Source organism: Magallana gigas, chromosome 9 (genome assembly GCF_963853765.1).
Source record: "Magallana gigas chromosome 9, xbMagGiga1.1, whole genome shotgun sequence".
NCBI classification, from domain to species: Eukaryota; Metazoa; Mollusca; class Bivalvia; order Ostreida; family Ostreidae; genus Magallana; species Magallana gigas.
This window is the reverse complement of record NC_088861.1, coordinates 23,852,714-23,924,802: the sequence shown is the minus strand read 5'-3', so window position 1 is coordinate 23,924,802 and position 72,089 is coordinate 23,852,714. Positions and strand designations below refer to the sequence as shown.

At 32.8% G+C, this 72,089-nt stretch overlaps 2 protein-coding genes across 3 annotated transcripts; both read right to left on the bottom strand.

The window, feature by feature from the left end:
• Positions 1-39,801: 39,801 nt before the first annotated feature.
• Positions 39,802-43,441, bottom strand: LOC105335071 (uncharacterized). Its single transcript, XM_066071137.1, has 5 exons — positions 43,400-43,441; positions 42,848-43,054; positions 41,938-42,266; positions 41,363-41,568; positions 39,802-40,364 (listed from the first exon to the last, which is right to left on the bottom strand). The coding sequence occupies exons 2-5, from the start codon at positions 42,997-42,999 to the stop codon at positions 40,149-40,151; spliced, it is 903 nt and encodes a 300-aa protein (XP_065927209.1). The 5' UTR covers positions 43,000-43,054; positions 43,400-43,441; the 3' UTR covers positions 39,802-40,148.
• A 2,689-nt stretch (positions 43,442-46,130) lies between these two features.
• Positions 46,131-70,222, bottom strand: LOC117682988 (uncharacterized). 2 transcript variants are annotated; one of them, XM_066070724.1, is made up of 14 exons: positions 69,848-70,222; positions 64,429-64,499; positions 64,027-64,050; positions 63,668-63,776; positions 60,647-60,714; positions 55,241-58,991; positions 54,899-55,022; positions 54,430-54,556; positions 53,726-53,850; positions 52,372-52,567; positions 52,184-52,234; positions 51,335-51,376; positions 50,848-50,898; positions 46,131-49,975 (listed from the first exon to the last, which is right to left on the bottom strand). In XM_066070724.1, the coding sequence occupies exons 2-14, from the start codon at positions 64,487-64,489 to the stop codon at positions 49,761-49,763; spliced, it is 4,944 nt and encodes a 1,647-aa protein (XP_065926796.1). In that variant the 5' UTR covers positions 64,490-64,499; positions 69,848-70,222; the 3' UTR covers positions 46,131-49,760. The 2 variants fall into 2 exon arrangements, with proteins under 2 accessions (XP_065926796.1, XP_065926797.1); XM_066070725.1 differs by lacking the exons at positions 60,647-60,714; positions 64,429-64,499; positions 69,848-70,222 and having other exon boundaries at positions 64,027-64,052.
• Between the last annotated feature and the right edge of the window lie 1,867 nt (positions 70,223-72,089).

Sequence of the window (72,089 nt, the reverse complement as noted above, 5' to 3'; positions counted from 1 at the left end):
TATGACATATTATAAATTATTTTATTATCATGTTTATAGAGGTCTTTGGTCAAAATGAATGACTATTAATTTAAAACCACAAAATGAAACTGTCACATGGGACAACTTTAAACTGAGAAATAACAACAAAATTACAGGAAGAAGTTTGCGAAAATTGAAAAGGTGCCTACAGTGGAGAGTACATGTACAATCGGTACATGTAGGGGTGGTGTTGAGGAGCCAACATCGGTGCTCTTTACAGCAGAGAGTAGTGCTGCACTTGACCATCCATACTTCCACCCGTGTTCTTCTTTCCAGTGTGCATCCAAAATAAATGAATGTCAGGGTGAGTTTACTTTTAAAATATACATTTTGTAAATATTATGGTTTTTAAATGCATTGAAGAAAACTTAGCTGTTAAAATACTTATGTCATGTTATACATGTTTATAACACAACTTGTAGATAATAATTTATTAATCCTTGTACAATCAGAATATATCTTTATTTCACTTTTTTATTTGTCTTGATAGCTAAGATAAAAGAACTGGAAATAGAGATAAGGACACTAGAAATTGATATTGAGAGGCTGGAAAACTCAAGGCCGGTAATGTCCGTTGATTCCATGAAAAATAACCAAGAAAAGGTAAGAAATACATGAAACGTAATAATCTTTTACATGTACATGAATTTAAAAAGAAAAATTACAGCTTACTAAAATGTGATTTTTAAAAATTTACATTTCAAAAATGCTATCTAATTATCATTGTATTAAAAGTGTAACTGGTTGAAATTGAATTCAGGGAATCAAAGGTATAAATATACGTGTTTGCTATTAATTAAATTAATATATTATTTTATCTTTTTAGATGCTGTTGTACACATCCTTTACATACGACATTTTCAAGGTCATTGTTGCCACTTTGCAGAGATTTGAACCGCTGAATTATTATTCAGGATGGAATGTCACAAATATGAGTTTGTAAGATCAAGTTCTCATAACCTTGATGAAACTGCGACTCAATCTACGGGATCTTGACATAGCAGACAGGTTTTCCACGAGTGGAGCTACAATCTCTAACGTAGTTAACACTATTATCTGTGCTTTGCATGAGATTTTCATAAGGGCTTTATGGTTAGAGTAGGCATGCCCAGTCAGTTAAAATGTAAGGGCTCCATGCCAAAATCGTTTGAAGATTTCGGTTCTGCTGGAGCATCAATTGACTGTACATAAATAACACAGGATATTCCTTCGGACTTTAATGACAAAGTGCATCATATAGCAATTATAAAAATCGGCATACTGTGAAAGCGCTTACAACTGTTGCACCCAACGGTTCATGTGTATATGTTTTACCGTTGTATCCCGAATCTGTGTTGGATGCCAACATTGTTAAACATTCACGTTTTTGGAAAACCTTGTACCAGGAGATCTTAATTATCTTAGCTGACAAAGGCTGAAACACCCATGACCAAATGCCATCAGGTGTGCAACTCAATATATCTCTATTTTTGATAAACAAGACTCAGTTAACAAGTTAAGAAGCCGAACTTTGTTATAAGATTGCTAGAAACCGAATTCATGTTGAGAGAGTGAATGAACGATTCAAGAAATACCAAATTTTGAACCACATACCAGCTAACTACCGTCCACTGTCTACAAAGATAATGCAGCTGTATGCATGTTTGGTAAACCTTCAAGCACCTTTGCTCAAGAGATTGCTTAGAACTTTTTGATAGTTGTTGTCATATTGAAAGCAAAACATTAATTGTGTTTTTCCATGATGATCTCTAGGAAAAAATTATTTAATACTTATTTTATGTCAGCAGTATTTTTTTCATTTTGTAAAGGTGCAGCAGTCATGTTTATGATATTTGCTAGCTATGTAAACAGTTTTGATGATAGATGTATATCACCATGCACTTTAATTGACACATTGTTTAAACAAATGTGCCTATTTTTTTCTTTAATCTATAATATCTAAATATAAAAAAGTATATGTGCCTGGGATTTTCATTTATTTTTCTTGAAAATACTGTATACAGAGAAATATTTGCCCCCGTTTTATTTAAGCCCATATTGTCCGTGGGCGAATTTAAAATTGAATGAATAAAAATAAAACTATTAACACCTTAGACAAAACTGCTTTTGGGCAAATTCAAAACTTGCCGAAACATTTTGCAAGTATCAAAGGTCAAATATAACTAGGGGCAAAATGACCCTGTATACAGTACTTCATACATATGTCTCATACTAACTCGGTTGTGTGTTTAAAGAAAAAAAATCAGTTCAAAAAAATAACAAGTACATGTATTATAAGTTAAACTAAATCAGTTTAATGTTTGGCATACTTGTTTAAAGAATATTATTAGAAAAACAACATGTAATTTCAGTAATATGATGAAATATTTTGTTCATGATAAAAATGTTAAAGCTGAATAATACTCTTACAAGTACGTTCACTAGAAACAGTCAGCAGATGGGTATCAAACTGTACAATTTATTCCTTGTTGACCTCTGGTATGAACTTTCCAAAATAAAATCGACGAGTTTCTCTAGGTTCGCTGACCAAATTATGTCCTTTACCATGCGAATGATGGCCAGATCTGTCGGTGTCCATACTATTAAATCGCAGCATTTCTTCTTGGTGATGAACAGCTGCCCTTGAATTTGATGAATCACTGTCTTCTTCTAGGTGCAGATACCCGTCTGCTGTGTCTAAAAAACATTGTTCATACTCGTAGTTATCAAATGTAAAAAGACAAAACATTTTCAAGAAAAGAAGGATGGGTATTACTGCACAAAATGTATCATAAAACATTTAATCATACCAAGAAAAAATCCAGGGACTGTTTTAACTGCATCTTTTATCTTCATGTCTTTAGCCGAGTAATATATATATATATATATATATATATATATATATATATATATATATATATATATATATATATATATATATATATATATAGCCATGTCCGTGCATGTTGATTTATATTATCTCACTTATCATTAAACAATGAATATCCGGATCATCTGCCTGTCTCAGTGTGTCTTAATAAGTGTGTCCGAAATATTTAAAATTTCACAAAAAATATTCTTTATAATTGTACACTCAGCGTTTAGCAATAAAGCAAAATATGTCCCTGTTTCTACAATAATTGCACATTATTGGACATACAATGTACTCGTAATGGTCATGGGGAATGCATTTGAGGTGCCGATAAGATCACAAAATTAGGCTCATATACAGTGAAAATACCTTGATAGGCTTTCATTGAATGCGCCATTCATTCTTTTCAAAGTTGACTCCAACTTGACCGTGTACACTAGTCCCAAAGATATCAATACGCGGCTCGTTGTCCGTGTTTGTTAACACAGTTTTGAGGAAGAAGACAACATCAGTTTCGGCGACAAAGTACCAGGGAGTGGAGATTTTCTTTTGCTATAAGCGTAATTCGTTATAAGAAATGGAAAATGAAAATCACTTCGCTGTAAGCGTCAATTCATTTTCAGCATGTTTGTAATAACAGTGTTTTACTGTAGTAATTTTACTTTTTGCGAAGTGTAATTTTAAGATAGGCTTTAAATATAAAAGTCGTTCCTATTGTTTGTTTACTATTACAGTGTATATTCACATTCTTGTGATATTTTAAAAAAGTTAAAAATGAATTTTCTATCTGATCCATTTTAATTGTACCTTTACATAACAAGCAGAATCCAGGATGGAAAAGTCATTTATCGAGTTATTAAAGAAGTTTGAAAATGGAATGAACCCTTTAATCTTATTTTTTATTCTCTTGCATATAACACATGTATCTCTAAAAGGTTCTACATTGTACCTATTAAGCTTATACTTTTTTTATATTTCACCAGACAACGATCAAAATTTGGATTTAAAACCCTATTTCATTTGAAACAAGGAGATTTGTTCAATACCATCAACTCTTATCAGTACTCTCAACCTAAAATGAATGTATTAATTGTTAGGAATTGTTTATTTATGTTTGAAATGAATAAGAATTTTGACAAATCATCCTGAAAAAGATTTTTTACTGGTATATTGAACCTATGTAAACAAAAACAGGGCACGAGCCTTGTTAACATGACGAAGAATTGTGAGCCATGTATCTCGCTTAAAACTCATCGACGCCCACCCAAATTTCACTTGATCATTAGAAATGCATCCAAAGGCATTGTAAATAATAAAAACGGAAAATAAAATTTGACCAAAATCATGACCATCCCCCTTTAAAATCTTCTTCTCAAGAACCGCTGCACCAATATTACCAATATTTATATGACAACTTCTATATATAAGGCAGATTCTAAATTGTAAAAATGGTGACCCTCAGTCCAATACTGGGACCCTTAGAAGGGTTCAAACTATGTAAGATCGGGCTCGTTATTCGGAATTACGAAACGGAAGCTCTTTATTTGTACTAACTAACCGCCATTTTGAAGAAGAATATTTCATACGTCAATTTTGATAAAAGAAAAGTTTGTGATTTGCCAGTTTAACTTTAAAGGTAACGTTTTTAACAAAGAATGATATAAAGAATATTTTATGAAATAGTGGTACATCGTAAATCCGAATTCAGCTCTACAGTAGACTATCAGTATAATCACCATGCCATTTGTTTTTACACTGCGTTTTCAAGAAATGTTCAATATCATAAAATGATGGTCTTTAGAGTTAGCATTTCTTGTCATATAGACAAAACTTATATATATATATAAAACTGCTGTACATTTCATGACATTTTTAGCTTACCTGAACCGAAGGTTCGAGTGAGCTTTTCTGATCATCCGTTGTCCGTCGTCCGTCTGTCTGTCCGTCCGTCTGTAAACTTTTCACATTTTCAACTTCTTCTCCAAAACCACTCATCTTATTTTAACGAAATTTGGCAGAAAGCATTATTATATCAAGGAGATAATAACTTGTAAAATTCAACGGGTAGTCCCTTTTTAAACGAGAAATAATCATGAAACTGTGAAAAAAGGGGGAGTATCTTTTAAAAACTTCTTCTCAAGAACTGCTGCACCAATATTACCAATATTTATATGACAACTTCTATGTATAAGGCAGATTCAAAATTATAAAAATGGTGACCTTCAGTCCAATACTGGGACCCTAAGAAGGGTTCAAACTATGTGTTGTAAGCGTGTTCTGATCGTGTGTTCATTTATATAAGACCGGGCTCGTTATTCGGAATTACGAAACGGAAGCTTTTTGTTTGTACTAATTAACCGCCATTTTGAAAAAGAAGATTTCAGACGTCAATTTTGATAAAAGAAAAGTTTGTGATTTGCCGGTTTAACTTTAAAGGTAACGTTTTTAACAAAGAATGATATAAAGAATATTTTATGAAATAGTGGTAAATCGTAGTTCCGAATTCAGCTCTACAGTAGACTATCAGCATAATCACCATGCCATTTGTTTTTATACCGCGTTTTCAAGATTCTTTTTTTTATATACTTAAAGCTATTTAATTAGTCATCGATTATTGGAATAATAATAATAATAATTTAATTGTAAAGTTTACCGATCGAATCAAACAAGTGCAACCACGACCTTGGTAAATATGAATGGTATTGATATCGGAGAACATTGTTACTACGATTTGTTTTTGCAATGAAAGATTAAAATCGGGGTTAGATGTTCTACAGACGTTTATATCATGTTGATGCTACATTTTGACAAGCATAAAATGAAATAAAAAAAATTGTTTTTGTTTTTCAATGTTTGTTTATAATAATAAGTTTGCATGACTGTATTGCATTTGGAGTGAACATAATTTTTATTTTAAACTGTGATAGCAGTCTAACAATTTTTACAATGAATTGGCAGGCCAATCAACATCAAAATTGTTAGACAGATTTTTATGGAACCTTATTTTTAAAATATGAACTATAAAGAACAATATGTATTGTTATATTACTGGCGTGCGACCTGTTCTCGCCGAGTACCATTTCTCGCCAGGACATTGTGGCGTCATTTTATCAACACATAAAATTATATACGAAAACTGACGTCACAATGTACTTTCGAGAAATGGGACTCGGCTAGAACTGGCCGAACTCCAGTCAGGCTCTCGGACACTGCTTAGGCAAAAAAAAATATGTGTGTTTCCTATTTCATCAGATTTAAAATAGGGTAGGTAGGTTGGTTTGGGTTTTTTTTTTTTTAATGAGCTTTTCAGTTTTCCCCTTTCCTAACATATGATTTTTCTATACATTAATGAAATGTATTTTACAGGTGGAGCAATTGTGAATAGTGACAACTGTTACAGAATTAAAGCTTTCTTAAATCTACGATTAATTTGGAATGTATACGAAGATTTTATTTTCATGTAAATAGAAAATATAAATATGACAGCCACTATAGATTAACTGAGTATAATGCTCATTACCACAAATATATTATATAGTAGTTATTAGTTCTTTTTTCCTGGTCAACTGACATAACAGTAGACATTAATATCGTAACTGTAGGTGTTGAATTCATAAACAGAGGAAATTCTGGTTGATCAGACGAGAGCCTTAGAATTAAATATTTTTAATAATTTTTTGGAAAAAATGAATACATCATTAATGGTTTAAGACTAATTTTTAAAATTTCATTTGCAACTGAAATGCAGCATTTTAAAATCATATTTATTATGTGAATGATTGTTAGGCCTGTTCAAAGACTTACGATGTCTGCAGTCTCCACACCCAGAAATATAAAAAAAAAACTTTGCCTCTGCTTTTTTCATGTACATCTTTTTATTAATTTTGAACACATCACTGCCCTAGAAATAAGAAGTTATGATTGTGATATTTATCATATTTATTTGTATGTTTTTAGAATCAAGGCTTCTTACTTGTGCATTGTATATTTGTTCTTAATGATATATTATGGGAAATGTTATTTATATGAATACATGTACATACCTCATTCAAATACTACATGTATATGTCAGTATTAAAAATTAACTTCTATGCTGCATAAGCTCAAATCATAATTATAAGTAATATGTGTAAAAAAGGAGGTCTTTTGATAGCTCACAAAAGTGGAGTAAACCTACCTTTTTAGGATATAAATGTTTACTAATAAATAAAAAGATGGAGCATAGTTATGTTAAGATAGTACTATTATTCCATATCATAGAAACATTTTTAAGACATATTTATTTTATAGTGTTTGCCTGTTGATCAGAGAGAGTGTGTATTCTTGAAAAACTACGCTCTTTACAAAAATTTATGATCATAAAGAAAAATAGAAATGCATCATTTATTAAATAATTTTTTTTAACATAAATAACATTTTTTTTCCTATTAAAAATTTTTTAATATCACAGTTATGTATTTACGTTACACAATTCATATATTTAGATTTATTTAAGACAGTTATGGTTGTGAAAACCATTATTTCAATTTGTAATGTTTATAGTAATAGTTCTGCAATAATTTGTAAAAATTTATGGCAAGTTTACCATCATTTTAAAAGATTTCAACCTGAACTTGTTTTTATTCTAATCAGCGACTCTTTGTTTACAATTACCATAGAGTAATTGTGATTAGAGTGCAATCTTATCTACCCAGTATGTGTACATGCAAGGTTGACTTTGATATCATCCTTTTGCAAAAGGGGCTTAATATCTAATACGAGAATATCCAATGAAAAATTTCAAAACCTTTTTTATACAGGATCCATTCCAAAAAATTGTCAAAATATTTTGTACACAACTCCATAAAGCTGGTTTTTAAATGGCTATTGGTGTTCAGGTGAGCGATGTGGCCAATGGGCCTCTTGTTGTCATTACTGTTGAAGCGATTGTCAATACAGTGTCAATACAAACTGAAACGTCTTTTCTTACAGAAGGAAAGTGAAACCAAAAGTTTCTTCTTAAGGTACTTCACTACACCGAGACTTATACTTTTTAAGACACTACGTCACAAGATGGCGATTTTATATTTTGTTAACGTGTTTGTATCATTCGATTCAGATGTATATAGCCATAACTCAGTGGTTAAAGTATCAGGCTTGTGAACCGCAGGTCATGAGTTCGAATCCACCTGGTGCTTTTGTTTATGTTTACGGAATGCAATTTTTGAAAATACCATTTTTATGCCCCCCTTCGAGGAAGGAAGGGCATACTGCTTTGCTGCTGTTTGTCGGTCGGTCTGTCGGTCGGTCGGTCGATCGGTCGGTCGGTCCACCAACAGTTTCCGTTAATTTTCTTCGCAGAGGATGAACATATTGAAATGAAATTTGGTATACAGGGTTATCATAAAAATATCTAGGTCAAGTTTGATACTGGGTACGATCGAGCAATTTTCGACAGAGCTATTGCCCTTGGACGTAGAAAAATTCCAGTTATCTGCAGTTTCCACTCATTTTGTTCTCAGGTGATGAACATATTGGAATGATATTTGGTATACAGGTTTATCATGATAATATCTAGGTCAGGTTTAATATTAAGTACGATCGAGCAATTTTCGACATAGCTATTGCCCTTGGACGTAGAAAAATTCCAGTTATCTGCAGTTTCCACTTATTTTGTTTGCAGAGGATGAACATATTGAAATGAAATTTGGCATACAGGTTTATCATGAAAATATCTAGGTCAAGTTCGATATTGGGTACGATCGAGCAATTTTCGACAGAGTAATGGGTCTTGGACATAGAAAAATTCCAGATATTTGCAGTTTCCGCTCATTTTCTCCGCAGAGGGTGCCCATATTGATATGAAATTTGGTATACATGTTTATCTAAATAATGTCTAGGTCAAGTTTGATTTTGGATATGATAGCGCAAATGTCGGCAGAGGTATACTGCAGTTCCAGTTATTTGCAGTTTACGTTCATTTTCTTTGTGGATGTTTCCAAGGGAGGGGGCATAAGTGTTTCACAAACATCTCTTATTTATCTCAAATTGCGCATTTTGTCGCCTATTCAATATATATACTTCTTATTCATCTTGCTGTATATCATAATCAAGTAATTTTCTGCTGATTTGAGAAACTATTTTAAGGTGTAGTGAGGAACCTTACGTCATCCAAAATTGGACAGTGAATTAGAGTTTTCAATTTGTCTTAAGTTACTAAGTTGACATAATCTATCTGTACTATCAATTCCCTCAAATCTACTCTCTTCGATGCGTAATTTGTGTAGGAAACACCTGAAAGAAGCTTATTTTTTTAAGGGGTAGCTTAGGAAAGAGAGGTAACTTTCACATGTGAGTTGTTTTTAAACATAACAAAAAAAACACATTGGTGAATTTGCTATCTCTGAGTTCCATTTCTGTAGGACACAGTCTCTCATCCTTTGGTTCAATTCTGACAGAAAGACCTTTGGATCTCCAGGGCAACCACTTAACCAAACGTCCCCTAAGCCGAAGTGATTCAAGATGGATTTCAGTTTAGATACCCAGTTTTGAGTCGAACAACTGCTGCACAAATCCAAATTATAAAGCATCTCGAAACCTTGTCTTTGATATCACGAGTTTTCATATTTTGTATTTTCAGCCAGTATTTCACTGGTTTTATCATGTATGATTAATGTAACGTAAAGAGGTAGTCTTCAAAATTCTCCTCTAGTCATATGTTAGTGGTTTTCCTGTGTATTCCTGTTATTTATTTATAAAAGTCATTCTGTACAGCTTCAATCTCTTTGTTGATATCAGTTCCCCAGACTTTTGCTCCATATGTTAGAATAGGAACAATAATGGTGTCGGAAAGTTTAAATTACACTCTAGGATAACCGTTGTTCGGGATTTTCAAGGAGTGTGTTAACCAATTTTGCTTTTCGTGCCTGTAGGGCAAGTGATTAAAACATTGGGCCCATTTCAGTCTATAGGAAAATGTGATACCAAGATAGTTGTAACAAGACTTCACATCCATAGGTTTCCCATTAAACGTCCATTTTTCTGTCCCTGCAACCACTCCACATCTATTGAAATCCACTACTTTTGATTTGTTCATATGCTTTAGAGTCAATCTATAAAGATGCAATAGAGCTTCCCTCGTTTTTTGTAATGTATTTCTTCACTAATGATTGTAGTATAAAAATAGTGTCCATTGTAGAATATCCATGACGAAATCCTACTTGTTCCTCGGGAATAAGATCCATAATATCGGACCATAAATTAGGTCTCTTGTTCAGAACTGTTGTGAATATTTTACTACAGAAATCATGTAGCAGAATTACCCTATAGTTATTAGGATATTCTCTGTCTCCTTTTAAGAGAAGAGGAATAATCACACTTTAGAATTAAGATTCTGGACACTGTCCAGAATTAAAGAGTGTTTAAAGAGTATTTTAGAAGGTCTCCCCTTGCTTTGCTAGGATATTTGTAGAATTCATTTGGAAGATAAATTTGTGAATGATGGGTGTTCTATTCTTTTTGTTTTAAATATTATAATTCCAAATATCACGCAAACTAACCCCTACTTTTAGGGATATTGTAAAAATATTAAACAGTATTGCGGATTTCGACATCGCGGAGAACCCCGCGAACTTGGTTCTACAAGTAAAATATTAGGTGACTGATCTACATAAGCATATATATATATATATATATATATATATATATATATATATATATATATATATATATATATATATATAATCCAAAATGAGTGAAAGGTGATATCACACAGTATAAATAATCAAAAAAGAAAAGAAAATGAACAGTTCCAAAGTTTCTATTCACTAGCGCTTTCTGGATTTACATCCTTCTTCAGGTGAATGTGCATAAGTTATATATATATATATATATATATATATATATATATATATATATATATATATATATATATATATATATATATATATATAAAAGAAGCACTAGCAAACCAACAACACTCGTTATCTAAAGTGTCGGATCAAAAGATACACGGTTATAAGATGAGATATAAAAAGCACAAAAAATGATAAAAATAACCAACGACACGAACAATAAAGTAAAATATTGTCAAATTTTCGGGACAACCCGTCCCTTCTTCAGGACAACAAAATAAAAACTACATAAGAAAGAAGAAAAACATCTACAAAACTAGCACTAAACTACAAACTAAATAATATATAAAAACTAGATAATGTATTAACACCGGATCAGAACCACAGCGTCCATAAAATCGACAATCTAACATACATAGAAATATTACATTCTTGGATATGAAACAGCGTATTTTTCTACCATGTTCTGCTGCCTTGAGCTATATTAATTGAAAATTACAGAATACCCTGATTTTTTTTTCAGAAATAGTAATGTAACTAGATACGATCTCGTTACGAGTAACGAGGAGGTCTTCCGTTCAATTTTTCAAACAATAACATTAAAATATCAATGAAATTTCAGAAATTCCACTCACATTTCACATACAGCACATTAAAGATTTAATTTTCAAATCCCCTAAAAATTCCTAATTACGTCATCAATGGGTGTGGCTATGAGTTTTACAAACTGATATTGGTACGATCAACAACTTTGCTTCTATAATGCATTACAAAATCTTTATCGTTTTTTAGGTATTTGTAATAGAGTTTAAGAGTGCCCTGGCCCCTAATTAAAGGGGCCAGTCCATTTTTCTTGATTTCTTTGAAAAGGTCTTAAGAATACTAACAATTTTTGTTCTTACACGTATTTAAAATTGTTGATCATTTTTGAGATACAAATGTTTGAATATTTTAGGGGCCAGCCCTCTAAATCCTTAATAGGGACAGAAATTCGTGTTTTGATAAGAGGAATCGATTTAAATCATTGATTCAAACATTTTCTCTTCTATGGTGTCTAACAAAATATTTCTACTTCTCTAGTTATATTGCGTCAACGTTTAAGTGCTTTGGCCCTTAAAAATCCCTAATTACGTAATAAATGGGCGTGGCAATAATTTTTTCTAATAGATATTGGTACGATCAACAACTTTGCTTATATAAAGCATTACAAAATCTTTATTGTTTTCAAGTTATTTGTAATAGAGTTTAAGAGTGCCCTGGCCCCTGATTGAAGGGGCCAGTCCCTTTTTCTTGATTTCTTTGAAAAGGTCTTAAGAATACTAACAGTTTTTGTTCTTACACCTATTTCAAATTGTTGATCATTTTTGAGATACAAATGTTTGAATATTTTAGGGGCCAGCCCTTTAGATCCTTAATGGGGACAGAAATTCGTGTTTTGATAAGGGGAATCAATTTAAATCTTTAATTCAAACATTTTCTCTTCTATGATGTCTAACAAAATATTTCTACTTCTCTAGTTATATTGCGTCAAAGTTTAAGTTCTTTGGCCCCTAAAAATCCCTAATTACGTAATAAATGGGCGTGGAAATATTTTTTCTAATAGATATTGTTCCGATCAACAACTTTGCTTCTATAAAGCATTACAAAATCTTAATCGTTTTTAAGTTATTTGTAATAGAGTTTAAGAGTACCCTGGCCCCTGATTTAAGGGGCCAGCCCCTTTTTCTTGATTTCTTTGAAAAGGTCTTAACAATACTAACAGTTTTTGTTCTCACACGTATTTAAAATTGTTCATCATTTTTGAGATACAAATGTTTGAATATTTTAGGGGCCAGCCCTCTAGATCCTTAATGGGGACAGAAATTCGTGTTTTGATAAGGGGAATCAATTTAAATCCTTTATTTAAACATTTTCTCTTCTATGATGTCTAACAAAATATTTCTACTTCTCTAGTTATATTGCGTCAAAGTTTAAGTACTTTGGCCCCTAAAAATCCCTAATTACGTAATAAATGGGCGTGGCAATAATTTTTTCTAATAGATATTGGTATGATCAACAACTTTGCTTCTATAAAGCATTACAAAATCTTAATCGTTTTTAAGTTATTCGTAATAGAGTTTAAGAGTACCGTGGCCCCTGATTTAAGGGGCCAGCCCCTTTTTCTTGATTTCTTTGAAAAGGTCTTAACAATACTAACAGTTTTTGTTCTCACATGTATTTAAAATTGTTCATCATTTTTGAGATACAAATGTTTGAATATTTTAGGGGCCAGCCCTCTAGATCCTTAATGGGGACAGAAATTCGTGTTTTGATAAGTGAGATTAATTTAAATCCTTTATTTAAACATTTTCTCTTCTATGATGTCTAACAAAATATTTCTACTTCTCTAGTTATATTGCGTCAAAGTTTAAGTACTTTGGCCCCTAAAAATCCCTAATTACGTAATAAATGGGCGTGGCAATAATTTTTTCTAATAGATATTGGTATGATCAACAACTTTGCTTCTTAAATGCATTAGAAAATCTTTATCGTTTTTAAGTTATTTGTAATAAATTTTACGAGTGTTTTGGCCCCTAAATAAAGGGGCCAGCCCCTTTTTCTTGATTTTGTTGGAAAGAACTTCTGATTCTCTACCACTTTTGTTATATATGTCTTAACAAAATATCAACTGATAAAAAGATATAAATCAAAACGTGTGCAAATTTTGAATGAAAATTCGTACCCAATTTTCGTGCCCAGGCGAGCTCCAAGAAATGGCGCAACAGGCATTAAGCAACTACATACTGCACAACTCTAAACTATCGTCTACCTATCCTGAAAATTTGATATTCATATCTCTTATGGTTTCCGAGTTTATAGCTGCACAAAATGGGTCGTCAAAAATTACAAAATGGCCGACAATTCGGTACCGGAAGTGACTACGAAAAAATTAAGAAAAATGTATGAAGTTTAGATCACGCCCTAACATCTGTGAAAAAATGGTTGAGATCGGTCGAATAGATTTCGAGAAATCGCGTGCACAAAATTTGGAAAATAATAATAATAATAACTAGATACGATCTCGTTACGAGTAACGAGTAGGTCTTCCGTTCAATTTTTAAACGATACGATTAAAATATAAATGAAATTTCAAATTTCCCCCTCAACCACTCCCTTTCAGATAATGCATACGATTGTCAATATCCTTTGAAATGCTTAACAAAGAGTTTTGCTTTTTCACATACAGCACATTTAAGTTTAAGATTTTAGTCCCCTAAAATCCATAATTACGTTATTAATTGGTTTAGAAATTAGTTTTACAAAGTGATATTGTTACGACCAACAACTTTGTTTCTATAATGCATTAAAAAATCTTGATCGTTTTTAAGATATGTGTAATAGACTTTACGAGTATATTGGCCCCTAATTTAAGGGGCTAGTCCTATTTTCTGGAGTTCATTTGAAAGGTCTCACGAATACTAACATTTTTTGTTCTTACACTTATCTAGAATTGTTGTTCATTTTTTAGATACAAATCATTGAATATTTTAGGGGCCAGCCCTCTAGATCCTTAATGGGGACAGACATTGGTGTTTTGATTAATGGAATCGATTAAAATCATCAATGCAAGCATTTTCTCTTCAACAATGCTTACCAAAATATGTCTATTTTTCTAGATAAATTGCGTCAAAGTTTTAGTACTTTGGCCCCTAAAAATCCCTAATTACGTAATAAATGGGCGTGGCAACAGTCTTGTCTGATAGATATTGTTACGGTCAACAACTTTGCTTCTCTAATGCATTACAAAATCTTTATCGTTTTTAAGTTATTTGTAATAGAGTTTATGAGTGTCTTGGCCCCTAATTTAAGGGGCCAGCCCCTATTTCTTGATTTTGTTGGAAAGGACTTAAGATTATCTACCACTTTTGTTATATATGTTTTAACAAAATATCAACTCATAAAAAGATACAGATCAAAATGTATGAAAAATTTGATTCGGAATTCGTACCCAATTTTCGAGCCTAGGCGAGCTCATAGAAATGGCGCCACTGGCGCTTAAAAACTACATTGTGCACAAATTTAACCTATGGTCTACCTATCCTGAAAATTTCATATTCATATCTCTGATAGTCTCTGAGTTTATGTCTGCACAAAATGGGTCGTGAAAACTGACAAAATCGGCCGTAAATCGGAACCGGAAGTGCCGATTTCAAAATTTCAAAAAACTTCTAGAATTATGACCACTGGCAATCATATGAGAAAAAATGGTCGAAATCGGCCGAATAGTTTTCGAGAAATCGCGTGCACAAAATTTTGGGAAAAAAATAATAATAATAACTAGATACGATCTCGTTACGAGTAACGAGTAGGTCTTCCTTGCGATTTCTGTTTTAAATCATACCATGAATAATCCATACAATTCTAGAATTATCCCCCCCCCCCACTTTCAGATAATGTATACAAATCCATTATTACGTAATAAATGGGTGTGGCAATGAGTTTTCCAGATAGATATTGCTACAATTAACAACTTTGCTTTTATAATGCATTACGAAATCTTAATCGTTTTTAAGTAATTTGTAATAGACTTTACGAGTTTCTTGCCCCCCCCCCCCCAAAAAAAAGGGGCCAGCCCCTTTTTCTTGATTTCTTTGAAAAGGTCTTAAGAATACAAACAATTTTTGTTCTTACACCCATCTAATATTGTTGATCATTTTTGAGATACAAATGTATGAATATTTTAGGAGCCAGTCCTCTAGATCCTTAATGGGGACAGGAATTCGTGTTTTGATAAGTGGAATCGATTTAAATCATAAATTCAAACATTTTCTCTTCTATCATGTCTAACAAAATATGTCTACATTCTAGTTATATTGCGTCAAAGTTTAAGTACTTTGGCCCCTAAAAATCCCTAATTACGTAATAAATGGGCGTGGCAATATTTTTTTCTAATAGGTATTGGTACGATCAACAACTTTGCTTCTATATTGCATTACAAAATCTTTATCGTTTTTAAGTTATTTGTAATAGAGTTTAAGAGTGCCCTGGCCCCTAATTTAAGGGGCCAGTCCCTTTTTCTTGATTTCTTTGAAAAGGTCTTAAGAATACTAACAATTTTTGTGCTTACACCTATTTAAAATTGTTGATCATTTTTGAGATACAAATGTTTGAATATTTTAGGGGCCAGCCCTCTAGATCCTTAATGGGGACAGAAATTCGTGTTTTGATAAGTGGAATCGATTTAAATCATTAATTCAAACATTTTCTATTCTATGATGTCTAACAAAATATTTCTACTTCTCTAGTTATATTGCGTCAAAGTTAAAGATCTTTGGCCCTTAAAAATCCCTAATTACGTAATAAATGGGTGTGGCAATATTTATTTCTAATATATATTGGTACGATCAACAACTTTGCTTCTATAAAGCATTACAAAATCTTTATCGTTTTTAAGTTATTTGTAATAGAGTTTAAGAGTGCCCTGGCCCCTGATTAAAGGGGCCAGCCCCTTTTTCTTGATTTCTTTGAAAAGGTCTTAAGAATACTAACAATTTTTGTTCTTACACGTATTTAAAATTGTTGATCATTTTTGAGATACAAATGTTTAAATATCTTAGGGGCCAGCCCTCTAGATCCTTTATGGGGACAGAAATTCGTGTTTTGATAAGTGGAATCGATTTAAATTATTAATTCAAACATTTTTTCTTTATGATGTCTAACAAAATATTTCTACTTCTTTAGTTATATTGCGTCAAAGTTTAAGTATTTTGGCCCCTAAAAATCCCTAATTACGTAATAAATGGGCGTGGTAATAATTTTTTCTAATAGATATTGGTACGATCAACAACTTTGCTTCTATAATACATTACAAAATCTTTATCATTTTTAAGTTATTTGTAATAGAGTTTACGAACGTTTTGGCCCCTAAATAAAGGGGCCAGCCCCTTATTTTTGATTTTGTTGGAATGAACTTTTGATTCTTTACCTCTTTTGTTATATATGTCTTAACAAAATATCAACTGATAAAAAGATATAAATCAAAACGTGTGAAAATTTTGAATGAAAATTCGTACCCAATTTTCGTGCCCAGGCGAGCTCCAAGAAATGGCGCAACAGGCATTAAACAACTACATGCTGCACAACTCCAAACTATCGTCTACCTATCCTGAAAATTTGATATTCATATCTCTTATGGTTTCCGAGTTTATAGCTGCACAAAATGGGTCGTCAAAAATTACAAAATGGCCGACAATTCGGTACCGGAAGTGACTACGAAAAAATTCAGAAAAATGTATTAAGTTTAGATCACGCCCTAACATCTGTGAAAAAATGGTTGAGATCGGTCGAATAGATTCCGAGAAATCGCGTGCACAAAATTTGGAAAAAAATAATAATAATAACTAGATACGATCTCGTTACGAGTAACGAGTAGGTCTTCCTTGCGATTTCTGTTTTTAATCATACCATGAATAATCGATATAATTTTAGAATTACCCCCCCCCCCCCAGACACACACACACACTTTCAGATAATGTATACAAATCCCTAATTACGTAATAAATGGGTGTTGCAATGAGTTTTCCAGATAGATTTTGCTACAATAAACAACTTTGCTTTTATAATGCATTACGAAATCTTAATCGTTTTTATGTAATTTGTAATAGACTTTACGAGTTTCTTGCCCCCCCCCCCCAAAAAAAGGGGGCCAGCCCCTTTTTCTTGATTTCGTTGAAAAGGTCTTAAAAATACTAACAATTTTTGTTCTTACACCCATCTAAAATTGTTGATCATTTTTGAGATACAAATGTATGAATATTTTAGGGGCCAGCCCTCTAGATCCTTAATGGGGACAGGAATTCGTGTTAGATAAGTGGATAAGTAGCCCTCTAGATCCTTTATGGGGACAGAAATTCGTGTTTTGATAAGTGGAATCGATTTAAATTATTAATTCAAACATTTTTTCTTTATGATGTCTAACAAAATATTTCTACTTCTTTAGTTATATTGCGTCAAAGTTTAAGTATTTTGGCCCCTAAAAATCCCTAATTACGTAATAAATGGGCGTGGCAATAATTTTTTCTAATAGATATTGGTACGATCAACAACTTTGCTTCTATATTGCATTACAAAATCTTTATCGTTTTTAAGTTATTTGTAATAGAGTTTAAGAGTGCCTTGGCCCCTTAATAAAGGGGCCAGCCCCTTTTTCTTGATTTTGTTGGAAAGAACTTTTGATTCTCTACCACTTTTGTTATATATGTTTAAACAAAATATCAACTGATAAAAAGATATAAATCAAAACGTGTGAAAATTTTGAATAAAAATTTGTACCCAATGTTCGTGCCTTGGCGAGCTCCAAGAAATGGCGCCACTGGCGTCATACAACACAATAGTGCACAACTTCAAACTATAGACTACCTATCCTGAAAATTTCAAAGTCATATCTCTGATAGTTTCTGAGATCAGCTCTGCACAAAATAGGTCGTAAAAAATTACAAAATATCCGAAAAATCGGTACCGGAAGTGACGACACAAAAAATGAAAAAAATGTATGAAGTTTAGATCACACCCAATAATCTTTGAAAAAATGATCGATATCGGTCAAAAGGTTTTCAAGAAATCGCGTGCACAAAATTTGGAAAAAAAAAATAATAAGAAACAGTACGAAAACTATAAGGTCTTCCGCTGGAAACGGAAGACCTTAATAATAATAAGAAACAGTACGAAAACAATAAGGTCTTCCGTTGGAAACGGAAGACCTTAACTAGATACGAACTCGTTACGAGTAACGAGTAGGTCTTCCGTCCGATTTTTTTTTTTTTTTAGATAAAATGATACCATGAGATATCGATACAATTTCAAAATTACTCCCCCCCCCCCCCCCCCCCCCCCCCCGCCCCACCAAAAAAAAAAAAAATAAATTTGAAGATAAAGAATAAACACCCTAATTACGTCAGACATGGGCCTGACGATGACTCTTTCAAACCGATAATGTAGAGATCAACAACTTTGATTTGTATAATGCATAACAAAATATTTATCGTTTTCAAGTTATTCGTAATAGAATTTACGAGTCTCTTGGTCCCTAATTAAAGTAGCCAGCCCCTTTTTCTTGATTTTATTGGATAGAACTTTTGATTTTCTTCTACTTTTGTTCTATATGTCTTGTCAAAATATCAACTGTTAAAAAGATACTGATCAAAACATATGGAAATTTTGATTCGAAATCTGTACCCCATTTTTGTGCCTAATCGAGCTCCAAGGAATAGCGCCACTGGTGCAAAACAACTAAATAGTGCACAACTTCAAACCATGCTCTACCTATCCTGAAAATTTCAAAGTCATATCTCTTATAGTTTCTGAGATCAACTCTGCACAAAATTGGTCGTAAAAAATTACAAAATCGACCGTAAATCCGGACCGGAAGTGACGACGACAAAACATTCAAAAACATATAAAATTCAGATAATTTCCAATCATCTGTGAAAATATTGTGCAGATCGGTTGAGTATTTTTTGGAGAAATCGCGTGCACAAAATTTGGAAAAAAAAAATAATAATAAACAGTACGAAAACAATAAGGTCTTCCGTTGGAAACGGAAGACCTTAATATGAAACAGTACGAAAACAATAAGGTCTTCCGTTGGAAACGGAAGACCTTAATTAAAAAGTAATAGTAATTAAAAAAACCATATTTGAACAAATTATTAGGCTGAGAAGGCTTTTTTACTTTATATTTGAGAAATGTACCTCTGTCCTTTAATTAGTTGTTACATCTTGGTAAATATTAGGGGTTAAAATCACAAAAAAGGAGGAAACTAAAACACCATGTTAATCTCGAAAATTCCACACTTGATTAATACAAACTCGATTCCAAAGTGAATCCCGAACCCGATTACAAATACTACACTCCTCCCTTTTAAAATCTTAAGTTCTTTCTTGAATTTACACAAATGATCCAAGTACAACAAAATAACAGATTTCATTTAACGTAAACCACGTAGGTTAATAAACAAAACTTTCAACATAAGAAACGTATGAATGTCATGCACAAAGTAAAGTCAAATTTCCTCAATGAGCCTACAAACAGGTTTGTGTTTACGCACTGGCCTCGATGAGGGTATGTGCATTGATTGGTTTGCCGCCATGGATGAAGTCTTTCAACTTCTGTTAGATGGTGTCTTTACAACTTCGCTGAACGGTTGTGCACTTCCTGCTCTCTTGAAAGGTTCTGTATTCGGGTGATCCACTTCCTCTGGTCTCGTCGGCTCCTTCAGGGAGAAGTCGCTCAGGGGCGGTAATGACTGTGGTAGTTTAGCGTTGCAAACTAGCAAATGGTCAAGGAGACACAAGCTTTTGCGATTTCCGTAAGTAAGTGGACCAAAAAATTTGTGTACCAGGTAGCCACTTCCTATTCCCAGGCTGAGTAATAGACTTTACTTGCACTTGGTCTCCTTCAAACTGTTTCACTTTCACCTTACCTCGATCATGAAAATCTTTCATCCGCTGCTGGCTTTTCTCAACTCTCTTCACAATGTCAGGTTTCACCAGTGTGAGACGCGTTCTAAGTTGCCTCTTCAGAAATAGCTCAGAATGTGACACATCAGTAGTTGTGTGGGGCGTAACTCAATACTTTAATAAGAAGTTTGCTAAACGATGCTCTAGCAATTGTTGTCGTCCCTCAACATCCTTACTTTTTAAGGCTTTCTTCACTGTCTGTACTCCACGCTCAGCAAATCCATAGTATTGCGGGTGGAACGAGGGTATGTTTTATACCATTTTGACGCACCAAGTCATGAAGTTCATGGGACGCGAACTGTGGTCCATTGACGCTTACTATCTCCTCTGGAAAGCATCCGAAGTTTGCCAATAGTGTTGGCACTCACTGGAAGTTGATCTCACAGAAATGACTTCCACCCACTTTGAATAACTGTCATTGACAAAAAGTAGAGATTGTCTCTTATACTCGGCATAGTCAATATGGATGTGTTGAAATAGTCTCGTTGCCCAAATCCATTGGTGTAAAGTGGCAGACTGGGAACTGTTCTTGACGGACATACATGACGGACAAAACTGCACGGTCTCCTCCCTCCCTCGTGCAAGAGCCTTCATCCCGCATACACCAAGGTGTTCTTTATGAAGCTCTTCCATGATTTGTTTACGAAGTTTCATAGAATTTATCACTCGGATACCTCAAAGGATAATCCCTTGTTCTATACTCAAACTGCTCCTACGCTCAAAGAAAGGTTGAAGCTCCGGGTTGTTAACCTGATACAAATACCCGGGCTAAAAGAGGATCCGGCTTTGTTGCACGAGCAATTTCTGTGTTACATTTGAATAGCGCTTGTCTTTGTCGACCTCGCTTGTGCTGTGAACGGAGTCAAAATAATCTTCACTGTCCTGTACATAGTGGGTAGTCTCAGCTTGTTTCGGATGAACTTTTCTCTTTACTTTACAGTGTTTAGCTATTTGTCGGGGTTTCCAACATTTGTAGCATTATATACAGTTTCTGTGTTTACCAGCATTCAAATAGTGCTTCTCTCCACCGCGAAATCCTGGCTTCTTAGGTCCTGCTGATGTAGGTTTTCCTCTCTGTCCTGGCTTCGAGTTCATGAATTGAACCGGATCTGTATTTCCTGCGAATGAATGAGTACTCTTATCGGTAATTTCCATTGCTGTGGCTATTCTGGCCGCTCCATCGAAATCTAACTTCGCTTCGGACAACGGCTTCTTCTGTATGGCTTCTGATATGAGTCCGCAAACCAACCGATGCCACAGTGCCTCTTTAAGATAGTCATCAAATTCACAGTCTGCTGAAAGGTTTTTTTTCAGTTCACGTACGTATTCATTCACCTTTTCGCCTTCTTTCTGGTTTCTTTATTCTAATCTAAATCTTTCTGAGATTACTGAAGGTTTTTGCTTAAAGTAGTTTTTCAAAGCAACAACATTGTTCTCTAACGAAGTGTTTTTCGGCAGTTTTGGTTGTAACAACTTCTTAAGAATTTCATAGGTCGCAGGTCCATTCACTGATAAAAGCACCGCCACCTTTTTTTTCATGTTTTACCCCATTTGCGATGAGAAACTGTTCCATCCTCTCCGCATAGTTTACAAAAGATTCATTTTTCTCCTGAAATTCACCAATGTTTTTTTTTTTTTATTTCACACATTCTGCAGACATACAATGCATGATTATGATGCTTTAAATATAATAGTTCAGAAGTGCAAATATTTTTTTTTTTGAGAGAGAGAGAGGGAGAGAGAGAGAGAGAGAGAGAGAGAGAGAGAGATGGAAAATTCAAGTAAAAATTGGATTCCAGGTGTTCCAATGAGTATCAAAAATCTCATTTTCACCATTTTTATAAGAAATAAATTTCTGTGTTTCATAAAAGAGCTTTAAAGACGACATTGCATAAGAATCACTCAACTGTTTCTCGGTACACCTTGCTGTGTAAATATAGTACTTTAACCAAAGAAAAATGATATTAAGGATATCTTTGTTTTACCATGGATGCCTAGAATGAAAGTTTTCTTGGTAAATGTAACCTGAAAATTGATTTTTTCTTCTAAATAATGTTTAAAATGTTCTAAAAAAGATTAAACACATTCACAATCCCACAGTATATGTTCTATAGTTTCCTCTTCTCTGTGACAAAAGGTACACATTTTAGAGTTTATTTTTTAAATTTTGAATAAAAAAGAGTTTGTTGCTAAAATTTTGTTAATTATTCTGTATTGGAACCATTGAAGTTTACAGTTTTTTGTTATTATGAAAGGTAGTTTATGGATTAATTTCCATTCCATGTCCTCTATATCTAATAATTCATTCCACCTTCTTTTACCTGTTGTCACAGAGGTATTATTGTTTAAAATATCATAAAAAAAACTTTGACTTTTTACATTTCATAACTTCATGTATGTTTTCTCTAATGAGCGGGTTTGCTAATTTTCTTAAAGTTTGGTTTTCACCCAATTTTCTGATGTATGTCTTTACAGCATGGATTATACTTGCATATTCTAAAAAGTTGACCTTTACATTCGCATACATATCACAAAACTTATCAAAACTAAGAAAAGTACTACATGTACCTTCCTCAATGATATCATTGATGTATCTTATATTATTATCAAAAAGTTGTTTTTTAAAAAAAGATTTCCCTCCAATATGGATCAAAGGGTTATAAAATAAAGGTGAGTCTGCAGTTGCACCAGACTCTAATATATTATGCAGGTCAACCCATGCCTTAAACACATCTATCCAGAACTTGTTTTTTAATGATTTCAAAAGTATATTAATGTATTCAATACCACATGATGTAAATTTATTTTGATTAAAATTAAGTATGAATTGACTCAACCCCCTGTTTGTAACAATAAGCTGTCTCACCCAGAATAATTTCATGGAGGATATAAATGCTTTGATATTTATCATCTTAAGACCACCTTCTTCATATTTTTGAACAAGAACATCCCTCTTTATTCTGTGAGTTGAGCCATTCCATATAAATGAAAAAAATAGCTTTTCTAATTCTTTACAATAAAAGACAGATGGGTTTGGGATAGACATTAGTATATGATTCAACAAAGGCAGCACTAATGTCTTAATAACTGTAATCTTGCCAATGGGAGTTAAATGTCTTTTCTCCCACTGTTTAAGGATAGACTTAATGTTAACCAGTTTTGGATCATAGTTAATACTAGGCATATTTAGCAAATCAACATCAAAATTTATTCCAAGCAAGGTGAATTTAGTAGATCCCCAATTCAACTTGCTATTAGGAATAAGTATATCATTACTATATTTTTTGGAACCTATCCATACAGTATGAGTTTTTGAATAATTTATACACAAGCCGGACATTTCCGAGAATCTATGTAATGTAGAAATGGTTTCTAATAAACTTTCGTCACGTCCATCCAGGATAATCGAGGTGTCATCTGCAAGTTGCGAAATCTTTTTTTTCTATATTACCAACTGTTATACCTTTAATTTTTTCATTTTTTTCTAATTTGTATCGCCAAAATTTCTGCACAAATCAGAAATATATAAGGGGATAATGGATCTCCTTGTCTACACCCCCTCTGAATATTAAAAGTTTCAGAGAGATTGCCACCTTGATTAACCGCAGATGTTATGTTTGTATAAAAAATCTTAACCCACTGTCTAATAGTGGGACCAAAGTTAAAGAAATCTAAAGTTTGTTGTATAAAATTCCAAGATAAGGTATCAAAAGCCTTTTCAAAGTCGATAAGCAATAAAAGACCGGGAATTTCTTCATCTTCAGTATATTGCATTATGTCATATATTAACCTTGTATTTTCTCCAATATATCTATTAGACATAAATCCAGTTTGATCTGGATTTATAATTTTATGTAAATATTTTTTTAATCTAGCAGCAATACACCCAGATGCAATTTTGTACACAGTATTTAATAAAGTTATAGGACGCCAGTTCTTAATATAGTGTCTAGCTTTGTCACCTTTAGGTAGCAAAGTAATTACACCATGTCTTTGTGTGACTGATAATATATTATTTTTATATCCATAATTTATAGATCTAACAACAAAAACACCATTGTATTTCCAAAAAACCTTAAAAAATTCTGAAGAAAAACCATCAGATCCAGGTGATTTATTAGCTTTCATACAAGAAAGTGTTTTTGAAGCCTCACTAAAAGTAATTTCACCCTCTAAAGAATCTGATTCCGTTTCGGACAGTTTAGGAATGTCAGCATACATTAATTCATTATTTAAACCAAAGTTGACATCATCTAACTTGTTTTCATATAATTTGGTATAAAAGCTTTTAGTTTCAGTCAGGATTTTTGTCTGGTCATATATTACCTCCCCTGAATCCAACTCCAAATTTGGTATAATCTTACTAATAAAATTCCTGGACTCCAGTTTACAAAAATAACTTGATGGTTTTTCTCCTTCTTCAATCCATTTTGCTCTACTTCTAATATAATTGCCCTGTAATTTATGTTTTCTAAGCTTTTCTAAGTCCTGATTTTTGTTATATAGTAAATCTACATTGCTTTCAGAAATATTCTTTTCAATGTCTTTAATTTCTTTCACCAATTCTTTTTCCTGTTTATCTTTTTTCTTTTTAATATATGATGAATAAAAAATAGTTTTACCTCGTATTTCCATTAACAATGTTTCAAGGAATAACTGATCATTAATGGTGAAAAGAATATTTTCATCTGGCAACTGATGTAAATTGTTTATGTTATAAACTGGTAAAGCATATTGTTTCTTAACTTGAAGTATAAAATCTCTAATACACTCTAAATAATCATTATCATAAAGTAAGGAGTTATTAAATTTCCACAGCCCTCTTCCTTTCTTAAAATCATTAAAGACAAGTGACATGCTTATGGCCGAATGATCTGACCTGTAACTGGATTCTATTGTACATGTTTCTAAACTAGACAACAATGATTCAGATATCAAAAACAAATCTAATCTGCTTTGCTTAAGAGGGGATCGTTTCCTCCATGTATATCTACGTAAGTCTTCATGTAACTGTCTAAAAGGATCTATATATGCATAAGTCTCGATCATTTCTAAAACCTTATTTCTAGCTTTCGGGTTATTTATACCCTTATAATTATAACAATCTATTGTAGGATCTAAAACCAAATTAAAACCTCCACACCAGATAACATTCTGGCATTGCATATCATCAATGTGCATTTGTATATTTTCATAAAATTGCGGGGTGTCCGTATTTGGACCATAAATATTGCATAATAATACATCATGGCTTTCTATAGATATCTTAAGTAATAAAAAATTCCCATCAATATCACCTTTTTCAGCAAAAACCTTGAAATCAAAATTATTATCTACAAGGACAGCAACTCCTCTAGAATTTGAAGAAAAGGAACTGAAATAGCATTGAGATCCCCAAAAATTTCTGACCTCATTTTCATTGTCTTTTGTAAAATGTGTGTCCTGCAAACAATATAAATTATATTTCAATGATCTCAAGTAATTAAAAACATCCCTGCGCTTTGCAACGTCGCCAAGCCCTTGACAATTAACGGATATTATCTTAACCATTAGGTAGCAAAAATAAGAGGTTCTTCAAATTCGATAAATGATACTCACCGGAACCGGGACTCGAATGCATTTGAGATTGAAAGAAAAGATTGAAGATTAAGAAAAGAGGATAAAGAAAAAGTATAGAAGGGAATGGACAAGTAAAAAGCATATACATTGTGATGACAGCACACACGCTCCTGCATATAAACAGGCAACATATTATCAGTCAAAATAATATACGTAGAATGTTACCGGAAGTCACCATGTGTCACTAATCGGACGGCCCATCAGTACGGAACACTTTTATCCGGAATTCTTACGGAACATAATGTCACCGATTTTTGCTTCCACATCGTCATAAATGTCAAAGATGACTTTAACCCCTCCAACCTTGCCATAAACATGTCCATTAAAATACCAGGCGGACGATATTTGGTCATTCTTTGCCAATTTGTTGATGAGATCGGAATTAAGTTTCGTTACATCATCACTGAGACGATATGCACCCTTAGATTTCCTTTTAATCTCCGATCGTTGTTTCATTATAGCCGATTTTGAATTGTTGTTCTTTAGTCTTACTAAGATCGGTCGATCGTAGCCTTTTCTTCCTGGGATACGATGAATCGCAATGATGTCTTCATCATTCAGGGTCGCATTCGTATTTTCCAAAGTTTGCACAACAGCTTTGGTATTCTCGGCCGCTTTCACCAATTCACCAATCTTTCCGATGTTTGTCACTTTGCTTTTAATTCAGGTGTCCTCGAGCTCTTGAATCAAAACAAGCAGAAATGCTCCACCTCGTCGCCTCTTTAATATCTAGGTAAATAGAAGGGATTAAAATCACAGAACACGTGGAAACTAAAACACCATGTTTATCTCGAAAACTCCACACTTGATTAATACAAACTCAATCCCGAATAAATCTCGAACCCGATTACAAACACTACATTTGTTATTGTGCAATAACATAGCCTGTATCTGTGTAAAAAAGAAATTCACAGCTGTGAGTGAAGAAGAGACAACAACTATATGGAAAGATTCCAGTGTCCCTTTAACAATTTCGTCCAATTCCACATGTGGTTTTGAACCGATGTTAGTTAACACAGCATAGTAAACGTTAAATCGTACATCAATGCTGATAAATGTAGTTTTAAACTTTGAACAATAAAGCCAGTCTTGCATACATGTAGAACTTTCCGTTGTTCACATATTAGACAGTTTCTTGAATGTACACATGGTTTAGAAAGCTGTGTTGTGAAAGTCTTCCTTCACTCTTCTTCTAATCAACACCATATCATTCTCTATTGGGGAGAGCGCTTCTTATTTAACAATTTTTAAGGATGCAAAAGAGGTAGTCCGTATAATTATTGACATCGTTCTAATTGATATTCTGGGTATAAATGGAAGGGAATGCTTTCCCAAATTTTTATATGACTTACAAAGTCATTTGATCAAATGATTCAGCCAACAAAAGCAAATAATGCATTGGCCGGTTCGGAATTTTTTCCGGGGTGACTAAGGAGGTTGACGGTCAAGGTTGAATTTTATGAATGTTTTTCTATGTAGAATGTAGTCCGGATAATCCAGAATAAATTTACAGATATGCGAAGAATATGATTTTCTTAAAGTGCAGTGAAATTTGTGTCAGTCTACGTTCCGATCATATCTGATGTGATTTGTGGTTGCAAATAATTAATATGATAAAGTGGATTGATTTTGATTTGTTATTCTAAAAAATGGAGTATATATAAACCATTCTTAATAATCTATACTTATAAATTAATCAAGACATTTTGCCAATAAACTACGAAACGCCTACACCAGATTAAATGCTGACAAGCTAAAGTAAATTAAACCATTATAAGTTAACTAACCATCAGAAACTATTAAAAGGCTAAAGGTAAGTATCTAATAACATATTCACTTTGTCCGACTTACAACTTTATAAGGCTTGAAAAAATAAATCAAAGTGACATTTAAACAAATAACATTACATTTTCTATAAACAAGTTGAAGTCTTAGACATTATCAGTGGATCAGAACAACCATATCATATCACAATCGAGATAAGAATGAGATTTGCAACGTCATAACCCCTGTCGCACAGGTACACTGCGTTTACCTTAATCACTTCGTACGTCAATTTAAAGTTGGGTCTGACATTCGATCAATGTATCACCTAGCGTGTTTATGTTGCTTAAGAAAGGCACAGATATCTTACAATTTCAAACAAAATCAATCTGATAATGTTCACAGATAATATGCATTGCCATTTATTTATTTTGTACATCAACTTTAGATATATTTAATTATAAAATTTCAAGATCATTGCTCACCCTAGGCATTGATGCATTAATGCAACACACCAATCACTACCAAAAAGCCTGTGATGACTAATCGAGCCTCCTTATTCAAATATTTGGGCTGTTTATAAGTTCAAATTAGTCCTACAAAGACATTTGTTAAACAATGAAAATACTTTTGTCACAAAAAAGAATTTTGAGCTCATTATAGAAGCAGTTATGTTCATTGTAACAACATCCACCTGTTCATGGCAATCATTTACTCCTATGTTACGTAATTAGGGATTTTAAGAGGCCAGAAGTCTAAAACTTTGATGCTCAATATCTCAAAATGGAGGAAAATTTTTAAAAGCAAAATTGAACAAAAGATGCTCAAAATATTGAGCTTAACAATCTGCAACCATAATTTCTTTGTTACGCGGTCCCTAAAAGGAGTTACAGGGTCGGCCCCTCTCCTGATATCTCGAGACCGGTACAGAATTTATAAACACTTGTTGAACAAAATGTGTTTGAATTGACAAGAACATTCTTATGACATCAAGAAAAGGGGGCTGGTCCTTTAAATAAGGGGCTGAGAGGGCTCTAAAAGTATTTTAAAGATAACTTTTTACGGTGAAATATTTTGTGATACGTTATAGAAGCAATTATGTTCATTATAAGGTTATTTACCTAGACATAGCAATCATTTGCTCCTATATTACGTAATTAGGGATTTTAAGGTTCCAGAAGTCCAGAACTTTGAGCCTCAATATCTCAAAATGGAGGAAAAGTCTGAATAGCAATACTGATAAGAAGGGGCTCAAAAATTTGAGCTTTACAGTATGCAACCATAGTTTCTTTGTTTTGTGGTCCCTTAAAGGAGTTACAGGATCGGCCCCTAAAAAGACCTTCTCCGGATATGTTGAGAACGGTACAGAATTTCTAAACACTTGTTGAACAAAATGTGTTTGAATTAACAAGAACAGTCTTCTGATATCAAGAAAAAGGGGCTGGTCCTTCAAATGAGGGGCTGGGATAACTTTTTATTCTGAAAAAAGTATAAAGATATTGATGAATTAAATTGCTTATTCAAATAATGAAAAAAAGTAAAAAAAATAATCAGGAATATTACGTGGTTAATCATTTTATTCGGCCTTTTTATGATTCACACGCCGAAAAAGTCACAGCATATAGATTTTGCCTTTAAAGATTCGTAATACCATTAATTATTTCCAAATATTAACGAATCAAGACAAAACAGGTTTGAAAAATATTTGAGAGCAAATATTTTCAGTTGCTGGTTGTTTTTTTTTCTGTACTGTAGATTTTTGTGTACACTTATCATATTTTAATCACTTTTTAGTACAGAAACAAACGAGTCACTACCATTCCTCGGCCTGATCCTACAACACAGGAGTAAGTGTAGAGACGAGAGAGATAATGCTTAACCGTCTTAATTAATAGTTCAGTTTAATGACAATGGCATCTTAATGGATCCCATAAATAGTTAACAAAGAATTTTATGATCAATTGCCAGGTAATTGCGGGTTTTTGTGTTTCCTTGGCTCTTGTGAATTTTTATTTCAGCAGTTATAGCTGCTTTGATTGTCCATTGCTAAATAATAAATAACATAAAACTAATAACATAAAGCAACTTAAGATATATCTATCTCATATGTTTGCAACTCTGTCAACTGTGAATAATAATAATTATGTTTGATGCTGAGAATTGTTCATGTTATTTTCTTATGTCAAGAGATGGGAATTTGGCTGACATTGCGAAAGCTGGAAGTCTGCACGAATACCTTTTAGGTCTTCATCAGAAGTACGGGGACATAGCTGCTCTTCAGATGGGAAAGGAGATGGTTGTGAGCATCTGTTCACCAGAACTGTTCAGGGAGCATTCTAATGTGTTTGACCGACCTGGTAAGTGATTTTAGACAAAATATTAAATCTCAAGTTGCGTCATTCAAGCGAGAGCAATGAAAGGTAGTACATTTCGGTAAAATGCGCTTTAATTTTTTTCAGAAAGACATTTATATGCATTAGGAAAAATTGTCAAATACTTATTTAATAGATTTTGAAATTGGACTTCGCAAGTTATCGTTCTGAAAATTTAGGGCATAAAACTGCTTTACGGTTTGTAGAAAAATAGAGGTTTGTGTTTTTCGACGAATATCCTTAGTTTTTTTTTTTAAGGGGTTTAGTTTGGATTTCATCGGGGTTTGATTGTGGGGTTCACTTTACACACTGAAATGTAAAACAGACAAGTCTTTTTTCTAGCCATCTTACCGCCTGCCCCTTCTATATCCCAAATGCACATGTAGCATTGCTTTCAGGAGTCTAGTTCTGATCAGGGTTCTGACCTGGTCTGCTCTTGTAAACCTTGAGTAAACCCTGAGCAGACTTGAAAGTAAATCCAGATTTTAGTTGGGGTCTATCTTCTGTTGGACTCGGTTGCGTCTGATCGGTACTGTGTCACTGAAATTTATAAAAAAAATATATCAATCTCAATTAATTGACTATTTTTCAGGCATCGAATGAATTAGAGCGACGGTTGGTTGGATTGTCAAATGACAGAAGTCAAAGATTTGAAAATGGTAAACAAACGTGTCAAATGGAATATTTGTAACAAATAGGAAAACGTGAATTAACCTCTGACAATGAACAAAACTAAACTGCCATTAATGTGATTATTGTTGGATAAATAATCTTCTTTAAATATTTGTATTATTTATGCACTTTTTATGTTATCCAAATAGGGGGGGGGGTTGTGCCTGCTACCCCTTCAAAGGAATAGGCCGCTGACAAAATTTCTGCAGGCCCCTCTATCCGGTTGATTTTTCTACCTCTTTTCAGTCATTACCTATTCATTGATATCGTGTTTCTTGGTCAGCCCCGCTATCGTTTTCCAGAATAGGGCTTGCCTTGTGTTGTTATCGTGTGGCTTGCGTAGAGTATGCCCTATCCACATCCACCTTAAGCTTCTCTTCATTATTTCTTCCTCGATAGGGGCTTAGCTAGATCTATAATGCAAAGCAGCGTTACTAATTTTCTTAGGCCATCTGATAAAGAGTATACGTCTCAGACATGAGTTGGTAAATGTATCGATTATGTTTGTTGTAGATACTGTCATCCTTCATGTTTTTGAACCTGAACCTGAAAGGAATGCTATTCTTGCCTTTCCTATTCTGGATTTTATGTCCGCTTCTGTTCCTCCTTACTGGTCCACTATACTACCGAAGAATGTGAAATTATCTACTTCCTCTATTTTCTTTCGTTCTAAATGTAACGAATCATTAAATATTGTGTTTGCTCTTAAGATCTTGGCATTGCTGATGTTTTGTCCAGTCTTTGCTAATGCTGTTGCGTTAATTTTCTCCTGCATTTGGGCCTTGGTGTGTGAATGAAGTACCATGTCATCTGCAAAGTCTAAATCATCTAACTGTGCCCATGGTGTCCACTGTATTCCATTCCTCCTATTGTCTGTTACGGTTTTCATTATCAAGTCTATTGCCAGCATGAGTAGAAAGGGTGACAATAGACATCCCTGATCGACTCTAGTTTTCACTTCAGAAGGTTCCGTCAGATGCTCTCCATGTATGACCCTGCATATGCCAAGTGTTCATAGGAGTTGCAGATGATATTATGCAGTTTGCTAGGTACTCCATAATGCCGCAGTAGTTTAAATATTGTTTCCTTATCGACACTCTCAAAGGCGTTCTCATAGTCTATGAAACCTACGTAAAGGGAGGAAATTCATTCTGCACATTTTTCGATGACAATGTGTAGCGTTTCTATGTGGTCTGTACAAGATCTATTATTGCGAAAGCCAGCTTGTTAGGGTGTAAAACACTAAAACAGCTGAAGACTGCAAAATTATACTTTCAAACACAAATTCTAATGAGAACGGAAAAATAAGTATCTTTGCTAAAAAAAAAACAGTAATTTTTTTCAAAAGCCAAGGCTTTCTTAATAATTATTAATTGCAAAATAAGACGTCAATTTTAATATAAACACTGATCGTTAAAGAACATTGTACTTTGCTAGGGACGCCACTGTGTTAATAACGCAGATATGCAGTGCAGTTACTTTTGTTTGTAACACGTAGGGACAAGTACATATAATGTTTCAATAGTTGTCTATTTAGATACTGTAATTTTATGAACAGTGCAAATAAGGTCTTATGTCAATGGGTTTTTTTTTAATTAGCTGTTGTAAATAAAATTCATTCCTACTGAATTATGAATGTAAATTGAAATGGTTTAGATTTCATTCTTTTTTATTCACAGCTATTAAGTGAACGAATGTAATTCAGTTTGCTTTTTTATATTTATATTTTTGTCTTTAATTTTCATATAGTCTTAACATGGGCGTTGTTCGATCTTTCCACTTATCTTGATGTCCAGAACAAAACAGAGTTCTTGGTAGCAAGGATGTTGACCCAAATTCAGCAAAGGATCTAAAGTAAGTTTATTGTTTAAAAAAGCTGTTCAAAACAAATATGAGTGTGATGCATATTATTTAATATCAGTGAAGTAACTACAAACTTTGAAGCAGAATCTTTTCCCTATCAGGTGTCATCTAGATACATGTATTCTACTAAGCGTGAACATAATGAAAAAAGTCAACGGAGAATACTATTATGACAAAACTATTTCGATTTGAAATCAAATTAAAATGCCTTGTTTAATTAAGTCAAATATATGGCGTAAGTGTGCGATTCATATTGTCTTGTTTTCAGATATCTACATCAAGTGATAAACGAGACTTTTAGATGTGCTGCAATAGCACCATGGGCGGCCAGATATTGGCTGACTCAAAACTTGGAGGATATAAAATTCAGAAAAACGTAAGATATATGCAGATAAAATCAGAACAATGAAATTTCCAGTCTAGATTCATATATTGTGTATAGCTTTTAAGGCGTCGAGCTAATGCTCGGCAGCCTTCTAGCAATCGTCTGGATTGGCAATCGTCCAAAAATTCATGATCTGCACCGCCTTTTAATTGCGCACAAGAAATAAGTTCCTTAAAGTATTAAACGTATTACAAGATTTTTATTCCATTTATTCAGCTACATTGTGTACAAAAAATCCAACTTTGCCTCCCTGGTTATTGACAACTCACTGCATAAGTATAAATTTGCCTTATCAAGAATGGCGGATGAATACAATAAGGTGTAAACATTCACTTAATTATTCTAGTTTATCGCTTACATTTTAATTGGAGACTGTGCCCAATAGAAATAAAATTTGATATGTAAATTTGTTTGTTATGGGGCACGGCCTCCAAAATAAATGTAGGCAATAAACGTATCTAGTGATTTTGTTGTAATAAATAAACACGATAATGCAGTCGGTTTGGTCGAGCATTTTAAATAGCACGTGTTGTGGATTTGTTTGTAAACAACCATAGGTAATCTTGTTTCAAACGGGAGTTGAAATAAATAAAAGTATGTTTTATTATTATAATTAGGGATACACTGTAAATGTATTCAAATTATGAACCTTGAAAATTGTTCAAAGACTGTTTAAAGCAGAACGAAAATATATCTCATAGCCCCCTAACTCCGTCACTACCCTAACTCCGTCACTTTCGGGAAACTCCTCGCCGTTTGAAATCAAGTACGATTATGACGTAATTTTTTACATGTCAAAAATCTTTAATCAAATGTCAACAATTTGCAACGGTTAAATTTAAGAATGTGTCAAAAAATAACAGAATTAAACCTTGTTCATTTTATGCACCATTAATTGTGTGAAATCAGCTAAACCTTTTTCACGGGTGCACTAAAATATCGATATTTCTGACATGCGGGCCAATTCGACTATTTACGGTGGTCAGCCATTTTTAGAGAGGTCAAGATGAAACATTTCACGTAATACATTTTTGATTAAGGTAATTAATACATTTTTTTCAGTCCGCAATAGCCTTTATGCACTACTCTTGATGATAACGTCAAAACGCTCATGCCGATACTTTTGCCATAAACAGGGTATAGATATCTCCGGTATATCGCTATTTAGAATATTATATGATTGTTGTTACATGGACCCAATTTTTATTCTGGCGATCAATTCATTTCGAGGAAATTAAATACAAATTAAATTGTATGCACCAATTTTACTTATTATAACTTGGCCTAGATACAAATGGAGTTTTAACTCTATTGTTAATGTGTCTTCATTCCCTGCCATATCATAGAGCATGTGGGTGACGGAGTTAGGTTTATAAGATATAATAAGCACGCGTGATAAACGTCGTATTCAGAGAGCTTATTTGAATAAAAATAAAAATATCTTTGTTAATAATTTTATAAATTATATTGTTTCAGATTATATTTAGTGATTGCAAATGATAAAAACCACAAACAATAATTTACAAATATACGCGGGAGGTTTTCTTCTTATGGTGACGGAGTTTGGGTACTCGGGGATAATTTATTTTTGAACTTTGGAATGTCTTTGATTTTTGTAACCATGATGAGTTATTTTATTATTAACGCATCACAACCTAATTTATAAGGAAATATACTGATTTTTTGTTTTAAAGCACACAACACTTAAATCATTTACTTATTTTATTCTAATATGTTTTATTTGATATGCCACTGTTAGTAAAAAAATTCAAATTATTGATATCATTTTATAAATCTATATAACAGAAAATAGAGTGCGGAAATATGGCATAAGGATTTAGAAATGTACCGGCAAAATAAATCGGTTGCTTGATAAAAATAAATGTAAATGGATTTGTAGATAATCAACAGATTTTATACATATAATTTACAAACATCAATAATCATAAAAGAACGAAAGAAAAACGAAAGAAAAAAATGCGGAAAGAAGAGAGATAGAAGGTATCTTTGAGTAATTTACACAGCACACGTAATATACCTCGTAAAATCAAAACACCGCATATACTAGTACACGTTTCAAAATCAACATATTTAAAGACATTTTTCTTTTTTTTCATATTTGTTAATTTGAAAACGAAACAAAAAATTTAACCGTGAAGCGAATGAGGCAGCATGTTGCCTATAAGCTGTTTAAAAAAAATTATTAATTGCTCGAAAGTGCAAATGAAGAAAACGATCGGTTATCTATGAATTTGACAATTCATTGAAACGAATTTTAGCAAAACATATTTACATGCATATATTTGAATGTATATAGATCTGTGACGAAAATCAACTCATTATCGAGTCACAACTGAATACGCAGTCAAATGGACAAATTTTATAAACGCATACAATTTAATATATTGAGAGAAATATACTGTCGTTGTTGATCATTGTATCAGTTTTTATGTAAAGTAGTATTTTTATCTTTTTATCTACTGCAAAATTACATGGATAATTGTGTTCATTACACAGCTTTATAAGGCGATTGGGTCTTGCTGACATCATAAATAAGGGAGGTAAGCCGCGTAGATCGATGTTCCTTTTCCCGATTAAGTAATTTTAAACGACTGTGGCGCTGATATTTTGCATAAAATCTCCTTAAAACAATGCCAGTCTTAAATAGGCACTTATGAACTCATTCCTGCATACAACTCAACATGGTTAAGATATCGTTTCATATGACCTTTAAAAATGAAATACAGTTTATGAATGGCAGTGACACTAAATAGATACAAAGCATTAAGTTTTCCTGGACAATCGATATCCCAGTCCGAATTTCTTCTATCAGTTTTCGAATCCGTATAAGGTTTTGATTCAAGTAACAAAATATGAGATGATGATAATACATAGATATATTTTATACATACTAATTATGCTAACCCTATTCTGCTGGCGTAATAATTGTATGAGGTCAATGATCAAAATTTTCAGATGTTGAGTCTTTCATCGTTTTTAACATTTTTCATTATTTTTGAAGTAATGCCATACGATTATCTTGGTGAAAAAAGTGATATAAAACCAACAGAAAATATGAAAAAATTATGTTGACTAACAAATAAAATCTTAACTTTTGATATTATAGTACAGCCAAAAATATACCAGTGAAAATCAAAGTCTGAAAAAGTTAGTCTTATTTTCTTCTGTTTTGCTAAAAGCCTAATTTTGTTTAAGCTTAAATTCATAATATGTATGAACATATCGAATGTTACTCATGACATTGAAATTTATAACAATCTAAATTTGAAAACTCAAACTCTGAGTAAACAACGTCCTTAAGGGGACACAGTGCGTTGACCATGTGTCTTTATATACACGTGAGTTATAAACAAATCCAAACAATGTATCGCTCTATTGATGTTTTAAAACAGAAACTATCACAGAAAGTAAGTACTCCATAAATAGGGATTGGAGTGATTTCTATTGTATTATCAACGTACAATGCTAAAAAAAATTACAATGAATTTTTATATGATATAAGATACATGCAAATGTTGATAAACATCTTTTTTCAAGAAATTTCATTGAGCATTCGTTGTGTGCCATCACATTCTTTAAAATTTGGGATCATAAAGTAAAAAATATGACATGTTGATTTTACCAGTTGTTTTTGTTAAATTATGATATTGCTTAGTACGAAGGCCTCTATTGTTTTGAATTTATTTCTGGGTTTTTTGTTGTTTTTTTTAGATATTGAATACAATTTTCAAATAAGTTCCATTTAATTAATAACCATTTTTTTTTAAGAAATCGAATTTGTCAAAAAAAAAAATCATAATAAGTATAAAGAATATCTTCCTTCCAAGGCAAGAAAGTTGCCACAAAAATAATTTTATCTTCTATAACATTTTTGTATATTGATGTGTTCATAAAATGCAAGGAAAAAACATTGACATATAATTTAACATTGCAACGTCCTGTTCTTCCTGAATTGCCCTGCACTGCCGCATGCTATTTGAGACTTATGCATTTTTATCATAAATTATATCTCTATAACTAGTCTAAATATGAAACGACAAGCATTTCATGGCTTTTCCTACCTCCAGTCAAAATAGGATCGAATTATAAATGTTGTCTTAATGTAGATGATCAATTTTATATGCCAAGACAACGATTGCAATTTTTAAATCCTTTTTTGGAGGATTGTTTTTTTATTGTATTGATAATGTATACACTATTAAGTTTCTTATTTGTTTGTATGTTGGTGTTTTAGACGCCTGTGATATATGCCTTTGGTGAAAGTTTCCAAAATGAAAAGTATTTTCCAAATCAAAAACAGTAAGTAATCACATATATTAACTTTTGGAATTGTGTGATTCTGGCATCATTATTCTTTGTTTATTTTTAACATCGAAATTCATATTAAATCACTTTAAAAGTCTTTTGAAAAGGTCTTTTTAATGTGTTTGGATCCTTTAAATTTACTTTAAGGTTTGACCCGGATCTTTTTTCTGAAGAAAACATTAAATCCAGTCCAGCATATGCGTTTCACAGCCCTTTGAATTTACTGGCAATAGAATGTGCTGAGCAGTATCAGATATGTCGTATTGTTAGTGACCATCTTGAAAAAGCTTAGGGTCAACTTTGTTGAAGGTCAAGTGGTGATTCCGAATTTTGGTCTAGTTACTCGTCCGAACGACGAAATTTGGATCACTTTTCAGAAAAGATCAGGGAAATTGACTATGTGTTTGTGTAACGTTACATGTAATTGTGTGAAAACGTTTTTCAATCGTTTTATAAAACATTTCAGTTTTAAATTAAAGTTTAACCGGTAAGCTAAATAGGATGGTTGTTTGAAAATGCTGAGACAACTTATATACTTTCCTTTTTTAATGACCCATTTAAGTCATTTACATGTAAATAATAAATAAACCAGTCTTATTTCAAAATTCAGCAAGGTACTGATAAAAAGTATTTATTATTTTGCTTAAGACGATACATAAATTAATATATATGTATGTTATGCTTTGAATGATGTCTAACGTTTGAGCAAGTTTTATTTGTGGTCGAGTTGACTTACAGACAGTGTTAATGTATATAACCAGACCACATTTATCTGACTACGACAACATAATTAATTGATTGCACTGAGTATATATCCAATTAGGAGGAATTTTGAACGAGGACCCTTGTAATGAACATAAACTGCTTAAACAAAAACTATACGATTGAATGAGTCAAGGTAATCGGTTTTATCAAGATTTATTTTAATGATCGATTGACTGAAATGAAAACAAAGAGACATTATGACAGGTACTTAATCAACACAAACGGATGTCGACGGTTGTAAATATGATTGTACAGAATGAATGTAGGCTACTTGTAAGATAATTTGGCTTTCGGGTGGCAATAACTTACTTCGTTTACTAACCACCAACGATGGGAAAAAAACAAATTTCAATATCATTTTATGAGGCCAGCATTGACATATTATGTAATGTTGGCCTCATACAATCATATTGAAATTTGTAAAATGAAAAAAATTATAATGTTTCCTTTCGGTTGTAAGGTGTTTTAAATGTAGGAGCAATAAAATTTGATAAATTGACGTTGTGGTTAGTTTGCAGTTGCTTCTTGTTAACGGACGTAGGCAAGTTTAATCACAATACTGAATGTGTAATATCGGCTTTAAATCAATAAAACAATAAAACTATAATTAATTATATGTGCAAAATAATCAATCATTGTTAAGACATACCCACTGATAATAAGAATTGTCTTTGGTTTTTCGCTAAATGTCGAGTAAAAGCTGCGATAATTTTCTTTAAAAAAAAATGTTTTTGTAAACTCAAACTGATCACTAGAATAATAAATTTTGTATGCATCTGATTTTATCTTTTAATCAGACACGAGAAACAAAATGGTTATAAATCGAACTCGGTTCACAATATGACAGGCGATGATAATTCTTATTGCGACAAAAAAAAAACGAGATTGTCTCGTCATGTTACTCCCTTGAATTAAAAAAAAATACTCCAAATGACCATTTCTTACTGCTTACTTTTATTACAGAAAATTTAAAAAATATAGAATCAGATTAACAGTTTAGACTGACAATATTAATCCCTCAAGACTGTGACCATATCGGAACAAAAGCAAAAAACAATAGACGAAAACGATCAACTTTACAACAATATCAAAAGTCTTGGTTGGACCTTGATTACAAAGGGATATACAATTTATTTATACAATGAAAAACATAAAATACAAAGCAACTTTAACACGCAATATTGTTGGATACATAAATTATACCACACAAAAAGCTACACATGAATAATCTGATGAAGAAAAAGCTTTTTTAATTTCTTTGAAAATTGAAAAAAGAATATTGAAACTTATTAAGTATCTGAGATTAACATATTACATGAAATGTGTGTGTCTTAATTCAAATAAAAAATTAAATCTTTTTTGTGTCCTATTTTTTGGAAATTTTGAAAATATGTAAGGCAAGTGTTAAAGCTGACAGCGCTCGTATATAGGCAATGTCTGCCATATTTCTTTTTTTTTTGTCACCGCTATCCAAAGAACCCCTATATAAGCTGCAGACCTCTAAGCAATTTAAAGTATATCGCTGAAGAGATCTCACCTGTGTGGACGTCCATCTTGTGTCGCTTTGTTATTCGGTTGAGTTGAAATTATCAAATATTACACACTTTTGTCAAGCCAGAAAAATACTAACATCAAATAACCAGGTTAATGCATTATGAACAAACAGAAATGAATGCATTTAATCCAAAAGCCACGAAAGGAATACTACACGTCGACCACGAGTTTCAGGTGTGCAATCGGGTGAAACGAAATCAAAGGATTTATTTACCAGTACCTGACCTGGGCGGCAGTGCCTATTTACGAACGGTGTTCAGCTTTAATGATAACAAATGAGGATTGATCCAAAATTTAATATATATAAAACAAATAAACGAACAAAAAAACAAATCAGTATGCAAACCATACTTCGTCAATTTGATAGTCCAACATGCAATATATATCACAAACAGTCAGCACAATTTAGATGAACTTTAAGATTGTTTGATGATATACTTTGGTGTTGTAAATATATATCCATACTTTGATGAAACATTCACTCTACAGTACATGAAAATCAGCTGCTGATTTTATGATTATTTATAATTACTGATGAATTGTTTTCAGCTGTATAACATTTTAAAATCGAAGCATCGTTCTACTATATCATATTAGTATCATTCAAACTTTATTGTCAACTACATTTTAAAGAGTTTCATTCATAAAACTCATATTTCCTGCTCTGGTAATTGACACTTTTCTAATATGATTTAAAAGTACGTAACTAAGAAATAACAATATTAAGACAAGCACTGCAACGGCAAATAGACGTACTTTTTCTCCGTCAACGTGAATGAACGATGTTTCCTTTTTAAATTCCATACGTACCAAATCTCTTCGTTGAAGATGAGGATCACAGACCTGTAGATAGTTGATATTTCAGATATATAAGAACAACCATTTTTCTTTCAACTTAAACAATTTTAATTAAGAGATTCCTTTTACATATTTTTTAATCCACAAATGTGTTAGTTTGTCTTTGTAGTGCAGTGAGTATAGTTTTAGTCTATTGACCTAAAGATCCTGTTCAAAGTCTTATTTTCACTATTGATAAAAATCGCAAGATTTAAGACGGCTGTGTTTTAATAAATAATACAATGGTAAATTTCCGCATATAGATAAATTATTTGTTTTTCAGTGCCCAAGTTGAAAATGAATTTCAGTTACGCATACATATCTTTATTTGTCATGACAAGTTTTATATGTAAGCTTATGATTTTTTGGATTTGGTAGATTGAATGAAATTTCTTTCCCTACGAATCGATACGTTAATAAAACGATGCAGTACGTTTCTCGCATGTCACGATATGCTTAATTTACTTCACATGTATGAACATGTATGCAAGGGTATGTGTCCTGAACAATGCAAATATACGTAAAGCTTTTAAATTTATACTTTTTGTGATTTAAAGGTTGTGGTGATTCTTGAAATCCAATTTTGATTTTTATTTTATACTACAAAGCGGAGAGAATTATAAAAAAATGTTTATTGCTAAAGACGAGTTCCATGTTTAAAACAAGAACATGATGTGGTTGAGGATAATCGAGGATTAAAGTTGTACATTTACATGAAGCAGAATATTTTAGAATTGAATTATGAACAATTGTTCCGAGATTCGGCGAATATTACCTCAATATCAAGCCAATCTTTACCCGGTTTTCATAACTCCTTTAACAACACAATTACCTACATACGTGTATGTACGTCTAATTACTGATTACATAAAGTATTCGAAGAGATATGGCAAGGTTTTCGGCTAAATAACACATTGTTCAAACAATTTCCTAGTAGAGTTTTTGAGAGCAAGGCCTTTTGTATGACAAATCTGGAAAACAATTTTCATAATGAAATCGCTTACTGATGTAAGGAAGTTCAAAACCTTTTCCACGGCATCATTATCCCACCAACCAGATTGTGTATCAGACCTCTTGTAATTTACACACTCGAGAATACGATCCATGTTTATAACAAACGAGCTGCAAATCTTTCTTTTTAGATCCCTTATAGCCTCCTCCGCTAAATCACATTCATCCATTTTTGTCATTACTACAAAAATGGGTATTTCTAAAACAAAAATGATGTATAAAACTTCAAAAACACGAATCTTTCAGAAGATCTCTTATATCCATGTTAAGTTTGACATATATCATTTTAAGTTGCATGCCACGTTTTAACACTGTACGTAGCTACTGGGGGCAATATCCTCTTTTGAAAATCACGTTATACATGCACGTATTCTATCAAACTACTTGCCCTCACCTCTAGCAATACTCAACACAAGTGGTCTTTTCAAATGGCATTGAAATAAACAGCGTTCCTTACTGAGCATGGCTAGCGCATCATGGAAAATATGCCAGCAGAGCAGTTGCTATTCATAACGCCATGTTCTTATAATATATCTATCCATCGATTTTAAAGAAATTCAATTCTTACCTTTAGCAGATCTTTTAAGAACAATTCTTATGTTTTCCATTAAAACTGTTGGATTTTGCCCGCTTTTTGGAGCCAAGAGGAAGACAATGGCATCGACAATAGGACCTTCCCTTTTTTCCATCTGCACCATTTTGCGACCTTCTTTAATATTGTTGCAAAAGTCGGTCAGATCGGTAAATGGTTTAAGTTTTCCATCCAAAATGTATTCTAGAATGATGTCAAATGGAGAAAAATTTGCTTTGTCCATTCCGACCATATCCACAAAAGTTGGGTACCACAACTTCTCGTCTTCGTCTGTAGTTATTTTAAAATACTCTGCAGGGCATTTACTTAAAATGTAAGAAACGAGATATACAACGCTAAAATTATTGAATTTAAGAGATTGTATTTTGTATGCCCATGTATCAATTAATTCAATCTTCGTAGGCATATAAGATATCTTTTATTTACGTAACAGTCCATTTGAAAACTTGTTCCAAAAACATAACAAACATGAGATCAGTATTGGCAGTCAGAATATTTGGTATTCTAGCTTATTCACTTTTTTAGCAACTTTTGAAGGAAAGAAAAAAACACTGATAATGAGTCACTTTAAATTTTTTTTTTTTAAAAAGGCTGGATGTTCTTATCAGTTTCAAAACCATATCAATTTTTTTAAGATTTGAGTAAAAAATATTTTTTTAAATAAATGTTACTTAAATTTTTAAACTAAAATGTTACCGGTTTTCTTCATTTAATAATAGTTTGCGGCAAATTATATATGTAGCCCTGATGGTTACTTTAATGACAACCGTCAAAGTTTCCTTATTAATTCAAAATTAGATTATTGCAGTAATATAAAAAAAATATATATGTAAAAATTAAAAACACTTTGCATATTTGTAAGCAATTTTTTTTACATTGCACTTACACATCTAAATAGTTGGTCTTGCTTGAGCTGGCTTCGGCAACTTCACAGTGTTCATGATATATTCCCGTTATGGCGGTAAGAACTGTATTCACAAATGAGGATTTTCCTACCCCATATTCTCCAACTATCAAAAGTGCTTTTGATTTTCTCATTTGCTTTGTATTTTCTGTTAAATTATTTATTGATGTCAGTATTCTCTTTTTCCTCCTGCCAAAAAAGAGAATAGTACCAAATGTATATCAGTAATTCATTATATTCGAGTAAGCACAATTAGTGCATTTATTTATATATTGCCCATTGACTAAAAATGCTTCACAAAATTAATGTTTATTGTTTAACTGTAATTGAGTAAAAAGCTGTTGATCAATCATTTGAAACACACCTATTGAACCAATTCTTTCATTTATGATTTTTAATGCAACGTTAATGCAACAAGGTACATGTATATAACAAGCAGTAATTAAGTAAATTTTAAGCATTGTTATACCAGCAAGCTTTATTACAACAAGGTATAAATGTAAAATCATTCATCGATTATTTTCTTTCCCATACCTTTTACAATTTCCATTTAACTGTATATCTTCTTCCAACGGTCTTTTTTAGCTGTTTTTGGTTAAAAATAATGAAAGATACATGTATATCTTATAACGAAAATAAAAATTTTAGTTTTTCATTAAAACAGTATATCCTCTTCCGCCGGTCTTTTTATAGCTGTTTTAGGTTTAAAATAATGAAAGATACATATATTTTATGACGAAAATAAAACAAGAGGCCCATGGGCCACATCGCTCACCTGAGGAACAATAGGTATAATAAAATCAGCTTAATGGAGTCATAATTAATACAAACTATCTGGACAATGTACAATAATACATGTAGATCCTGTATAAATAAAATCCATTTTTCCCCTGGATATTTTTATGTTTATAATCATTAGTCCCTTTTCTAACAGGATGATTTTATAGTCATATCATATGTTGAGTATTGCAGTTCTTTAAAAGATCCTTAACAATAGTTTATATATGGGATATACCGTTAACCTACATCAAACTCTGAACCTTCTTGTAAAGCCAAAGAATTGTCCTGACAATCTTAACAATTATAAAGAATCATCTGGCTGATTAGTTTCTGAGAGGAAGATTTTTAAAGATTTACTCTATACATGTATATTCCTATGTTTAATTTCAACCCCCCATTGTTGCTCCACCCTATCCCCGGGGGTCATGATTTTCACAACTTTGAATCTACACTACCAGAGGATGCTTCCACACAAGTTTCAGCTTTCCTGGCTGATTAGTTACTCTATATACATGTATTCATGTGTTAAACTTCGACCCCCCATTGTGGCCCCACCTTACCCCCAGGGGTCATGAATTTCACAACTTTGAATCTACACTACCTGAAGATGCTTCCAAACAAGTTTCAGCTTTCCTGGCTGATTAGTTTCTGAGAAGAAGATTTTTAAAGATTTACTCTATATATTCCTATATAAAAGTTTGACCCCCCCCCCCCATTGTGGCCCCATCCTACCCCCGGGGGTCATGATTTTCACAACATTGTATCTACACTACCAGAGGATGCTTTCACACAAGTGCCAGCTTTCCTGGCTTATTAGTTTCTGAGAAGAAGATTTTTAAAGATTAACTCTATTTATTCCTATGTTAAACTTCGACCCCCCATTGTGGCCCCACCCTACACCCAGGGGTCATGATTTTCACAACTTTGAATCTACACTACCTGAGAATGCTTCAACACAAGTTTCAGCTTTCCTGGCTGATTAGTTTCTGAGAAGAAGATTTTTAAAGATTTACTCTATATATTCCTATGTTAAACTTCAACCAGGGCGTGGTCCTTGATTTTCACAACTTTGAATCCCCTTAGGCTAAGAATGCTTTGTGCCAAGTTTGGTTAAAATTGGCCCAGTGGTTCTTGAAAAGATGTTGAAAATGTGAAAAATTTACAGACAGAAGGACAGACAGACAGACGGACGGACGGACCAACATATAAACATTAGGAGTTAAAGGATTTAAGAGTTTAAAGCTCGTAAGTATAGTCTTCAATTCAAAATTGTTCTTACATTCAAACTTTATGAGCTTCATTTTTAAATTAGCTCTTAATTAACAGATGGACCAGCATGCAATTTTAAAAGTTTCAGCTTGTTAACAGACTAGGTTCAAGTTCTTATACTCACTCAAGACCATGTATTTTAACATTATTATAAAATAGGAAGATATATGACAATATATTAGGAAACAAAACTAAAATCTGCTACAATTTGTTGAACGCCTGATTTTTTTGTCAATTAATTAACATCCAGACTGTTTATGGACCAGCAAATAAATAATAAGGGCTTTAAGACTTCTACAAACAAGAAATTGGATGCCTTGAATGTTATCAAGCCCTTTATTTTTCTACAAAAGTATACTGAAAAGTATTAGTCTTAACACGTAACATGTTTTGCAAATATTAATCTTTGAACGCGTTATTAGCGTTGATTTGATTTAGCACATTTCTCAATGTTCTTATCAATATATATATGTGCAAGACATTTAGCGTTGTACTTGAGTTGTAGTGTAATTTCCTTTCCGCCAAGAGCACTAAAAAGAATACACAGCTAAATGTAATACGTTTACAGTTTTCACTAATTAATATCAACAAGATATATGTGAAACACATATTCTCTCCCCCCCCCCCCCCCCAACCTGATATATACCCAAAGCAGAACTTGACCTAAATATTCTTATGATAAATCTGTATACCAAATTTCATTCGAGTATGTGCAGCCTCTGCAAAGAAAATGAATGGAACTGCAAATCATAAGAATTTTTTTAAAGCCCAAGGGCAATAACTTTGTCAAAAGTAGTCTATTCATACTCAAACAGAATTTGACCCACCATATTTCATTTCAGTATGTGTAACCTAGCAGTTTCACTATATTTCACTTTTCACTGTAACCTAGCAGTTTCACTATATTTCACTTTTCACATATCTTGCTTTTTTAAATATAAAAATCTAACTCCCAAAAATCTAATTATAGGGAGTAAATATGGTAATAGTGTGTTTTAGCAAACACTGACATTCCAAGATAGATGATCATCATTTCAGAAAATATTTTGCATCAGCTTGAATATATATATATATTTCTTAAAAGTAAACATGTTCAAGACGTTCTCACTTTGGTGATGGGGTGATTATCTGATGAAAATTAAATGTATCCTTTCAATTACAAGAATAATTAAAACCTGTTCTCCTTCCTCCCATGGTAATGCGATGAAATCAAATGTTTCAACAAATTATATACTTTATTTGACAGTGCTTGTTGCAACAAAGTAAAATTACAAATTTTCTTTTTAAAACAAACATACCAAGACTAAAATAACATAATCTTTCTTAAAACAAAATAAAATACATAATCTTTGTTATCTTAAAAACTTAAATCCAGGCCCTAAGACCATAGCTTAGAGGACTTAAGGACAGACAGCATGTTCCTCAAATATATGGTATAATATCAATAATTATTCATAATTGTCATTCTTCAGTGATTTCTAAATTGTTTTCAATGTTTAAAAATTTTTGAGATAAGCGATTCAAGGGATTATGGGGTCATGGGGATTATATAAGGATCATGGGGATTATATAAGGATTATTTAAGAAATATCACCCTCTGGTGTCTTGCTCATACTCCTGGTAAGGTATCCCAATTTTAGGTGATAAAACTTGTTCAAGTAGCAATTCTTCAATTACAAATTCTAGCGATTTTTTTTTTCTAGGAACATGTTGTCTGACCTATATATATATATATATATATATATATATATATATATATATATATATATATATATATATATAAAACATTTTTCAGTCATAAATTGAAAATGATTAACTCTTCAATGTTCAACATACAAATCCAACCAAATCAGTATTTCATATACTACAAAATGAGAGTAAATATATTTCAAGATAGATGTACATACATTTAAAATTCGGATTTGCCAATGTTTTTTTCTCTTTTTCTGATCATACCTGTATAGTGTCATACATGTCTGTTTGAAACTTTTGGCTATATTAACAAAAGAGCCAATTGGCCATGACACTAACCAGACAAAAATGGTCATTCTAGGTTATTTCCCAACATAAATCTTATATCAACTTCTCCCCACTCCAGGGGGTCAAAATTTGAACAAACTTTAATGCACACTTCAAAGAATAATTCAATATATATTGTTTATTATGAATTTGTTGTTGTTGAGAAAGACTTTTTAAAGATTTTTTCAAAATAAAACTTCACTAAATACAGATGCTTTGAATTATGTTTTGCTATTCCTTGAAAAGATTTTTTTAAAAATTAATACGGCTAACAATAGCTTTGCTATTCTTGAGAAGACTTTTAAGATATTTCCTATTTATTACTGCATTAAACTTGGACCCTTGTTGTGACCTAACTCAGGGGGTCATAATATGAAAAAACCTGAATCTACAATATCTGAAATTAAGAAAAAAAGTGACAGACAGATGCTGGATACTTTGTGATTAGAAAAGCTTACATTAGCCTTTGGTTAATGTGACTAAAAAAAAAAAAAGTTGCACTAAATTTCACTACATCATATCAAATGTTCAACAGTGTAACAAAAATTTCTCCAAACAAGTTCCATTACTAAGTCACAAAAATCAGTACATCAAATTTTCTTTTAGGCTTAAAAAAATATGTTTGTTTCCTGTAACAGTCCCCAAAAACATTCTCGGACTGATTCATCCAGGTGTTATATTTATAGTGTACAACCAACATGGCTGCAAACATTTCCTTTTTCTTCACCTCAAAAGCTTCAGTCCATTAATAGTTGTTTCTAAAATCCTTTATACATTTCCTCAAACCTGTCACATGTCTATCACTCAATTCTTGGATAAAAAACTTCAAAACTTAAAATCTCATTGTTTTAAATGCATTGGCTCTTTCCCTGGTACTTTTAAAAAAGTTAAACAACAAAATCCATGTATATATATTTCCAAAACATCCATGTCAAAATCTGAGCAAAAAGAGCATGTTTCCGAGTAGTCATAAGGAGAATGAAATAATATAAATCCAATTGGAATATCCTCCATCTTGAGTTGAAATTTCACTACATCATATCAAATGTTCAACAGTGTAACAAAAATTTCTCCAAACAAGTTCCATTACTAAGTCACAAAAATCAGTACATCAAATTTTCTTTTAGGCTTAAAAAAATATGTTTGTTTCCTGTAACAGTCCCCAAAACCATTCTCGGACTGATTCATCCAGGTGTTATATTTATAGTGTACAACCAACATGGCTGCAAAGGGACATAAAACAAACTTCAAAAATATGTGGGGGAAATTTATTTTAAAGTAATGATTACTCTTTATATTTAGGGTTAATGTTAAGTATTTTGATATATTTTATGTCTCAAGTAAAGCTACAACTAATTTCTTTTGAATAAATGGAAACAGCTGATTTGATCAAACACAGTTTTGCCATTTAGCAGGAGAAAAATCAACAAGAGGCTAATTTGAATGGGTCGGCCGGGGTACAGGAAACAAACATTTTTTTCTAGGCCTTATGGAAAACAAAAATGAAAAAAGCAAGTTGATCCTCTCTGATCTCAGTTCTTGTGTCATACAATAAAAAAAAAAAAAACACGAGGCCCATGGGCCACATCACTCACCTGAGCAACTGGCTAAAAGCAAAAATCAGTTCAGTTCTTATCTTGAAATATACTAGTAAAAGTGGATTCAGAGAAAAAAGGGGAGGGGGTATTTGAACAAACTTAAATCTATACTTCCTGGGGATGCTTTTAAATTAACATGATACAAAATGACTTTGTTGTTTATAAGATGAAAATATTTATTGATATAGCCTTTATAATCCTGTGTATAACTTTAATCCACTTTTAATGGCTCCTCTTTTCTCCTGGTTGGTCAATGGAACAAATTTAAATCTACATTACTTTTTTCAATGCTTTTATAATGATGATCAATGATAGCTTTGTTCTTGTTAAAAATTTTCACAATTTTCCCTATGTATTCCTACATATTACCTTGATCACCCATTGTGGCCCCACTCAACCCCTACAGATAAAGATTTGAACAAACTTGAATCTACACTACCCAAGGATGCCTCCATATAAATGATATGATATGAACAATAAGAGCTTTGGTGTTCTCAAGAAGAAGAATTTTAAAGAATGTTCTATGAATTACTTCTTAAAAAAATTTATATCTCATTATGGCTCCATCTTTGCCCAAGGGGTCATGATTCGAGCAAACTTGAATCTAAACTACAAGAGGACTCTGACCAATCATGGCTTCGCTGTTCTTAAAATGATTTTTAAAAATGTTCCTATGTATTTCCTATGTGAAACTCAGATTCCCAATTGTGGCCCCCCCTTTATTGTGGGGGGTCATGATTTGAACTACATCAAATATACACTACCAGAGGATACTATCATTTAACTATGACCAATCACAGCTTTCCTGTTCTTGCGAAGAAGATTTTTCCTATATATGTCTATGTTAAATTTTGATAACCCATGCTACCCCCAGGAGTCATGATTTCAACAAACTTGAATCTACATTTCCTGAGAATGCTTCCACTTGAGTTTCAGCTTTCCAGGCCCAGTGGTTCTTGAGATGAAAATCTTTAACATATGCCATATATTTTTTACTAATTCATAATTATCTCCCTTTGGAATAGGGCCCTTCATTTAAACAAATTTGAACCCCCTTCACCTAAGGATACTTTTTGGCAAGTTTGGTGGAAATTGGTTCTTGAGAACAAGGTTAAAATGTGAAAAGTTTACTACTACAACGACAGCTACGACAAATAACAAACAAATTTTGATCTGAAAAGCTCACTTTAACCTTCTGCTCAGGTGAGCTAATAATTGTATAAGCTACTTCATACTTGAATCTTGACTAACATATTGGAAACTTTTTTTTTCAAGGTTTCCCATTTTCTCTTAAAAATTGTTCCACCATTTTCTTTGCTTTTTTTAAGAGCATCAAGGCAATGCTCCCTTGAGGGGCATTTCTTCTGAAAATGTCCCTCAAAATAACGAGAGAAGTATTTCTTTATCTCCTCTTCTTCAGCTGGAGACCATCTGACTCTTTCAGCTAAAAAGAAAGAAACATCAGAATATTTGTTTCACAACAGAATAGACATGGAGTTGCATTGTAAAATCTCACAGCTTTAATGTGTATTTCAAACTTCTGACCAAAATTATGCTTAGAAAATTTCGTTCTCCATTGTCTGAGTATTTAACCATTATAAGCATCCATCACTCCATTTTCAATGCAAAAATATATGTTAAAAAATATAAGAAAAAATGAGCAAGCTCATTTACCCCACACTCCCCTAAAAGTTGACAATGCAACAATGACACTGTGCACTTTAAATATACTGGGTATGTAAAATTCAAAAAGGGCATTATTTGCAAGAATTCATCACATTAAAACTCCATGTCCAACAAATGACAATTTACACATTTAAATAATTAATGGAAACAAATTTATGATGTAGCCACATAAAATTGTTAATATTGGCAAAGCACTTATTTCACGTTTCACGTGAGAGGGGGGGGCTTGTGTACTTCTATCCTATAAAAAAATCTCTGTGTGTGTTGAATTGTGAACATTCTGTTATCAAAATCAATAGGGTCTTTTAAGGACATAAAATATTTCGCATAAAATTTCATTAGGAGAGCTGATTCCAGTAGATTTCCTTATATATACCTTAGCTGGAAATTCAAAACTCTAAGGACAAAAATAATGGAATCGGAATTTCCTGGCAATATGCACATCTATACACTGTATCCTAAATATTTGCAAAGATTAACAAAATTCTGCGCAATGGTTTAAAAGGAGTTGTGCTGACAAAAATACAGGACTGACTGATTGACGTACAGGTCAAAAACATTATACTTCACACAACTTGTTGTATTAGGTATAATTAGGCAGAAAAAGCATGTTCAAATACAAGTACTTACATTTCTTAGCCTTTTTTCTACACACTGTAAAGTCGTCTTCAATGTCAATGTCTTGAAAAAGAAAGTATATGATATAAGAAGCATTAATATAAGATGCAGACTTGAAAGATGCTGTCATAATCAGCTTATTTTTATTGTGCAATGGTAATTTTGAAGTTTTACACACACACACACAAAACCCCAATTGTTTTGTCCATTTCGCTTAGGGCACATATATCAATAATCTAGATCCTAAAAATGCTTTAAAATAGACTTTACATTCCATGTTGTGTACATGAAAATAAAGTAAGGGATTCATGATGAATCACACATCAAGAAGTGTTGTTTTTAATGAGGTACCAAAAACAAATCACAAATACAGTGATATGTTTACTGCAAATAATGTAAACCGTCATAGATGCTGTTCATGACAATACAATGAAAAAGTTTCTTTCTAATTCCTGTCTTATTGACATTCGAGATAACCTAAGAATTAACATGTACATACCATCATCCACATTTTTCCCTTGATCAGCAGCATTTTCAGTGTCTGCAAAAACAACATGAATAACTAAATAACTGAATAACCAAATTAAATTTAATGAACACTGTAAACTGAGTATTATATGCATCAATAAGATATCACTGAATTTTAAACAACATATGCGCACCAATATTAATTGTCACAGACCACATGGATCAGTGTAACTTTTTTCATAACACTACTGAAAGCAATGCGTATCTTTAACTGTATAAATACCGGTATGGAGTCAAGAGGTCACAGATGTGCGTATATGTTTGGATAAACGTTTGACGTAAAAAAAAATTCTGTGACATCATAAAGGTTCGATGATACATTTCAGTGTATTACATACATGCCGTTGGGTTTGAAAAATAATGTATTTCAAACATTAAAAGTCACAATCAATAACCATGGAATTGGCTTATCTGTTAAATACAGGAGAGAGATAACTATCTATGCAGTCCACTTCTATTACATGAATAAAACCCAAAGTGCTAACACCAAATCCCTCATCCCAATTTCAAATTTAGGGGAGAAAAAATTATCATTGCTCATCAACATTAGTGGTATATGAGTTGCCAAAAAAGATGGGTACCCCAAGAACTTGCAGTTGCTATAACTGATACAATGAGGAACATACAATTGATTGTTGCTATCTAAAAATCTAGTATCTCAAATACTATGATAGATATATGAAAATGATGTTATATCCAAACTGAAGTCTCAATAAGTCTACATGATATACCCTAATCATTAAAAAAATCTTTAGGTATATTGCGACTTTTATCGGTCCGTTTGAGTTTGAGATACCAATGTTTGACTGGATATAATTACCTTGCTGTTCTTGATCTTGGTCTTGAATTTTTCTCTCAAGTGTTCCAAGTTCTACAATGAATGAACATTTTACAGCATATACTTTAAATGTATTTGCAAACTAACTAATCAATGCTTATCTAAATGTATTTGATCACTATGTGATTTCCTTTCAAAATTTTTAAAATGTTTTTAAAGTTTTTTTTTACCATCAAACTGAATCTCCGACAGCTTCTTGTTTTGGTATTTGCCAACAACGTTGAATTCCTGAATTAACATAAGCTTTGCAATGTCTAATCTCTCGATCATTCCAGATGTTTGTCTGTATACGAGGTCATGGACCTTCTGTGTATGGCCAAGGTGATTGCAGATATATTTCATCTCGGTGTCATTCAGATTAAGGGCCTAAACAGAAATTCAGAATTTTTCTTTGAACTAATTGAACTTTTAAATCCATCTTTTGCCAGGAAAAAAACAAGATGTGTTTGTGAAACACTATGCGCCCGGCGGCAACAAAGTTAAAAAAAATATATTTTTAGCATATTGATCACAGTCAAGGCCACAAGGTCATTGACCATGGTGTCATTTGAAAGAACTTAATCAGTGGAGTATGCATACTAAATATGAAGTCCCTATCTCCTATGGTTCAAAAGTTATGGCAAAAAGTGTAAAGAGCTATTTTTAGCATATAGGTCACAGTCAAGGTCACAAGATCATTGACCTTGCCGTCGTTTGAAAGGACTTTATCGGTGGAGTATGCATACCAAATATGAAGTCCCTATCTCCTATGCTTCAAAAGTTATGACAAACAGTGGAAAAAGCTATTTTTAGCATATGTCACAGTCAAGGTCACAAGGTCATTGACCTTGATGTCATTTGAAAGTACTTTATCAGTGGAGTATGCATACTAAATATGAAGTCTCTATCTCTTATTGTTCAAAAGTTATGGCAAAGGTTAAAGTTGACAACAGACAGACAGACAAACAGACAAACAGATAAACAGACAGGACAAAAACAATATACGCCTGGGATCTATCGATCCGAGCGCATAAAAAGTAAGCTACATAAACTTAATTTTCTGGTTTTCGGGCATCTTCTTCTAAAACAGATGTGAGTAGGGGGCATTTTCTAAAATCATTTATCGGCTCTAAATTATATGGGAGGTATTTTTAAATACCCAAATTTTCTATATACAAAAATGAGATCAATTCTTTGTTCATGATATTCTTTCCATGTCAAAGTCCCATTATCCATTAATTGCTTCAATATCATTATGTAAAACTTGTAGGCATGATCTTCAAATGTATTTTTTTTTCATGAATTAACCAAGTCCCTTTGCAAGTGGCTACCAGAAGCAATGTTCGACTACTAAACTAAGAAAGAGTGAGGGTGGAATTTTTTTTTCAAGATTGGTTTCCACATTACCAAGTTTTCATTTTATCAAAAATACGATAAAATTTGGATTGAGGCTACCTCAACAGATGTGCAAAGGCTTGAGAACTATAATGCCAATTTTTTTCAGATTTAATATTATAATTTTAAATTAAGAAAAATTAAGCAAACCTGGGCAATTGTTGCAGTGTGTTTTCTTAAGTTGTTGGCATAGATTCTCTCTGGGAATCTCAATGCAACTTCACTTCTGAATTTCACTAGATCAAGTGATTCCCCTGCTCGAACAACAGTGCGACCTGTATAACCACAACAAACATGATCACAAACAAGTCTTACAATAAATAAACTGAATTTGGGTAAATACAAATAAAACATACAATGAAGCGCATTGAAGTGGTAAAATTTTTCGTTTGGATTGAACGTTTTCAGCTATCTTTAGACACGCCCATTTCTTTAGAAAGGAAAAATCGGTCAAATGATTCAATAGAACACCTGTAGAACAAGTATTCCATAAATATAATAGCCAATCAAATTGACGGTCTACATAAACGTGTTCAACTGATACATGTGTTATGCTTACTCCGGTAAACAAAATCATAATTATGTACATATTTGTTGCAATGCTTTTATTACAGAAGCGGAGACTTTATATATAGCTTTTTCGTATTTAAAAATATTCATGTCAGTGTAACTCATGTTGCTTGTTGCGGAAAATGGGGTGTCCTAAAACATTACGACGGCTATTTTTTTTTCTCGTTTCTAAAGAAATGGGCGTGGTGTAATGTTATAATTGACGTTCAAAACATGACTCAGAATATTTCATCCAAATGGAAAATTTTACCACTTCAATGCGCTTCATTGTAGTTACCACTCACCGGTATTGGCAAACATGTATTTATTCTCTGGTCGAATGCTTGCCATTTGTCTGGCAACTGGGTCACTCAAATATTCCAGCACTTTGTTTGTTTCCTTTGGGATTAAGACAGGTACCCCCCTACCAGTCTGCATGAAAAATATTGACAAGTTAGAAAACTCATGGTTCATTTGCTTATTAGAGATAATCTAAGGTAATGACAGTACATACATGTACTAGTTTTCATCAAAAAAGTTTTTACATGTATTGACCTCAAGTAATAAAAATTACATGTATTGTACAAGTAATAATAATCAGTAAACTCAGAACACACATAGCTGAACTAACTACATTTTTAAGCATGAGACATGATATAATTATTAATTAATTAATTATGAATTAGAAATGCTTATAAAGCAGATATTAGGATAGAAAAATGATTTTGCTACACATTTGAATTACATTCTCTGATAAACAAATCTAATACATACTTTGCCTCGTATTTCCACAAGATCTTGAGTTTTGAGAAGCATTTTCTCAAAATCTGTTAAGTGACTCCGCAGGGCCATGTTTGCTTCATCCACTGACATTGATCTGTTTTTGTAAGCTTCAATACTACAAAGGAAATATTATGAATAGTATTTTAAATTATTCAATATTTACTAAGCATTGGATTTCTAAAATCCAAGTTTAAAATAATCTTCACATAAGGCGTTAAACAATATGCATGATTCAAAATTTGTACTTAGGAAATAGATTTACCGATGACCTAAATTAAACAATTAAGTCAAGATTCATTTTTAATTATCATACTATTGCTTAAAAGGTTTTACCTAAGGCATTCTAACTCTCCTGGTCTCCTTCTGTTGTACAAAAGTAACCTTGCCTCAGCAAGTACAACTGCTTCTCGAAATACAATTTCATTGCTGTTGTTTGGTGTGAGGTCTAAGTTCTTTATTTCCCTTACAAGATAAGCTGCTATTTTCTCTATATCAGATGGATCGGGGAGCTCTTTTCTCTTGTTGAAATGCCTCACATCCAATGTAATTCTTGCCAGCTTTGTCACTTTCACGCTCCATTCCATTCTTAGCAATTGTAAAAATTCACTGGCCTCTGTTTTTGCTTTGTCATTACCCTCCTTGATTCCGATTCCTAATTTTGCATTTGCTAATCTACTTAAATCGTAGCCTAGCTTAATTGCAGTGCTGGGATTTTTCAAGTCAGCATTTTCATCTTCTTCACAAGCTTTTACTGCACAAGACACAACTCTATCAAACTGTTTTGGGGCTATAAAATAGTGCATGGAAGCAGAGGGGATTTGCGAATCTTCTCTAAGAAGGGAAAGCAGCTTTGCCGACAATCTCATTCTAAAACTTGTAAAGTTTTTTCTTCTAAGTTTGTTTCCAGCATTTTTCATAAGCCATATGTTACCTAAAACTGTGATAAGATGGTCTCCTTGAGCTATTTCAGTTGTCTTGTCTCTTATCATAGATGGGAAAACTTCTGTTTTTAACTTGGTTGACGCTGAGGAAGAAATTTTACCTGCCATAATTTTGGACTGAATAATAGCCGCGCCCTTTGAATCAATATTCTCTTGGATAGGACATGCGACCATGTGTTTTGTGATGTTTTCCAGGACAATCCATTCTTGACAATTCGGACATGGTCCGTAATCTTTGACATTGAATTGATTCGACTTTCTGCGTCTGGTCAGCAATATTTCCCCTTCTTCTGCTGCAAGAACTCTTAGATTATGATTGTTGTTTCCTTTGTTTCTAATCAGAGTTTGTAAGTTCTTTAAACGCTTCTTTAAGTTTGACCTATATTCATCATTTTCTTTTACTTTGTCTATCTGTTCTTTTAAGTCCAAGATCTCCTTCACCTCCTTTTCATTTCTATGCTTATGTTGAAGATGAGTTTGTATATGCGTCACCAATTTATAACAAAACATGCAAGAATGCACCGTATCATAAAGTCTACCATGTTTTGAATTGCTTGAATTCTGTTCATATTTCTTCGAATAAATCTTTGTATTTGTCTCATCCAAAATACATTTGTTTGGCAATATATTGCGTTTGAATGGAACACTTGATGTTAACAAATCTGGATTTTCACAATTGTCAGGAGCATGTTTGTCTGGAGCATGTTCTTCAGGAGCATGTTTGTCTGGAGCATGTTCTTCAGGAGCATGTTCTTCAGGAGCATGTTTGTCAGGAGCATGTTTGTCTGGAGCATGTTTGTCTGGAGCATGTTTGTCAGGAGCAGGAGTATCTTTTGGAAATTCCCATTCATCCGACACATCACTCTCGTCATCAACGCTTTCACAGTCAAAGTCTGGAATATACACTGATTCTCTATCACTGTCTGTTTCTCCAAATTCCTCCTCATCATCAGAAAAATTCATGTCAGCCAGCAGCAGTTTTTGACCCTTGGGTTTCAAAGATGTACACTCTCTGTACAAGGTTTCCCTGATAGGATTTACAGATTGATCATCAGATGCTGGCAAATCTGCTTCGAATGTAGCACTGAAAATCTGTGGTTGACAGTTAATACTTTGACAATGGTTTATTTCTGTACTTAAGATGCTGTCATCTGACCGAGCCTGATTGTCATGATTTTCAGTGGGTGAGTAAAGCCCTGTATTAATAGTGTTTCTGTAAATCTGTGTGTGGGTATCAAAACATTGATCAAATGCAGGCAGTTTGACTTTAAGGGCCTTGCAAGGTTTAGGTAACAGAGACTTCTGTGGCATTTCACCAATGACCAGTTGTGTATGAAGAGTGTCAGAATTAATTTGACTGTTTTCACTGACTACAGAGGTTAAATAAGCTGACAACTCAGACATTGTGAAAGTTGTACAAGCTCCTGAGGGGATGAAAGTGTCAGATGATCGCTCCGCTGAGCTTCCAATGGTGATTTCACACGACGTACTTTCAACAGGAATAGCTGGACTGCTTGTTCTTTCAGTTGAATCAATTTCTGGAGTTGTCCAAATGGTTGGCGACATCTCCTCTGACAATGTGGCACCACGAATGCTAGAGGAAGTTTCTGTTGACACAGTTGCTGAGCTTATCATTCCAGGAGTCTTTTGTACAGTACTTGAATGCGGCACAGTTGCATCCTTAGACATCACCCCCATTTTTTTCATGCTTGCAACAGAGGACTGGACTGTCATACTTTCTTCACTGACTAAAGAGGTTGAATCTCCTGAGGGGATGAAAGTGTCAGATGATCGCTCCGCTGAGCTTCCAAAGGTGATTTCACACAACGTACTTTCAACCGGAATAGCTGGACTGCTTGTTCTTTCAGTTGAATCAATTTCTGGAGTCGCCCAAATGGTTGGAGACATCTCTTTTGACAATGTGGCACCACGAATGCTAGAGGAAGTTTCTGTTGACACAGTTGCTGAGCACATCATTCCAGAAGTTTCTTCTGCAGTACTTGTACAGGGCACAGTTGCATCCATGCTTGCAACAGAGGACTGGACTGTCATACTTTCTTCACTGACTAAAGAGGTTGAATCTCCTGAGGGGATGAAAGTGTCAGATGATAGCTCCTCTGAGCTTCCAAAGGTGATTTCACACGACGTACTTTTAAAAGGAATAGTTGAATTGCTTCTTGTTTCAGTTGAATCAATTTCTGGAGTCGCCCAAATGGTTGGAGACATCTCTTTTGACAATGTGGCACCACGAATGCTAGAGGAAGTTTCTGTTGACACAGTTGCTGAGCACATCATTCCAGAAGTTTCTTCTGCAGTACTTGTACAGGGCACAGTTGCATCCATGCTTGCAACAGAGGACTGGACTGTCATACTTTCTTCACTGACTAAAGAGGTTGAATCTCCTGAGGGGATGAAAGTGTCAGATGATCGCTCCGCTGAGCTTCCAAAGGTGATTTCACACAACGTACTTTCAACCGGAATAGCTGGACTGCTTGTTCTTTCAGTTGAATCAATTTCTGGAGTCGCCCAAATGGTTGGAGACATCTCTTTTGACAATGTGGCACCACGAATGCTAGAGGAAGTTTCTGTTGACACAGTTGCTGAGCACATCATTCCAGAAGTTTCTTCTGCAGTACTTGTACAGGGCACAGTTGCATCCATGCTTGCAACAGAGGACTGGACTGTCATACTTTCTTCACTGACTAAAGAGGTTGAATCTCCTGAGGGGATGAAAGTGTCAGATGATCGCTCCGCTGAGCTTCCAAAGGTGATTTCACACAACGTACTTTCAACCGGAATAGCTGGACTGCATGTTCTTTCAGTTGAATCAATTTCTGGAGTCGCCCAAATGGTTGGAGACATCTCTTTTGACAATGTGGCACCACGAATGCTAGAGGAAGTTTCTGTTGACACAGTTGCTGAGCACATCATTCCAGAAGTTTCTTCTGCAGTTCTTGTACAGGGCACAGTTGCATCCATGCTTGCAACAGAGGACTGGACTGTCATACTTTCTTCACTGACTAAAGAGGTTGAATCTCCTGAGGGGATGGAAGTGTCAGATGATAGCTCCGCTGAGCTTGCAAAGCATAGGTCATCCTTGTATTTTTTAATCAAGCTGTGGCGTTTCTTTTTTTCTAATTTTTCTGAAATTAAAGATTATTCCATTGTTAAGGAACACATTCACTGCATTAATGTTGAATTTATACAAGTTATGAACATTCCGTGTATATTAAAGTTAATAAAAAGAAAATGCCATTGTAATTTTCACTGAAAATATTGCAATAAATATTGCAATACAGTTAAAAATATTCAAATATATCGCAATATAAAATCTCTGGCCAATACCCAGCCCTACTAATTTGATTGAAAATACATTCGAAGACATTGCCTACAATGTTCACAATGTGCACACACAGTGGATAAAGCAATCCTTTTGATCAGACATGAAAAGTACATCCGTAAATAAATTATCTTTATTTTAAAGAAAATTCGAAAATTACAATTTAAAAAATACCTCCCTCAATATTTTATTGCGAATAAAACGCCTCCTTCCTGCATCAGTTTTGTAGAAAATTGGCCTTATCAGAATCAGAAATTAAATTTAGATTTAGTCTTAAATACAAGTGGCATTTCTACTGTTTCTTAATTCTATTCCTCTCAGACCTTTCCCTCCTTTATCCCTTAATGATGACTTTTGACGCCTAGACCCCAACCCTTAATGATGACTTTTGATGCATATGATTTCATTGTTGATTTGACTTGAAATTACTGCTTGTTTACAAATTATCAGAACACAGGTGGCCATCTGCAGATTAACAATAGATGATAACATCAAACTCCAGTAAGAAATCATGTGATTTACCTGTGTAAACAAACAAAAGAATCTTGGAAAGTCCCGCCAAAATTCAAAATGGCAGACTGTTACATACAATGTTTTTTGAGCATGAAATTCAAGCTATAAACTACCTATGTCTTGAAAGGTTTTGCAGTGGCAGGTTTGAAAATTATCATGATCTTTATGTGTAATTAGGGTTATATACTCCAACATAAAGTACAAAAACTTTTTTTAAGTTCGGTACAGTGCAGTGCAGATTTCATTACATTTTTCTGAAATTTCAGAAGAAATTTGATCTTATCCTTTGGCTTTGCTAATTTTTAGAGTAAACATTATTTTCAGTAGAAATGCCACATCTATTAGTACCAACAAAGCAACATTTAGAATAAAAGAAATACACAGTAAAACATACTTATATAACAAAATGCTAGGAATGCACGAGTTTGCTTCACTTTAAGGTCATACACAACATTATAGTTTGAACTTTATTGGGCTCTTCACTATAGTTGAAGAGTCCCACTAAATCAAGGACCTGTGTGCAATACTTTTAATGTCTATATATGGATTTGTACACCTCTTCTAGAACAAATTTTGATGGAAAAAATATAGAATTTTTGTTTCAAAATTTTTGTATATTTTTCTTTGAACATGTTGAATAATGCAAAAAAATTCATGATTTGATATCTTCCCAAAAAAACCTAGTAATGCATGCCAATTTTTTGTGTATGAGCATCTGATCTTGAAAAATTACCAGTAGGTAAGGTAACTTGCATATGTCCTTAAGCATAATTCAATTGTTATAACTGTAAAATTTGTAATACATGTATATTTTTGAAATCATGGGGAATGAAACTTTTAAATTTCAAGTGTCAATTCATTAAAAGCATCAAGCATGTTGGCTATAAGTGTGTTTTACTGTAACTTGATAAACATTAACAATATATAATCTTCTAAATATATTACCTATACTTGATATTATCAAGCTTGAATTCTTGTCAAATTTTACAAGTTTTGACAATGATCTTTTCACTCTGTAAAAAATCCAAATAAATCTTGACTGTGAAATATATTCAACTCAGAAGAGTTACCGTATTTTCCCGACGACTCGTCGATGCGGACGACTCGTCGAATTGCCCATTTTTAGCCAAAATTTTAACAAAATCCTACGATACGTCGATCTCAGACCATACGTCGATCTTATTACTTCAAAATGGCCTATAAAACTGCAGTAACATTATCAGTGTATGATGCCACGATGTCACCGATATTGCTACCAATTATTAATGATTAACATTTAAACAATTACGCTTTATACTTATGCATCAAATTTTCAAATACCGGCAACTTCTACAAAGTCGCTTGCATTTTAAACAATTCCCGATATCGCGTGTTATGCAAAACTAAACTTACTTTGTCAGAAATATTTTATTCCCAAGCATTAAAATAAGTATCCACTCTGACTATCGCCAGTGTATTCGCCATTACGTATTAACCAGCCACCTGTTGACTCGGCGCGTGGTCAATGTTTGTTTAACAAGTTCCGGTGTCATAGGCATGCACCTGTCTCATGTCGGACTTCAAAGGGGGATCTCAAGTGCAGAAAGCTTAGCAATTACTATGATTTGATGAAACTTGTTTACTTTGTATCCAGTAATGCAGTTACACGCTATTGTTTTACATAGACACTGTTAGAAATAGATCGATCATTTGTACGACTTAATAATGACAATATACGACATACATACGTTTCCTAAAAAAATTATCTAACAATAATCAAAGAATTGGACAATAATTAATCAATGAACTATAATCACTCTTATAACGGTTCTCTTTATATACCGTAATCCGGTGAATATAATACGCACTTTTTTTCCAAGCATTTTTAACCGTGAGAAAGGGGTGCGTATTATACATCCCTATAGGATTTGGACATATTTTTCTCTAGGTGAAGCACGGGATTTCGTACTACAGTATTATCTATGCTGTTCACAGACAAGACCGATACCCCGCTATACATCGTAACATTACTTCATTGCCAAATATATATTACTATTTAACCCTTAGGAAATCATTGTTATAGCATGTAATTAAAGAAAATGTATACTTTAAGTCTGTTAATAAATAAACTGTTTCAAAATGGCCTTTAAAAATTAAGTTGAACTGTCTATTCTTTATCTCCGTGTACGCCGCCATTACTGCTGTTATTAATAGAATGCGGGCTTGGATGGCCACGTGCTCTTTGAAAACAGCTTACACTTCATGTGGCTCATTTTTAACTATTTTCATGTAATGTTAATTGATTTATTGCAAATAATTATGAGTATAAATAATTCTATAACCTATTCCGGTAATTGAAGCCATTGTTATGCCCTCTACCGCTAACGCTTGACACCTTGGGTATCTCTAACACTCCCCTTAGGCTATAAGTGTACTATATACAACAACTATTTGTGCACATATTTTATTATGTTCCAGGGCTCTAATTGATCACTTTGATCGGAATTATTTAAGAATTTAATTAGGTCCATTATCTTCATACCTGTACACCGTCCGTTTTTTCACTACACAATTATATATATAACGCTTGTTAAAAGTAGTTGATTTTATTTACGGTAGAACATTTAATACTAGGTCTATTTAAAACATGATTATGAAATAAAGATATTACCGCGATGTATTAGTTACAATAAAATCAGTATCTAAGAAAATATTGTGTTTTTCTTATTTCCGGTATCGTATTCCTGCGATGAAGTTTCAAGCGTGCATACAAAGTATAACTGCTTTGTTGATACTCAGGATTACCGTTTGGTCAATTTTTTTGATGCGTATTATACATCCCAACAAGCTTTTTTCCACCACTTTCAGGTCCAAAGTGGGGGGTGCGTATTGTACACTACTGCGTATTATATTCACCGGATTACGGTAAACAGGGAGTGAAATTGCCGTAAAGATCTCAGCCTTAGGGCAAGATTATTAACACAACCGGTGTCAGCCTAGGCCTATTGTATAAACAGTAGTATTGATAATTGCCGATTACGTATTTTAAGATTGAATTTGATCATTAAATATTTCTGATTTATACTTTCCACTAACAACTCTTTACAAATAAAATAATTGAATTTTAAAAAAACATCCCCCGGACCTACTGCAATATTTTCTTCCATTCAAACTTGGTTTCAATTTTACTGCGCAATGTTATCTTCCTACTAGTGATACATAGAACCATATGACGATGTGTTTATAAAAACAAAACGGTAAAACTTTTAATTGATTAAAGACAATGTAACATTTTTTAATAACTGTTGTTATTATTATGTATTTAAGTGTTGACAGATGAGTGAAAATGATAATTATTAAAGATGAACAGTGAATTCAACAACGTAATTTTCAATCACACAGCCAACTCAAGATGATTAAAACCAAGATTTTTAATGCTTTTTTTAAAAAATTTCTGAATACGAGCCTACGACAAGTCGAACAAGACGATAAGTCGGGTGCTCTGCTTCTGAGGAAAAAAATACCGATTAATCGTCGGAAAAATACGGTAATTAATCTGGAAAATTATCAATGTAACAAGTTAAAATTTCTAACATTTTTGTTGTTTTATGTTCCTTATAAATTTTGTATGCAGACTTCATAGGATTAATTCTATTGCATCTGTCTACAAACTTTTTGATAACCCTATATATATAAAATAATACATTCGATTTTTGATTTAATAATCTCTAAACATCTATCAACCTATCATTTTGAAAATATTTCCTGAAATAGAGTAGGGAGGGCTAATAACCATAATTTGATGACAATTTAAGTAGTACAGTGTATTAGATAGGCAGTGTCTACAGGAAGTTAGTAATGAAGGTGCCACAGTATATTACAGACAAAGATTCTAGACCATGTTTTTACATACATTCTTGTTATATGCATCTACATTATAAAGGATGGTAGCATTCTCCAAATCTGTTATAAAATAAATAAACTTACATAGAATTTTCATTCCAAAATGCCACAGAGACAACACCATTTGCACAAACATCCAACACAAATCCAGGCCACCATACTCCCATATCCATTAGGCAAAATATAGGGTCTCCTGTTAAAAAAAATGATACACATATATACTAGTAGTCAAAAATGACCACTTTCTATTACCAAGTATGCAATAAACAAAATAATACATGTATACCCTTTTCCACATCACATCTTGTATCCATACATGTTAACCTATGGTTATGATAATTTTTTTTTTTAAATGTACATTATGTAAGTATATATATTTTTCTGAAATATCTTTCTTATCATTAAAATTGATTTGCTATAAATGATTTGATATTTAAATTTACCTTCCATAAACAATTTTGGTGATCCTGAAATGAAAAAGAAAGTCACTTTAGAAAATCATGTCCTAAAGTTCTGACAAGCTAACAATGTCTCTAAATTTATTTCAAATTTTGAAATTTCATGCAAATGTTTGCTACAATATAATAGATATTTTTGCAATAATCTATCTTTGCTTTCATTTTACACTTTAACAATTTATGGAAAAGAGTCATACAATATTTTCACACTCTATATGTCAATCTGCATGATTTGTGTTATTTTATTCATATTTTATTCATATCTCAAGGTCAATTACTTTAAATTCTAGCTGATTGAAATCATTGAATCCAAAGACTTTGTTAACATTTGAATCTTGAGGAAAGCCATGCAAGCAGCAACAACTAAATTTTTTAGGAATTATTTACCTTTTGATTCACTTTGACCATTATTACTTCTACTCAACTTTTTTCTTTTACGACCTGGCATCTTGATTCTTCTATTAAAAAAAGGAAATTTTTAATAATACTAATGCAAAAATATACAAAAGTTATGCTTATTGTATAATGTAAGAAAGCACTGTTGAGTGTATAGCCAACCGCAAAACTTCAAGACCTAATCACCCAAATATGGATGTACAGAAAAAGATACAGTAAATATTGCACATATTTCTCAGAGACCATGAATTTATTTTCTCTAACCAAGCTTTTTAAGCTCATTCTGTGAAGCATTTGCTTGTTGGTACATACACTTGGTTGCCAAAATGTAGAGGGTTTTATTTAATCTAAAGCAGAACTTCAAGAAAAACTCTATAACAGAAAAAAAAACAAATTCAAAAAAACTTTCAGCACTTCTAAAATTATTCTGAACCTTCATTACTTATCACAGCTAGAATACCTTTTTTAAACTCTCATGAATTCTCTATTCCATCTACTAAAATAGTTGCCCCATTTATAAATTGCAACAAAAATGGCAATTGAAACTGCTATGAAAACAATAAGCAACAAACTGAGCAATGTTTCTACAGCAATCATGTGCTTCCAAATAACTTCCATTTTCCAATCCCAGAATTCCTTTTTCTACAGACTAAAGCTCTTAAATTTTGGACATATAAAACATCCTCTCAATTAATGGACAATTTAAGCTCCTTAAGAATGGACTATATGAAACATCCTCTTAATTTATGGACAATTTTAGCTCCTTAAGAATGGACTATATAAAATGTCCTCTTAATTAATGGACAATTTTAGCTCCTCAAGAATGGACTATATAAAATGTCCTCTTTATTAATGGACAATTTTAGCTCCTTAAGAATGGACTATATAAACATCCTCTTAATTAATGGACTATTTTAGCTCCTTAAGAATGGACTATATAAAACGTCCTCTTAATTAATGGACAATTTAAGCTCCTTAAGAATGGACTATATAAAATGTCCTCTCAATTAATGGACAATTTAAGCTCCTTAAGAATGGACTATATGAAACATCCTCTTAATTTATGGACAATTTTAGCTCCTTAAGAATGGACTATATAAAATGTCCTCTTAATTAATGGACAATTTTAGCTCCTCAAGAATGGACTATATAAAATGTCCTCTTTATTAATGGACAATTTTAGCTCCTTAAGAATGGACTATATAAACATCCTCTTAATTAATGGACTATTTTAGCTCCTTAAGAATGGACTATATAAAACGTCCTCTTAATTAATGGACAATTTAAGCTCCTTAAGAATGGACTATATAAAATGTCCTCTTAATTAATAGACAATTTTAGCTCCTTAAGAATGGACTATATAAAACATCCTCTTAATTTATGGACAATTTAAGCTCTTGAAGTATGGATTCTATCCAACTTCTTCTTAAATGATGGATGGAAATTATAACTCCTTAAGTATAGGTGTGTTATTTAAGGAATCACTGTCTAGTTTTGAGAGTATGCCAGGGCATCAACAATAGAGGGAAACATGGGATAATTTGCATAACGGGCGTTGATGTCCCTGGCATACTCTCAAAACTAGACAGTGATTCCTTATATTTCCATTTCATTGTGATCAAAATAAAATTGTAGATTTTAACTTAAAAAATGTAGACATAGACTATAATCACACGAGGACTTTTATGCCAATTTCAATAGTCCTCGCCCACTGACGTCAAACACATAGGCAGCCGCACGGGATTTACATGCATATTTGGCCTTCTTAGCATCAGACACAGAGACAGATGCACACGGGATTTGCATGCGTATTAGGTCTCCTTAGCTCCTGACCTATCGACCTGCCTAATTTACATTCCGGCAGAATTATCAAGAAATAAACTCCGACAACTTTCTCAGAGTTATCACAGAGAAAAAAAAAATTAGAAATGGAAATATTATACATTTATTGCATGATAGTGAGGGAAATATGAAGACTTATTCAGCCAAGAAAAATCATCGCCCGAGGGGAATATGATATTTCTTGGCTGAATAAGTCTTCATGTTTCCCGAACATTCATGCAATAAATTGTTTAATATACCAAAACAAGGAAAACCTTTGGAATAAAGGCAAACTTTAAAATTCTGCACAATATCATTAATTTTGTGACGTAAACCAAGCTATTGTGACATCTACTACTCTCAGGAGTTTTCGTTCAACAAACGAGAACTATATTTCGGGAAAATACACATACTATGTAATATGATGAAAACCATGCCGACGGCCTGGAAATGTGAAGTTTTACGGCCCGATCACGTGATAACTTAGAACCAATCAGAAAACACATTGTTTAGAATATTTATAATGAGGTATAATAAAAACATTTTCTGATGCCTGGGCTACCATTTTCTAAGGTCACGCTCATTTCTACACCCAATTAAGGTTTAAATGCCCTTCGTCTCAAAAATCAGTATTAAAGATGTATGATCCATGGCATTGCAACATCCAGTCCTTTATTCTTGTATTTACTACAATCAATCTACCATCATTCAATTACAGTGTAAATTAACATTTCTAAATTGTTACAAATATTACAACTCTAGTTTTAATAATGTTTGTCTATACTGGACGTCCGGTACATCAGATTTTTTACCATCTTGAACAAAGTTTATTTATAACGCCTTTAATAATGTGATACATATCATGATAAGGCCAAGAATAAAACAAGTATCATGACACAGCTGTCTGTAATTAAATAAAGTGAGATGTTTACATATTTTCTTGCTTAATTTTTCAGATTTGTTTAATTTGGGGAATTTCTGTTACTAGACATTCATTTCAAAGGAAAAAGGTACATTTTACAGGTGCAGTAGTAATTTTAAAATCCTTGTACACGCATGTTTTTATTGTGTTTGGAATTTACTAGCAAATAAGGGGGGGGGGAAACCTGAAGAGCTATATATACAATATATTACATAGGGAATTTTAATTTTTACTGGCCGAAAGGGCAACCTTCATGCAGTATATGTATAGATTCAGTCAGTCACACCTGCTCTTGCATGTTTTAACAACATCATTTGGCAATATTATGGAGTTTTATGGGTTTGTAACTGTAACTTCATATAGAAGATACACACCTCAAAAATAATTTTGAAAATGTCAATAAAATATGTACCCCAAAAGAGGCTATTTTGCATAAATAGCTAAATGCTCACCAGCTTTTCTTCTATATAAAACTCTAAGCCCTCATTAACATGATTAAGGTCACATCCAAACCCATAAGGGAGGTTGTCATGATTTAATAAAAGGTGTATACTGTATACAGTGAAATTCTCACCCCCGTTTTCCCCAAACTCATAGGTGGAAGAAATTAAAATGACAAATTAAAAAAAAATTGGTACAGTTTCTTAACCAGAACTGTGATCATGGTGATTGGGTATATTTAAAATAGGGCTGTGTATTGAGCAAAAAATCGGACAGCAATGCCAAACAAAGTGAATTTTATTTTTGGTCCAATCGTACCTAACCAAGAACTATTACTTTAAACTGGGAGACAATCTTAAGTATGGACAATTAGCCTCATAATTGAGGGACAATCCTAGCTAGCAAAATACTATTACTTTAAACTTGGAAACAATCTTAGCTCCCAAAGTATGGACTATTAGCCTCATAATTTAAGGACAATCTTGGCTAGCAAATGACTATCACTTTAAACTTGGGGACAATCTTAGCTCCCAAAGTATAGACTATTAGCCTCATAATTTACGGACAATCCTAGCTAGCAATGTACTATTTCTTTAAACTTGGAGACAATCTTAGCTCACAAAGTATGGACTATTAGCCTCATAATGTACGGACAATCCTAGCTAGCAATGTACTATTTCTTTAAACTTGGAAACAATCTTAGCTCCCAAAGTATGGACTATTAGCCTCATAATTTACGGACAATCTTAGCTCCCAAAGTATGGACTATTAGCCTCATAATTTACAGACAATCTTAGCTAGCAAAGTACTATTTCTTTAAACTTGGAGACAATCTTAGCTCCCAAAGTATGGACTATTAGCCTCATAATTTACGGACAATCCTAGCTAGCGAAGTACTATTTCTTTAAACTGGGAGACAATTTTAGCTCACAAAGTATGGACAATTAGCCTCATAATTTATGGACAATCTTAGCTAACCAAGTACTATTGCCTAATTGGCAGATAATGTATTGACTTTATCTATTCATTTACCTAAATATATCATGGCTATCAGTAAAAATACACAACTTACAGTAAAAATACACAAATTACAGCATTTTAATCAAATACCATAATGAAAAGGTAGTGAAAAAATAAGACAGAGCTCTCAGCAACAGATTCATAAAAACCTAAAACAAACATTTCCTTTTTCTTCACCTCAAAAGCTTCAGTCCATTAATAGTTGTTTCTAGAATCATTTATACATTTCCTCAAACCTGTCACATGTCTATCACTCAATTCTTGGATAAAAAACTTCAAAACTTAAAATCTCATTGTTTTAAATGCATTGTACTTTTCTCTGTAGAAACAATTAGTATAGGGACATTTAACAAAAATATTGCTCTTTACAACTGTACACTCACCATTAGATAAGAATAAACTTTTCAACATGGAAATCAGAGAGGATACAAAATGCACGACAAGCATAGAATTCCGGGAACGAAAAAAAAGTTAAACAACAAAATCCATGTATATATATTTCCAAAACATCCATGTCAAAATCTGAGCAAAAAGAGCATGTTTCCGAGTAGTCATAAGGAGAATGAAATAATATAAATCCAATTGGAATATCCTCCATCTTGAGTTGAAGTTTATGTAGCTCTTTATTTTGTCCAGCATTATTACTTCCTGTGATGTCATACAAATATTCTGATTTCAACCCTTAGTTCATGGACCTTTAAATACTTAATATTTATCTTTTTTTGTACTCTTCATGAAGTGAAGTAAAATCTGCTTCTGACATGATAATATTTTGCTTTGTTATTCTATCATTCAAACCATGAAATGCCATTTTCATATAAATTATATACACATACCCACAAGTTGAAATTTATAATTTGGAGAATTTTGAGCTAAAGTGACGTCATCATAATCACAAAAATAAATGAAAACATAAAAATTTAACCATGAGAAAAATTCAAACACTGCATTATCTGCCTCTAAATATGTCAAATGTACATGTAAATACAGAAAACATTATTTTGTACTACAAATTGTAGCTTTGTGCGATTTGCAAAACATGTAGCTAGGGTAAACAGCTATCCGGCTAAACTCCCGTGTTAACGTGACAAAATATTCAATACAAAATTTCACATCATATTATTGATGAAGGATGAATGAAATAACTCAATTCTGATTTGGGACAAATAAATTCCTATATGATAAGAAACATAGTCAATAACCTACCTCACTCACTGTCCTACATTCAGCAGCTGGCCTGGCAAGATGGCTTCCCTTCTCTGCTTTGTCATCAACTTTCGGAACCCCTCGGTAATGTTTATAATAGACATTAAAAAAAGAGCGGGAAAACTGAGGATTGGGTAAAGAGAGATAACTCTTTCACTCTTGTCCATATAATGGACAAGTGCTGTGTCCAAGATTTACGAGTTTTTTTCCCATTATGAATATTACCTCACAAAGTGTAACTAGGCAAATTTTGGAGTCAGAATTAGGAGTTAAGCTCGTAATTCCACATTAACACCTTAGTTTGGACAGGGCAAATTTTTTAACTCGTAAAGTCTAAACACTAGCACGGACAGACAGACAGACAGACGGACGACAGACAAAATGTGATCAGAATAGCTCACTTGAGCTTTCAGCTCGGTGAGCTAAAAATTAGATTTTTTATTAAAACTTATAAACTTCAATAATGTTTTTACAAATACTGTTTAAGATATTAAGAAATCTATGATATCAGAGAATAATTGCGAAAGATAGGTACCTCTTTCTAGGTTGGTTACTCGTTTGTGCAGTTCCTCAATCCGATCAAGATCACTGTTGAAAATAACTTGTAGCTGTGCCACATATTCCTCTTTTTTATATTCAGGTAAATTTTTTTCTTTCATTCGTAAACAAATGTCAATAAAATCCTGTTTAATTCCTTCCATTGCCTCAATGGCGATGTCTTCATTTTCAGTATGTATTTGATGAACATACTTATTCCTATAGATACGCAATCTGTTAAAATCGTCCGAAACAGTAACTTGATTAGGATATGGCATTTCCTTTGAGCAGACGATGCGTAATCCATTTTCAAATATAATTTCTCCGTAATTTACAAACAATTTGTTCAACAAAGTTACATCAAACTTGTCGAAGTTTCCACTCTGAATAGTTTTCTTGTCTTCTTCAGATAAATGTTTATGTCTTCGTCTTTCAATTTCATTTATAAGATCAGCAGGGAGAATGTGCTTTGCTAAAAAATGCTGGAAAGTTTTTGTCATCACATCCCTGATGGCAATGTCAATTCTGAATCGGCGCTCCTGATTTCTTGTTATCATTTTTGTCTTTTGAAAGCCTTACTTACGTTCTATGATCATCATATGTTCCCTATAACATAATAGAAATAGGCAGACTATAGCTGTAGGAAAAATATTTTTATTTGTCATTAATTCAAAAATCAGTAAATAGGTTCAACAAATGTTCGATTACAATTGCTCTTAATGTTAGGCTGGTGTCTACTTGAGGTGTCTCTTTGATTTCATATCTACCTTTATGAATGTTATTAGTCCATTATGACGACATAATTATTTTTAATTTATATTTTACATACTTTATGACTTTTGGAAAATTAAGTGAAATATGAAACCTTTTCATGACTATGCACTTGAAAATGTGAAAGGTTATCCATTTAACTCTATGTTTTTAAAGAGGAGAGACAAAGAACGTTTTAGTCAACGTTTTCTTCAAGACAGAAGGCAGTCATCTAGATAAATCTTTTTTTTTTGTCAGACGTGGAAAAAATCTGTTTTTAAATAATTTTTTAAAAAGAAAAACTTTTCAAGGCACATTTTGCATAATGTATTTGGGAAATACAATGTGTTTACCGTGCTATAGTTATTATGTATTCACAGTTAAATTAATATACATCATTAATTGAAAGAATATTTAGGCCCCTTTTATTCTCTAGATCTTGCTCCTAAAACAAAGCATTGCTTAAATGTGATTGTCTTTAACAGTGGGACGGACAACTTCGGAATGGACATTTTTCCGGCGTTGCGCACCCCTTTCCATTCACAATATCGACCAAAGTTTAGTACCAAATGGTGGGGTTTTTTACTCTAAATAAATTTATTAAAAAAAAATTGAAACATTTTTAGATAGTTTTTCAGATATTTGAACTTAAAAGTTCCAACCCCATGGGATTTTAGTTTGGAAAAAATACCCCACAGAAAACCCCATGCAAACCCCATGGGGTTTTGCAATAAACCCCATGGGGCAAGAAACCCCATGAAGTTTTTTATGGGGAAAAAAAACCCACCATTCCCGAAAAAAATCAGATGGGGTTTTTATCCCCATATTTGATGCTAATGTTGGGTTTTTCCCCCCATATTTACTAAAGTAATGATAATGGGGTAAAAAAACCCACAAAATATTAATCTGAAATGAAGTAATAGAATCTGCTTAATGTCTGATATAAGGCCGATTG

What these genes read in the sequence shown, in the direction of transcription:
- LOC105335071 (XM_066071137.1), bottom strand. Translation starts at nt 42,999, where the DNA reads ATGAGAAAATCAAAAGCACTTTTGATAGTTGGAGAATATGGGGTAGGA. An exon ending in AAGACCAACTATTTAGATGT is followed by an intron (nt 42,267 to 42,847) that starts GTAAGTGCAATG and finishes TTACATTTTAAG; the next exon opens with TAAATGCCCTGCAGAGTATT. An exon ending in TTTTGAACTTCCTTACATCA is followed by an intron (nt 40,365 to 41,362) that starts GTAAGCGATTTC and finishes AACTATCTACAG; the next exon opens with GTCTGTGATCCTCATCTTCA.
- LOC117682988 (XM_066070724.1), bottom strand. Translation starts at nt 64,489, where the DNA reads ATGCCAGGTCGTAAAAGAAAAAAGTTGAGTAGAAGTAATAATGGTCAA. An exon ending in ACCAAAATTGTTTATGGAAG is followed by an intron (nt 63,777 to 64,026) that starts GTAAATTTAAAT and finishes TTTTTTTAACAG; the next exon opens with GAGACCCTATATTTTGCCTA. An exon ending in TTTTGGAATGAAAATTCTAT is followed by an intron (nt 60,715 to 63,667) that starts GTAAGTTTATTT and finishes GATTTTTTACAG; the next exon opens with AGTGAAAAGATCATTGTCAA.